This window comes from Xyrauchen texanus, chromosome 25 (assembly GCF_025860055.1).
Source record: "Xyrauchen texanus isolate HMW12.3.18 chromosome 25, RBS_HiC_50CHRs, whole genome shotgun sequence".
Taxonomy (NCBI): Eukaryota; Metazoa; Chordata; class Actinopteri; order Cypriniformes; family Catostomidae; genus Xyrauchen; species Xyrauchen texanus.
Window position 1 is genome coordinate 33,488,203 of NC_068300.1, and position 72,089 is coordinate 33,560,291.

Here is a 72,089-nt window from a genome sequence, read left to right on the forward strand (position 1 = left end):
AGGCAGACCAGGGGGGAACACTGGGCAGGCAGGAAATCCGGGGGCAGACAGGCAGACCAGGGGGGGCACAAGAACAAGGAGGCAGTCCGAGGGGCACAGAGGGCAGGCAGGAAGTCCGGGGGGGGCCACGAGGGGAAATGAAACAGTCCACGCGGGCGCAAAGGGAGATGAGACAGTCCACGGGGGCACAAGGGACAACCAGGCAGTCCATGGGGGCACAAAGGGACAGGTTTGGGAGGCCGGGGTGGTATCGACCGGGCGGGGACAGGTTTCAGTGGTCTGGGAGCTGGCCACAGGGCAAGGACAGGTTTGGGGGACCAGGGAGGAGGCCAATGGACAGGGACTGGGTCAGGAGGCCTGGGGGAAGGCCTCAGGACGGGAACAGGGTCAGGAGGCCTGGGTGGAGGCCACCGGACAGGGACTGGGTCGGGGGGCCTGGGAAGAGGCCACGGGACTGAGGCTGGCAGAGCCATGTGAGGCGGAGCCAAGGAGGACTTCGGAGGCGGAGCCATAGAAGACTTAGGAGGCGGCGCCAAAGGAGGCTTAGGCAGGGCCATGGCAGACTCAGGTGGTAAGGCCTTGGGCAGGTCAGGAGGCGGAACAGAGTTGGGCGGAGCCAAGGGAGGCGGAGCCAAAGGTGGCGAGGGCGAAGAAGGCTCTGAAGACGGAGCCAATGGAGGCTTCGGAGGCGGAGCCGGGAGAGGCTCGGGAGGCTCCGGAGGAGGAATTGAAGGAGGTTCAGGAGGCGGAGCCGAAGGAGGCGAGGGCGATGAAGGCTCTGAAGACGGAGCCAATGGAGGCTTCGGAGGCAGAGCCGGGAGAGGCTCGGGAGGCTCAGGAGGTGGAGCTGAGAGAGGCGGCTCCGTGGGAGGCTCTAGGAGCGGAGACCAGGAAGACTCTGGAGTCTCTGGGGGTAGAGACGTAGGAGGCTCTGAGGGTGGAGCCGCCAAAGGCTTGAGTGGCTTGAGAGGCGGTGCCGGAGGAGGCTCGGGAGGCAGAGCCATAGGAGGCTCTGAGGGCGGTGCCGTCGAAGGCTTGAGTGGCTCGAGCGGCGGAGCCGTAGGAGGCTCGGGAGGCGGTGCCATCGAAGGCTTGAGTGGCTCGAGAGGGGAAGCCGGAGGAGTCTCGGGAGGCGGAGCCATAGGAGGCTCGGGAGGCTCTGAGGGCGGAGCCGTCGAAGGCTTGAGTGGCTCGAGAGGCAGAGCTGTAGGAGGCTCAAGAGGCTCTGGGGGCGGAGCCGTCAAAGGCTTGAGTGGATCGAGAGGCGGAGCAATCGGAGGCTCTGGAGGCGGAGCCGTAGGAGGCCCCGTAGGCGGAGCTGCAGGAGGCTCGAGAGGCTCTGGGGGTGGAGCCGTAGGAGGCTCAAGAGGCTCTGGGAGCGGAGCCGTAGGAGACTCGGGGGGCGGAGCCCTGGAAGGCTCGAGAGGTTCAGGAGGCGGAGCCCTGGGAGGCTCGAGAGGTTCGAGGGGCGGAGCCCTGGGAGGCTCGAGAGGCTTGAGGGGCGGAGCCCTGGCAGGCTCGAGAGGCAGAGTTCTGGAAAGCTTGGGAGGCTTGAGAGACGAAGTCCTGGAAGACTCGAGAGACTTGAGGGGCGGAGCCCTAGGAGGCTCGAGAGGCTTGAGGGGCGGACCCCTGGTAGGCTCGAGAGGCTTGAGAGGCGGAGCCCTGGAAGGCTCGAGAGGCTTGAGAGGCGGAGCCCTGGAAGGCTCGGGAGGCGGAGCTCTGGAAAGCTCGGGAGGCGGAGCTCTGGAAAGCTCGGGAGGCGGAGCTCTGGAAAGCTCGGGAGGCTTGAGAGACGGAGCCCTGGAAGACTCGAGAGACTTGAGAGGCGGAGCCCTAGGAGGCTCGAGAGGCTTGAGAGGCGGAGCTCTGGAAAGCTCGGGAGGCGGAGCTCTGGAAAGCTCGGGAGGCGGAGCTCTGGAAAGCTCGGGAGGCGGAGCTCTGGAAAGCTCGGGAAACTCGGAAGGCTGAGCTCTGGAAAGCTCGGGAAACTCGGATGGCTGAGCTCTGGAAAGCTCGGGAAACTCGGATGGCTGAGCTCTGGAAAGCTCGGGAAACTCGGATGGCTGAGCTCTGGAAAGCTCGGGAGGAGGAGCCCTAGAAGGCTCGAGAGGTGCTGGCTCTAGGATGGGCACGACCACTGGCGTTGGCTCTTGGGCGGTCATGGCTACTGGCACTGGCTCTTGGACGGTCATGGCTTCTAGCACTGGCTCAAGGACGGTCATGGCTACTGGCACTGGCTCAGGGACGGTCGAGGCTACAGGCGCTGGCTCAGGGACGGTCGAGGCTACAGGCGCTGGCTCAGGGACGGTCGAGGCTACAGGCGCTGGCTCAGGGACGGTCAGAGGCTACAGGCGCTGGCTCAGGGACGGTCGAGGCTACAGGCGCTGGCTCAGGGACGGTCGAGGCTACAGGCGCTGGCTCAGGGACGGTCGAGGCTACAGGCGCTGGCTCAGGGACGGTCGAGGCTACAGGCGCTGGCTCAGGGACGGTCGAGGCTACAGGCGCTGGCTCAGTGGACGCTTGAGGCTAACGGCACTGGCTCATTGACGTTTGAGGCTAACGGCACTGGCTCATTGACGTTTGAGGCTACAGGCACTGGCTCGGGGACGGTCGAGGGCTCAGGCTCGCTCACAGTGACATGCGTGGGCTCTGGCTCGCAGACCGGGGCTGGCGCGGGCCGGGAGGCGGAAGCCCGTCTTCTCTCCCTCCTCCGGGCAGACGCAGTGGGCCGCGCTGGCTCATGGAAGGCGACTGGCGTGGGGACGGGCTCGCTGACAGGTGGGGCTGGTGCGACAGGAAGCGCCAAGGACGATTGGGGAGTCACCACAGTGGGAGGAGAGGTGGAATCCTCCTCGGCGAAGACCACGGTGTAGGGTGAGCCGCAGACCAGTAAGGTCGCCTCCAGGAAGTCGTGGAGAGTCCAACCAAGCGTTGCCGGCGGCAAACGCTCCCTGCGCGAACCGTGTAAAGTGTCCCTGAAGAAGACCACCAGGGCTGAGTCCGGGAAGTCTGTGAACTTCGCCAGCACGAGGAAGTCGCTGATGTGGTCTTCAACAGGGCGGCCTTCTTGTTTGAGGTTGAGCAACCGGCAGTTGGCCCGTATAACTGCTGGATCCATAGTGGTCGATCGTTCTGTTACGTCTGAATAATGAGGCTGACGAAGAGATGCGGATCCAAACGCAGTTTGAGTTTATTTGGTAACAAAACACTAAACGAACAAAAGAACAACCCACGATGGGGAAAAGAAACATAAACTAGATAAGGTAACCACGGTAGAGACAAACAGGGAACAAGGGAGAGACGCAAACATCAGGCAAACATCAAACAACGATCAACAAAGACAGAACAAAGACACAGGGTATAAATACACAAACATGGGATAGGTGGCCAATGAAAGAACAGAACTCAAACAAGATAACAAGGTGATTAACAGAAACCAAAGGCAAATTAACAAGGGCAGGTGTAAACAATGAACAGTGAACACGAACGCAAACAAGGACTATGGAATTACATAAGGGACTAAAGTGAAAACTAAGAAGTGCAAAAGTGACAAGATGGAAAACAAGAGGGCAACAGTGAAACGAGACAGGGTGGACTATGGAGTTAAATAAGGGACTAAAGTGAAAACTAAGAAGTGCAAAAGTGACAACAAATGGTAAACAAAAGGGCAACAGAGAAACAAGACAGGGTAATCGTTACAGCAATAAAGCTTTTTCTGATTCAGATTCCGATTCAAAGGGGCACAGGTTAAGGGGTTCAAATATTTTATTTAAGACATTAAATGCAATTTGTTCAGTCAAAGCATGCCATTTTTATGCATTACACACACTGATGTGCTTTAACTTCTACATTGCATAGTTTGCAACAATGTAATAATTTTGAAGGAGGGGAAATTCTTCCTGTATCATTTTTTGCCTTCATAGGGGGGCATTTGGGTGAATGACGTAGAGACATCTGAGAAATCTTATTCAAATCATTGTGTCCTTTACAAACTATGATACTGTATCTAAATCATTCAGCCAAGAGTTCTTTAGATTCTTTTTTCTGTATGTCAGTTGCCCTAGGGAGAGAGCTGAATGACATATACAGACTCTTAGAAACCGTAAGAAAGACGACCAGAATGTGAGACTGTTTCCTTTTCCTATGAGACCACTTTTTGTTATGGTTATTTATTTATTTACAGACTCAATGCTAATGGAAGAGCCTTGTTGCAGCAAAATAGGCCATGTCACAATGTTCCTCTTCTAGACACTGCACTAAGCTAAAGATAAATCAATTAGGATGAAGGACTAGGAAGGGAGAGAGAGATGGGGAAGGCATAAAAGGGAAATCCCATTGCAATGTAGAAAAATCTACAGACCAAAGACAACAAGCAAAGAGGACAAGAAAACTGGGAGAGTTAGAAGAAATATAAAATGTTATGCCACTCACTTCTGTCCTTCTTTTCTCCTCCAACCTTTTCTTCCTCCTCAGCTAAATTTGAAAACCAGCTGAAAGAAAAGGTGGAAGAGAAGGGGGCATTCATCGCCAGACCTCTTGTTTCTCTAGTGTTCATTTGAGCCTGCTTTTGTAATGTGCTATCCTTTAGCCCTGACTGGCGGCACTTGCACAAACCTGACTCCCATGCCCAATGGCTGGTAATTGTAGTCCATTGAACAGAGGCTGATGGGGGTCGTGGATAAAACATGCTTTCCCACCATGCAGAAAATAAGTGCTTGACAGATTGGGTGACTAGGTTGCCAAGACGACCAATGAAGACAAGGTCGTTCACTTGTACCTGCACCCTGCCCTCCTGGCGGGTGGTTAGATCATTAGTCTGTTGACTTATAAATGTTGACTTGCTCTCTTTGTGAAAGGCTTCCTTCTCGATTTATAGGCCTGCCATTTGAGATGTGTTCAGACAATTGCCTTCAGCAGTTCAATGAGAAGGCACATGCATATATGCAGTGTAAATGTAGTCTGCTCAAAGGAAAGTATGTGTGTGATTTGTTTATAATATGGCATTAGCTTAATACAGACAAACATATCCACATTTCTTTAAAAAAAATACACAAATAACTATTTTAGTATGAACTGAGATGTTTCCTTGTAGGAAAAACCAGGTCCAAGGTGTTCTACCAGATCTTAACACACTGACCGTGGTGTCCAGCTGTTCAGTCATCTAAACCAGCTTGGACCAGCTAATGAAAAGAAAAGTTCAATCTGATCTTCAGAACATGGTAGCAGGTTTGTTGTTGGTCCAATGTGGTCTACCAGTTTAAAACAACTAGACCAGATGCTCTAACAGGTCCAAAACAGGTCCATGAGCTGGTTGTCCGACTGTTCAACAATATAGACCAGCTTGGAGCAGCTAATGGAAAAAACAGCTCAAGCTGGTTTTTGGAACATGGTAGCTGGTTTGATATTGGTCCAAGGTGGTCTGTCAGCTCTAACCAACTTGACCAGATGCTCTACCAGGTAAAAAAAAAAAAAAAAAAACAACAACACAAAAAAAATAGTTCCACAAGGTGGTTGTCCAGCCATTCCCCAATCTAAACCAGCTTGGATCAACTAATGGAAAAACATGTTAAGCTAAGGAACATGATAAATGGTTTGTTTTTGGTTCAAGTTGTCTACTAGCTATAAACAGCTTGCCAGATGTTCTACCAGGTAAAAAAAAACAGCTCCACTAGTTGGTTGTCTAGCCATTCAACCATCTAGACCAACTTGGACAAACTATTGGGGGAGAAAAAACAAAAACAAACAAAAAAATAACAGTTAAAGCTGTTTTTTGGAGCATGGTTGCTGGTTTGTTGTTTGTCCTAGAAGGTCTACTCCCACCAAGCCCCAGATATCATGTGGATGTTGTATTTTTGGGTTAAATCTGGTAGGCCCGTCATTGACTTAAGTTAGCCCAAAAATAGTTGTTGAAAATTGGGCTTTGTTTAGTCCATCTAATTTGATCCAAATTTATCCCAAGATGGATGTCTGTTTTAGACCATGTATAGCCCTAATACAGCCATCAAAATTAGATCACATTGCAGCAAGTGGGAATAATACCTCGATGAAAATATGTGTTGTGTAGACTAAATCCAAATGAGTCTTTCTGAGGATTTTTGAACATAATTACTGCTGTTCAAAAACTTAAATATATTTATAAAAATATACATTTGTTTAAAACATGCCATACAAATAACTGCTCTTTAATATAAAATGTATTGTGAAATGTGGAGTGTCATTATTATATATAAAATGTGACACAAATGCACAAACACACACACACACACACACACACATTCATACAGAGGATATGAATTTCAGGTGATAGCAGTACAGAACACCAAAGTAATTTGTTTTGACTGATTGGTCACTCAAAATTAAAAATTGTTGCTGGTGGGTGTGGAGGAGGAGAAGGGTGGGGTTAGTGAAAAAAGGCAGACAAGATCTCTCATTCTCTAACATATGTTATGAAACCGAGAGCGAGAGCGACAGAGACACAGACACACGTTGAACTGGGTACGTTTTAAGTAATTATCATTTATTTGGATGATACAGAAATTAAGTTTAGTTGAGTTAATCAGTTGCAATGTAAGCTGAAGAAGCTAGATTTCTGTTAGCAGCTATAGCATAATGTTAGCCTAGCTAGAATATTGTAGTTTAACTGGAGTTCTGAGGCAGCTGGGTTTGTAGTGTGAAGTTGGTTTGTTTGAATAGAACACTTTATTCTCAGTTCAGTACATAATCAATCAAAGCATTTTTCTGTATCCCTTGGTGTAACAGGGCTGTCTAGCTCTATAAGGGATTGCTCCAACTCTTCCAGTCACCCATCACATCATGGAAGTGATATAAGATGTTCCACTTCTCATTTCAATCGATGTTGGGTTCATCTCCTGGCTGTTATTTCTCAAGACATACTCAGAGAATATTTAGAAGTTTTTTTTTATTGCACATACATAACATGCCCCTGGACGGTCTGACTGATGTATCTGACATGTGACAATGTTTTTTTGGTAATTTTTTGTCAATTGTCTTATTTTGAGAGTAATTAGTAGTAATTATAATATCATAATATAATGAATATAATATATATTTATGAATTCAAGGTTGAAATTACATTGAATTCAAGTTGTTGAAACAGATGTCTTTTCAGCTTTAACTTTGTAACCAAATTTAGATGTAGAGGGACTTCTATTTATAGATGTCTTTTCAACGACCTGAAAAGAGGCTATTCACCTTTCACTTTTCAACCAAATATCAACGTTGTTGAAACGTCAGGCAAAGTTGTCTTATCAACAAGTTTATGCTGGGTGGGCTAGCTTTAACCAGTCTGACCACGGTGCTCTACCAGGTCAAAAACAGGTCCATCAGCAGGTCGTCTAACAGATTGATCATCTATACCAATCTGGAGCAACATGGATCAGCTAATGACCAGGTTTGACAAGCTAGTGAATTTTTCAGCAGGGTTTTGCTCACAAACACATCTGTGGTATTAGCAAAACAGCAAAGCGAGCAGCAAAATACTGCAGAAATAGTTGCTCATAAAATGAAAACAGCCATTCATTTTAATGCATATTTTAACAAACACAATGTTTTCTATACACCAACACATGGTGTTATTGTCTGCTACATCCATTCTTTCCTTTAATAATACATTCATCTTCTGCCTCTGACTGTAAAGTCTTGGCTGTTCACACTGAAATTTAAGTCTTGCAGGCAAAGACACACACACATATAACTTGGATTTTTAATCAGTCATTTCTGATAAAACATCTGTCCTGCCAGTCCCTGATCTGTGAGTCAGATCCCATAATCTTGCCTTTTACTGGAATGCCTAAATGTACTGCCAGTAGACTGTCATCATCAAAATAACTGTGTGTGTGTGTGTGTGTGTGTATATGTGTCTGTGTGTGTGTGTGTGTGTGTGTATATGTGTCTGTGTGTGTGTGCGTGCGTGTGTGTGAGACTAGAAATATTGTGACATCATTCATGCCCTCTCAACTACTGATCCTATTCCTAATCAGAAGGGGTCAAAGGTCAGCCCACAAGGTCACAGTGCATCAACCACATACTGTTTAAGGCCCTTTCATACTGCTGGAACGAAATCTCGTTTTAGGTACTTTTACTCAAAACTACTAGTTTTGATCTTTTTTACACATGAGGAACTAAAGTTCCTCTTAGCTGTTTATAGAAACTTTTTTTTAGCTTCTACTCGCTTTGTTTTTCCAGCTTCTTTTCGAGTGTCAGGTGATGTTTCTTCTGTATTAATTTTCGTGTGGCACGGCGAGCAGAGGTGAAACATAAAGCAAGCATCTGGACATGAGACTGTTTTAAACTTGCAATTTAGGATCAATTGCCATTACTGATAGGACAAGTGTCTCTGATTGGCCATTGTCATTTCATTACTCAACGGACATGTCTCTGATTGGTTAGAAGACACAACAGCTAGAAAAATACTTTTTAAATAGAAACCGTTGATGCAACAGGAGCAGACTTAAATTAAAGGCTGTAATAGTACATTTTCTGTAATCGTAAATGCAATACGTTTTTCTATAAAATTTGCAGCCCTAGTTTATTGTGCATTTTTGCACTTAAGATTATTTTTGTGTGGTTTAAATAGCACCTCATCAATCGTCTTACTGCGGCTTCAGGGACGCAACACTGCACGCACGGCTCAAGCTTCCAGTGGAAAGACTGTAACCTGAACACACAAAATATATATAAATCCTAAAATTAATGCTATTTTTATATAACACAAACTTTAGTGGTATAAATACACATTCATAATAAAAATAAAAAAGATTACTAGATTTACCCTGGTAAAATAAGGTGAGAATTTGTTAGGTATAATAACTATCAGCATTTATGTCATTTGTTCAAACAAATCTGATGACCTGAACTAACAGTTGTATAATATCCAGTATGACATTACTTAATGTTGATTTAAGGTCTTCAACATAGGTCTCACAATAAAACTTTTGGGAAACTCTGCACTAATTCACTCAGACAGACTCTCACACAAGATTTTCCCACTCTTGAGGTTGGACCAAAAATATGTTGAGGTCCCAAATAAGTTGTAGGCTACATCTTCTGTGTTTATACAGCTCAATCCTAGACTTGTTTATGTGGTTCAGGTTTTTTTCCACAGCTGTGTCTGATTTTACATTTTTATTGGGGGGTGCATTTGAATATGGAACTTTTGATCAAGGGGTTGTGATTCCCTTGCAAAAGTAAGGAGTAAAGAGCCAGATTCGCAGTTGTGGCTGCTCTGATCTGTATGTGGTATGGGGTAAAGTCAAATATTGTCAAAGCCTGAACGAAGGGAAAAGAGCACTTGCTTTAACACTTAGCAGTGTAGTGATAATCACCCTAGCACCAATTAAAATGAACTGGGCCTCACACAAGGCAACAAAGTACATGGTGATTTTTGATCACTTAAGGAATACCTTAACAGTATAAAACATTATCCAAATGCTCCATTCAAAAAATAAAACATTGTAGGGAGTTGGTTATCGGAATAATCTGAAGGATTTGAGAGCAGCCTAACCCTTTAAAGCTCTTCTGTATCATCAACACAAGGAACACACATATGTAATAAAATCTGTATTATTTACAAATAGATAAATAAGAATAACTAACAAATCCTACAATATGGCACTAATATGTGTCATGAACACCACCTCTGAAAATCCTCTCATCTGCCACCGGAGGTCTCTCTCTCCTGAGTATTAGCAATTGGACTACAAATCCCAGAGCTTTACTGATTGCATACACACCTGTTCCCAATTTCACGGACTATTTAAGCATTGAGCAAGCTAGGCTCAGTGCTAAGTCTTGTTTTGATGTGGCTACATATAGCTTTTAACCCACAATTACTGTCTGTCTTCTGACCCTGCTTTGTTTATCTGAATATTGTGTCTGTCTCTCTGTCTGTCTCTCTGTCTCTCTGTCTCTCTCTCTGTCTGTCTGTCTGTCTGTCTGTCTGTCTGTCTGTCTGTCTGTCTGTCTGTCTGTCTGTCTGTCTGTCGCCTGCCCTGACCTTCTGCCAGTTGTGACCATGATTACTGCCTGCAATCTGACCCTGCTTCTTTTATCTGGATATTGTATTTGTCTGCTGCCTGCCCTGACCTTCTGCCTGTTGTGGCCACAATTACTGCTCTGTCTATGTTAATGTTGTTATTCTTGGTATTTTGACCCACGCATGTTTTGTATTCTGATTGTGCTGTTGTTTAATAAACTGCACATGGATCTTAATCCCAGTCATTTTTACAGAAGACTTCGCAACTACAGATCCAGTGGTCATCATGCAATTGTCCACCGAGGTGTCAGCTCAAGCAAATTTATTAGCTGTACATCAGAGCCAGGTACCAAATCCAGTTTCCATAATCCATGTCTATCTTATCCTGACAAAATTGACGGTACACCAGCAAGATGTAAAAGATTTCTAATGCAATGTTCTATGTTTATGGTGCAACAGTCCATGTTATATCCCATGGATGACAGTACATTTTTCCTTGGGTGTTCATTGCTTACCGGAAAAGCGTTGGACTGGGCGACAGGTCTGCGCAAACCAGGGCCAGAGTCTCGCCTCCTTCAATGACTTCATCCAGTGGTTATGAGAAGTTTTTGAACACCCCTAAGGAGGGGAAAGTTCAGAGGATCAGCTGCTTTCACTCAGAAAGGGTAGAAATACCGCAGCTCAGTATATGCTCTATAGTTTCACACTCTTGCCGCTCAGACTGTGTGGGTTGATGACACGTTAAAACTCCTGTTTTGTAAAGGAATAAACAGCGAGGTGCAATCTGAGCTGGCCTGTCATGACAAGGGGAGAACACTGGACCAATTAATTGATCTAGCGATCCGTACTGACAATCTCATACACTCTGAGGCCAAAAAGATCCAATCCACTTCATCAAGCAAATCTCCCCACAAATGACACTGAACTGGGACGAACTCATCTATCCACAGAGGAGCGAGAATGCAGCTTAAGAGAACATATTGGTCTGAATTGCGGGCAATCGGGATATCTGAGAGCGAACTGCCCAACTCGCCCACCTCAACCATATACTCCTAGGCTGAGTACATCCGTTCTGTAAAGTACCTGTAAAGATAACGTTCTCTACAAATACCATCATAACTATGGTCCTAATTGATTCTGGTGCAGCGGGCAGTTTTATTTATGAAGATTTAGCTCAACGATATGAGATACCACTAATCCCCTGTGAATCTCCCTTGGCAGTGGCAGCGCTAGATGGACGCCCTCTGGGAACTGGTTACATCCAAAGCACCACCACAGACATCACCCTACAAGTTGGAATTCTGGACATGGAGAAGACGCATCTTTATATCATCTTTTACCATTACCTCTTGTCCCGGCTGCATTAGAACAACTGCGAACAGCTAAATACTTCACCGAACTCAATCTCTGCAGAGTATATAATCTCATTCACATCCGTGAAGGGGATGAATGGAAGATGGCATTTTTCACCAGTAGTGGACACTATGAATATCAGGTTATGCCGTTCGGATTGGCTAACCAGTCATGGCTGGTCCATCAGTATTCCAGTCATTTATAAACTATGTGTTCAGGGACATGTCAAATCATTGGCAGTTTGTTTATATTGGCAATAACTTAATTTATTCAGACACCTTGGAAAAGCACATTAAACAGTTCAGAGCAGTCCTGAAACTCCTAACTGAGCATCAACCGTACACCAAGGCCGAAAAGTGTGAAATCCTTCTCCATCTTAGGTTACATCATCAGTCCTGAGGGGGTAGCCAAGGACGACAGTAAGGTTCAGGCAGTGTTGAATTGGCCTCAACCTTCCTCCGTGAAGGAGCTACAATGATTCCTAGGTTCGCTAATTTCTATAGAAGTTTCATCAGGAACTTCAGCGCTATCGCATCCCCACTCACGTCCAAGCTAAGAAGAGGAAACACCAAGCTTCATCAAGGCAGACTCACTATCACAACAGTATGACTCCTACCCTCAAAATTCCACTCCAGAACCAATCATCTTTACTTCTCTAATCCTGATTCCGGTTCGATGGGAAGTCATGACCGAAATCATTCAAGCCCATGCCCAAGATCCACCTCCCCCAGAGTGTCCACCAAATTTAACATATGTTGCACAAAGCCTAGGAGAAAAGGTCATCCATTGGTTCCATACCTCCCGAATCTCAGGTCAGAAGATAGTTTTATACCTTCCTGATGAGGAGATTTCAGTTTAGTGTCTTCCCGTTTCAGGGTTATGACTGGCTGCTGACATCAGTGGGGGCCCACACAGTGTGGCTCATCCTCCCTTCTCTCTATGTTACTCATTTGCATAGTCTAAGGTTCAGAGTTAAAACAGTGTCTTTAAAGTTTTATCTATGCATTGTTCCTTTTCCAAACCTCTTCAGAAATAATCTTGGAATTTTTCTGACGATATAGAGACCAAACATGATATTGAAAGATTCAATATTATGCATGCATTCATTTATACCACCGTAGGACATCTGCAATTGACATAAATAGTTCTGTGAACAAACATGGAGTGGATGTGTTGCAGTTGGTCTCCATGTTAGGAGTAAAAGTTTGTGTGTAAAGATTTGTTTTTGTGACTTCTTTGTTTCAGCTTTTCCCACATGGTAAGTTAACTCTTTCCCCGCCAAACACGGAATTTTCCGGGTTTTATGAAAAAACGCTTCCCCGCCAAACACGGAATTTTCCGGGTATCTGTGTTTTAGGTGGTATACGGTAAGGAAGACCCGCGGGCATGTTTTGAAAGAGTATGCAACTCTTTGATCAAAGAAACAGACTGCGATCATCTCAAACGTGAAGTGGAACACCATACTAATACTAAAGCACTTGTTTGATAAAAATGCCTTTTTCTCAGCTTTTTGTCCGAAATGTTGTTTTTGACAAAACCTACCTCTGTTCAAGTGGCAATAAAAAAAGAACAAATAAAGATAAAATAAAATAGTTTTTTTTTTTTTTGCCTAAAAGCAGAGGCTCAGATCTTTATTTTGATATATAGCATCTTCATATATTCATGGAACAAAATATTCTGCGGGCCATTAAAGTTTAGCGAAAATCGTCAAAAACCCTGGCGGTGGCTGGCAACTTTTTTTAAAAACGCTGGCGGGGAAAGAGTTAATGTTTCTTTGAGTGTTCTTGAATAATTTTTGTGGTCCTTCTCACCTCTGGTCTTAGGGCAAACCTTAGGATGGGGGGTTTGAGAGGTTGCTAAGAAACCACTCATGGCCAATGAGAAGTATTTTCCAATGTGATGGAAGGTTGAGGGCCTTAATATCTGAAGTATCTTGTAGTTGTCTGAGTATCTTATCTGATGGTTCTGCTTGGCATTTGTTGGTGTTGGTCCTGCCACAATCCAATCAAAATGGAGCCACTCTTCCTTGCCTTGACAGGGAGGGGTCTCTGCCATAAACTGGATCCTGGAATGTGATTGTTCACCACAGTAGTCTTTTTCAGATAACTATTTGAGCCTGTATAAAACATATATTTGTTTGGAATAATCTAGAATAAGATGCTAATTATTTATGACAAATAGTTGCATTATTGGTATGCGGTACGATTACACTCTGAGGTGTAATTTGATTTTTGGAATGTTTAGTGTAAATTTATTTAAGTTCTTCATTATGAGATGACTAAAACATTCAGTAGAGAATTAACTAAACAGTACATAGTAATCCATTTTGGAGCATGGCATTTCTGCACAAAAACCTGCGTCTTATTCACTAACCACCCACAATCTAGTTTAACCAACGCACCCAGCACTGCAATTGTGCTGTGTTTTAAGTTTTTTTTTTATTAAGTCTCATTTCATGTAAATTAGGCTTATTATTGTGATTCATTCAGGAAAATGGGGCAATTTAGATTAAATTGCTTTCTGCCGACCGGAAGAAAGAAGGCAGTAAAATAATTTTTCTATCAATCATATCAGCTGTAATTCATCAAATGATGGATAAGAGTGTTATAACCTGGCATATATCCAGATGAGCGGGGTAGTCAAACACACTCTCAGCATGTTACACAAAATTATTGAGGTGTCTGGATTACAGTAGTCAGTGATTCTGTTCAGTCATCCAAATTTTGTCAGATAATGGTGGTCTGCTGCATCCTCTGCTATACACTGATGTGTCAAAACATTATGACTGTTATGATACAGGTGAAGTGAATAATTTTAATAATCTCCTAACAAGGCCACATGTCAAGGTATGGGTAAATTAGATGGTAAGTGAACAACACAGTTCAATGTGTTGAATGCTGGAGAAATGGGCAGGAGTAAAGACCTGAGCAACTTGACAAGGGCCAAATTGTTATGGCCAAATGACTGGGTCCGAGCATCTCTGAAATGGCAAGGCTTGTCGGCACATGTCCCAACATATAATGGTGCTCCCAATCAGCAGCGGTGAGCGCCTACCAGTGATCAGTGGGAGAGACACACAAAAAAGACATACAAAAAAAAAACACAAAAGGCTCAGCCATGTGCAAGGGCAACAAAGGCTATCCCATCTGGTCTGAACCGATAGAAGGTCTACTGTGGCAAGGGTCACAGAAATGTTAGAAGACAACAAGACGGTGGAGGGAGTGTGATGCTTTGGGTAATCTTTTGCTGGGAAACCCTGGGTCCAGCCATTCATGTGGCACATATTCGACATATTCTACTATCGTGGGTGCTGAGGCACAGGAGTATTCAGTGATGCCGCCAGTAGAAGAGACACTTGCGGGTTATCTCTCACCTGGCTTGGCATCATCACTAAAGTGACTCACTCTCCCCACAAAGCCACGCAGGACCACCTCCACGCTTGTGGGGAAGGCTTATCAGGCAGGAGGTCAGGCTGGTGCTGCCCTGCACACTATGGCAGTGTTACAGGCATACCAGGCCGATCTGTTGAAGGACCTGAGTACGGGCACCACAGTCGATTGAGAGGCTTTCTCTGAGCTTCGTCAAGCCACGGATCTGTCTCTCCACACGACCAAGCAGATGGCTCGCACGATTGGCCGGTCTATGGCTCAACCTGTCGGGCATCAGAGACAAGGACAAAGTTTTCCTTCTCGATGCCCCGGTTTTGCCTTCTGGCTTATTTGGTGATGCTATGAATGTAATTATCACCAGGTGCCAGGAGGCAAAGAGTCAAGAGGAAGCCCTCGGACAACTCCTTCCTCGCCGCACTCAGGGGAGGGGCCGTTGGCCACCCAGCACCACCCCGGTCCTTCTAGAAGGGAGGCTCAAAAACAAATTGTGGCGAGTCATGCGCCCCCTCGTAGAGACTGGGGGCCAGCTCGTCGCCCTCAACAGCCCCCAAAGCAAGACCTCAGGGCAGTCATTTCTAAGAAGAAAAAACTCTGGCGGTCTTGCGCCCAGCCTTGTGGGGGTAGCCCCACTCGGATCGGGGCACGTGAAGCATACACCTGTACCTTCCCGATACCCCCACGAAACCTCTCCATTCCTGCTGCCTCTGGTGTTTCGTGAGTTAGAGGTTTCCGGCAAAATGTTGAGTGTTCCGTTGCTTCCTGCCTTAGTCCAGGATGCAGAATACTCGACATCCCCTCAACAGGAACTGTCAAAATTGATACCCATATCAGAGAACCTGGCAGTGTGGAAGCTACTGCCAGGTGTTTCTATGTGGGTTCTAAGAACAGTAGAAAAAGGCTACAGAATTCAATTCGATCGCCGTCCTCCACGTTTCAACGGCATGGTATCTACTACCGTGAAACTGGAACCAGCATGTCTTCTGTGGAAAGAACTGTTAAATCTCTTGGTCAAAGTGGCCATAAACATGTTCCCCTTCCAGAGAAAGAGTCAGTTTACTACAGCAGATACTTCCTGGTTCCCAAGAAGCGTGGGGGGTTGCGTCCGATTTTAGACCTTCAAGACTTGAATCACTCAATCAGGGCGTTCAAATTCAAGATGTTAACTGTCAAGACAGTCGTGTCTCAAAACCAACATCACGATTGGTTGGTTACAATCAATCTCATGGACTCCTGAGGAAGTTCCTGAGGTTTGCTTTCAGGGGCGAAGCTTTCCAATATCGGGTTCTTCCATTTGGCCTAGCCCTATCATCCTGCACATTCACAAAATGCATGGATGCAGCACTGGCTCCTTTGCTACTCCGGGGCATCCGCATTCTCAATTACATAGATGACTGGGTGATACTAGCACAGTCACAAGAACTGGCTGTTCAGCACAGGGATATCGTCTTAGTTCATCTGGTTTCTCTGGGTCTGAGACTCAGCGTCAAAAAGAGCGTTCTCTCTACCACTCAGGAAATTACAGATCTGGGCATTTTATGGAATTCGATCACGATGCGTTGTCTCCCGCTCGAATTGTGTCCAATCAGAACACCCTGAGCAAAGTCAGGCTAGGCCAAGGTTGCACTGTTCGTCAGTGTCAATGAATACTAGGTCTCATGGCATCTGCGTCCTCTGTGATCCCTTTGGGCCTTCTGCACATGAGACCATTTCAGTTGTGGCCAAAAGCCAGGGGATTTCATCCAAGGGCCAGTCCCCTAAGGCAGATAAGGGTTACACGCCGCATGCTTCATATCCTTTCTATGTGGTTCAGGCCCTGGTTCCTAAATTTGGGTCCCACTCTAGGTTTTTCTTGCCATCACAAATTGCTAACAACAGATGCCTCCCTTACGGGCTGGGGTGCGGTCTTAAGAGGTCGTCCAGCTCAAGGGGAATGGGAGGGTCATCAGCTCGAGTAGCACATCAACTGCCTCGAGTTGATGGTGGTATTTCTGGCCCTGAAATACTTCCTCCAGCATTTGAGAGGCTGCCATGTTCTGGTGCGGTTGGACAGCACAGCAGCAGTCTCTTACATAAATCATCAAATAGGTCAGATTCTCCTTTGGGCCCAGGGCAAGATCCTTTCAGTCTGGACATTTTATATCTCTAGATGCCTGAATGTGGGAGCAGATTTACTGTCCAGACAGAAAATACAGATGGGGGAGTGGAAACTCCAACCCGAGGTAGTGGAACAAATCTGGGTGAGATTTTACAGGGCAGAAGTGGACGTCTTCACCTCTCAACAGACAGCGCAATGTCCCCTCTACTTCTGTCTGAGTCACCCAGCCCCCCTGGGTCTGGACGCGATGGCACATACATGGCCCAGAATGTCTCTTTATGCAGTTTCTCTGCCCCGGGAGTCTTGGCCAGAGTTTGCCAGCAAGGGTCCTGCCTCTTACTGATAGCACCGTGCTGGCCAAACAGGGTATGGTTCTCGGAGATAATGTCTCTCCTCGACGGCTCGCCTGCTAGGGCTCCCTTTACTAGAAGAAGTACTTTACAGGAAAAATTATCAGCAGGCACATGCCCCCGCCACTCTCAGGGTTTACGTGGCTGCTCTATCAGCTTGCCATGCCTTGATTGACAGGGTGCCATTGGGGAGTGTTGTGGCAAAATATTAACCAACCATTATCACTGCGTAAGAGACACTCTGAATCAAACAGTCTTTTAAAAGAATGTATTCTTGCAAGAAGGACCCAGTCATTACAAAGGAATAACTCTGTGCCATGAGTGACCCTGTCAGGGAGGGCTGAATTGTTTTTATACCTCTTTTCCCCAAGGTCTCCAACAGAAGCAGATCCTCCCCCTCTACATTCCTTAGATACAGGGGCATTCCTTTGCAATGACTATTACTGAACAATGAGTATTATTTCTACAACAATTCCCTGCTTTTTATCATTCAGATTACTTAATCACAATAATAAACAATAAGACAAATTTTAAGTAATATCATCACACTTACACTCTTCATCTCTGATTTTCGCATTAATGATCACTACCTTAAACATTTGTGAAATAACATTTGGGAAAAGAACAAATGCTTAGGCTGTTTTTTTGGGGGATAGTCCCTGAAGTGTTAGCAAGCAAATAAAGACTTTATCTGAAGCCGGGCTAAATGATTAAACACTGTTACTGCACTTCCGACATAAAATCAGGCCCTCAGTCACCTCAGTATAAACAAGAAATAGTGTACAGATTAAGTAGGAAAAACGCATCAATTTAACATTTTGGTTATGTCACATCTCTTGGTTATGTCAGCAGGCTATAAAAATACAAAGAATAAAAGTATAATAAAATCCCTCATTTCAAATCCTCTCCTTGTACGTCATCTCGTAACACGGATGACCGCTGCTTATAACCCTCTTTACATATCAAAACATTCTCAGAAAGGGAAGACATACCTCATTTTAACACATTTCACAGTAGCTCTCGCTACTTGTATCATCATATTTGTGTTCATCATCCTCTGGATATACTGTCATTTTTTCCAATTGAACAGACATCCCTGCTTTAACCAGTCACTGTACTGAGCTGGAAACACACGTTATAATGCATGGTAAACATAACAATATCAACAGTCCTATCACCGCAATTGGTAACATAGTTTGAATCAGCCAATACTCCCATCCTCCACAGAGATTCATAAACCAAGTAAACCATGTACTCTCAACATGTTCTGGCTCCTGTACGGCTTTTCTCATGTGTTCAATTACATTTGTGATGTTGTCGCTGTAATCTGGAATATTGAAACAACAAGACATTCTCAACATTTTGCAAACTCCCCCTTTCTCTGCAGTTAACATATCAAGAACCAACCTGTTTTGAATGACCGCTGTTTCAATGAAATGAACTGTTTCATTTCATCATTTATCATTGTCAAAGTATTTTCTGTGCTATTAGCTATTGCTAATACTGTCCACGCTAGCCCATTTATATTATTAATTGTTACCGTTGTACCCACCCCTAAGAACAATGACCAACCCACGTTTGCTCCAGGCGTCGTCCATGGATCAGATAATGTGTACCCTGCATAGTGCTTTGGTAAAACCCCAGGCAAAATTTCAACATTTCTTTTTTGTCTTCCCACCCCAGGTGCCTTGTTTGGCGAATACACAGATGTACCCACATTCATTAAAGCTGGATAACAACATTTCTTTGGCATCTGATGAAATGCCCTGTTGCCACACACCCACACTGCTGCAGGTGAAGTTTCATGTGGCTTGCTGAATGGGCATGTGAAGTTGACTTGTTTGTCATTGATGACGGCTGTACAGTTGTCCGCTGTTCTGTCCTTCACGTTGATTCTGACCCTGCAGTCAGACCATCCTGCTTTAAACCATCTCGCATTGTTCTTGAATTCTTTTCAGTTCGTACCTTTTCACGATGATTACTGCTTGTGACCACACGATGGGGTTCACTCTGCACACAGGCCGTGTTATTCTCTGTGGTTGGCCTTGCTCTTCCACTGATAGTGGTACTCAAGTGTTCAAACTTGACCTCACCGTTTATTGACATTCACTCGGAACAATCTCCTCCTGTTGATTCTCCTGCGATGTTGGCGGAACTTTCCTCCAGTGATTGGCATGAACCCACGTAGCTCTCTCTGCGACCTTCACCGCTGTGTGAGTCGTCAGTAGGACTTGGAATGGTCCCAGCCACCTTTTCGTCTTCCAGCTCTTTCTCCTCAGGTCACGAATCACAACGAAATAGCCAGGCCTGATTTTATGTAGGAAGGTTTCAGCAAACTTTCCCTGAGCGGCTTTCACCTGAACACAAACATTGGACAACAGAGAAGACATTTCTTTGCAATAATTCAACATGTCATTCTCACACAGATCTGTTGATGGCAGCCTTTGTCTCCCCCCCTCTATTCCCATGAATTGTGGTCTACCAAAATGTATTTCAAATGGACTTAAATTTGTTTTGACTCTTTTTCTCATTCTGGTGTACATCAACACAATTGGGAGTGCTTTAACCCATGTGAGCCCAGTTTCCTCACAGCAATTTGTTCTTGATCGTTTGATTCTCCCTCTCAATAGTGCCTCCACTGGCGGCGTGGTAACTGCAGTGTGTTCTCATGTCAATTCCCCAAAACTGACCCACCTGCTTTATTGCTTCATTGACAAAGTGTGTCCCATTGTCCGAGCTGATTTTTGTTGGAATTCCCCATCTCGGAACAATCTCGGTTAAAAGAGCTTTCACTACTGCTGCCGAGTCTTGTTTCGAGGTTGGGAAGGCCTCAACCAATTTGGACCACAGGTCAACCATCACCAGGCAGTATTTCTGTTTCCCACAAGGGGTTATCTCAATGAAATCCATCATCAGATACTCAAAAGGCCCCCCTGATGGTGGTTGAGATACTATAGGTGTTTTTATCCCTCTTGCCACATTATGTGTGTTACAAATGACACATCTTTTGCAAAAATTTTCACCATCAACCATCCCCGCGTTTGATACATGGTCTAACCCATGTATCAACTTTCCATAATGAGGAAAGAAGTGTTTGGGTAAACAAGGCATGCCATCACAGCTCATCCACACATTCTCCTTAAAACTACAGCCAGCCGCCTTCCACTTGTTTTTCTCCTCGCCTGTGGAAAAAGTTTGCATGCTCTGTAAACAAGAAGAAATGTCGAGGTTATTGTCAGATATCAAAGCACACGAGGTCTCTTTTGTCTCCATCGCTGCCTCAACCTTAGCTGCCGCATCTGCTCGTGCATTTCGTGTTGCGACTGAACTGTTATCATTAGTGTGTGCATTTGCGCATTTGCAAATTGCAGGACTTTTTCCAGTAAAAGAATGGCCTCCAAAAGCTCAGACACACAAGATGCATTTAATATTGGATGACCATCTGACTTGAGAAATTTTCTGTGCTTCCATAAAGCACCAAAATTGTGTGTTACCCCAAAGGCATAACGAGAATCTGTGTAAATTGTCACACATTTGTCTGCCATAAGTTTACATGCTTCTGTTAAAGCAACCAGTTCAGCTGCCTGAGCTGAATAATTTGATGGCAGTTTGCCAGATGTCACGACTTCAAATTCAGTGGTTATCGCGTAACCAACCTTATTCTTCTCCTGTTTGTGGATCTTTGGAAGCCGACCCATCCACAAAGAGGATATTGTCACAATTGTCTAATGGCATGTCTAATAGATCTGGACGCAGTGTGCACACCTGTTCAAGCACTGACAGACAACAGTGATGTTCCTCGCCATCCTGCTCTGTGGGGAGACGGGTGGCAGGGTTCAAAGTTGTGCATCTTTTAACAGTTATGTTTGGCATGTCCAATAAAATTGTGTGGTACCTCAGCCATTGGGCTGTAGATAAATGTGACGTTCTCTGTTCTTGCAAAATCATGGAGACTGCGTGTGGAACCATCAAAGTTAAATCAGAATACTCCACAAATTCCCTGGATGCCAGTACTGCCAGTTCAGCAGCTGCCACAAACCTCAAACAGTGTGGTAGACCTGCTGCTACTGCATCAAGTTTGGTTGAAAAATATGCCACAGGTCGCAGTCTGTCTCCATGAGTCTGCAAAAGAACAGAAGTCATAAACCCATTTTTCTCATCAACCATCTGAACAAACGGTTTGTTTACATCTGGCAGACCCAAAGTGGGAGCCAGAGCCATTTGTACTTTCATGTTAGCAAATGCCTCCTCGGCTTGTCACATGATCTCAGCCCTTTCCTCGTAAAGGCTGTTCAAGAATGGCATAAATAGGAATAAATGTAATAAATAAGCACACATTCCTAAAAATGACAATAATTGTTTTTTTGTAATTGGTTTTGGCACATCTTTTATGGCCTGTACACGTTTGTCACAGATGGATTTACTGTTTGGTCTGATAACATGTCCCAAAAACTTTATTTCCTGTTTCACAAACTGCACTTATTTCAGCCCAATCTGTTGCTTTCATGCATTCTATCACAGAAGGGCCCAGATCTGCCCACAGCCTTGGCCTTGATCGCTGATAAATGTGGAGCAGTGTCACCTGATATCAAATAGAACTGCATTTGTTTTTCTGTCAGGCAAACTGAGAGCGCACACACATTTTTTGTCCAGAAAATCGTATCAAATTTCACAGTCTAATTTTCTACCCCATTAAACCACCCCTCCTCATATTGTGGTTCACGTTCAATTACGACATGTGACTTGCAATGCAATTGGTCAGGAGTCATATTTTCTGTGTTAAATGACATTGTTCGATCTTTTGCCAATTTCAAGATCATTTTTGCCCAATCATCATTTTTCACACGCCATTCATATACCCACTGCGGTTCAAATTTAGAACAACATATTTGTGGTTCTTCCTCAATGCTAATCCCAAAGGAACCCCCCCATAAGGGTCAAATTCAATTCACACATTAAATCTCTGGCCATTAGAAGTACCGGACAAGCTGGTGAACACAGAAACGCATGTTTAAATGTTCTCCCCTTCTCCGTCTCACACTCCAAGGACACTGTGAATTTTTCAGAAATCAAATGGCCCGAGGCCAAAGTGCTCTCATGCACTGAACCTGTCAATTTTGGTAAACATGGCAAGTCACATGGTCATATAGTAAAATTGCTAGCCCCAGAATCTACCAAAACATCTACTAATGTCCCATCAACTAACATTTGATATTTCGGCATTTGTAAAAACCCTGAACTTTTATAAATTCTCAAACATTCATCAGAAACATTATCACATAAAGCTTCATCAGTCACACTCAAAGATTTGCAAGCATTGTCTTCATTGCAGAGAGCAGTATGTAAATCAGTGTATGTGTGCGTGTTGTATGTGTGTGTGTGTGTGGTTAAAAAATGTTCACTTCCCTTTTCTGTAGCCAGCAGCTGATCACCCTCAGCTCGACCCCCTCCTCACTGCTCTCCACTTTGCTTGCTTCAGTCTGCCTTTTTCTTCCCCAGACAGTCTGTAGCCCAGTGTCCCTCTTGTTTGCACAGTTTGCATTTCGTGCATTCTCTGAACTCATGGTCGTCAGTCTCACACAAGCCGCAATTCCACTTCCGCTGATTTCTGTAGCCTCTCTTCTTTTTGTCGGCCCATTTCTGCTGTGGTTTCGATTTTGCTGATATTAGATTGTAGTTGCACAACTGCCAGCTGAAGATCTTTCTCCCCCTTTGCCTTGACTTCCTCTGCGTGCACAGCGTGTGCCAGGGTGGAGGTCTTCCATTCAATGTAACTTGCTTTCATCACTTGCGCGATCTCAGGTCTCAGGAAAAAAAGTTCATTCAGGTCTCCTTCACTGTCCGAGTCGGGAGAAGCTGCTTGTGGTGCTTGTCTTCTGGGTGGAGAGCAGTCGAGGTCGGGGTTCAGTTTCAGGGCTTTCAGCTCCGCCACACAAACAGATCTTTCACACATTTTATTTTCTCCCACATTGTCAATCCTACATGCTAATTCTTTCTGCATTTGCTTTTGCGCTCTTCTGTCTGCTTCCTTAAGCCAACAGCCCACTGTCTTTTCAAATTTTTTACACACATGTTGAACGCAGCCCCAACAACCTTTTTGTGCCTCGTTGCCCTGTTCCACTGATTCTCGAACCACTCTCAGTCTAGTCGTGCTCAGTGTTCCCTCTCTGGGGAAATCATGGTATTTGATCAGTTTCTCTATGTCCTGCATACATTTTCTCCTGTAGTTTTTTCTCATCTGACAGAAAACCGGTGTATCAAATTTGGCAAGCTTGCTTTGAGACTTCCCCATATTGGCTGTTTCTGCTTCTCTGTGGATTCACTGTTCGACGCACGTCTAATAATCTGTCGGACGTCTCCAACAGATCTGATTTCTTAATCAAAGATCAGATAAGGGTGCACTCCCTAGTGCTTTGTTAATTACGGTTTACTCAAAATCTTTCTCTGGAGTACGTTTCAGCGCTCAGTATTTTAGCTAACCTAATTAAACAATTTTGTTATTTTGCGAGAACTCAGTCTCTGTTTAGAAAACCTCTTGACCTGTTTGTAGGTCTCAGTTTCTGCTCGAGAACCTCTTATACTCGCACCACAGAAAACAGTCTCAGCCACTATGGTTCACTCACTCTTATACCAAAAGAAAATAATTTAGTCATCTCTTACCAGAAATATTTGAGTTGCCACGGGTTCGTTTTCATTTGATTCCAGTGGAGTTTCTCCTGGCCCTGATGAGGTCGATCCCTCTCTCTGAAGCTTACGAGGTAGAGCTGGAACTTCTCAGTCCAGGTAGCCAAACACTGTCCGCTCTCAGGTCCAGAAGGCACTTCCAAGGAATCCCACTATTCTGACACCAAATTGTTGTGGCAAAAAATTATTAACCAACCATTATCACTGCGTAAGAGACACTCTGAATCAAACAGTCTTTTAAAAGAATTTATTCTTGCAAGAAGGACCCAGTCATTACACAGTAATTACTCTGTGCCATGAGTGAGACCCTGTTGGGGAGGGCTGAATTGTTTTTATACCTCTTTTCCCCAAGGTCTCCAACAGAAGCAGATCCTCCCCCTCTACATTCCTTTGATACAGGGGCATTCCTTTGCAATGACTATTACTGATCAATGAGTATTAAAATTTCTACAACAGGAGACATCCTCTGCTCGCTTTGTTCATGGAGCCATGCGACTGAGACCTCCTGCTAGGACCAGGATCCCTTCATGGGATTTAGCAATAGTCCTTGAGGGTATGTTTGAGATCCCCTTCGAACTTCTAGAGTCAGCCTAAGGTTCCTTTCTCGACTATCCGGTCACTCTCGAAGCCTTCTGCTCCACGCCGTTTACAACGCCGGAGCAGGAAAGATTTCACGGACTTTGTCCAGTCCATGCCCTTCAGACCTATGTCCACCGCACTAGCCAGTGGTGTAAGTCAGGGCAACTATTTGTTTGCCACGAAGCAGACTATGTTGCATTGGGTGAGGGACACTTTTGCCCTGGCCTACGATGTGTGTGTTCAAGCTTCGCCAGTAGGTATCAGGGCTCACTCTACCAGAGTGGCTGCCTCATCTAAAGCCTTGGCTAGAGGTGTCCCTCTGCAGCATGTTTGTGATGCGGCAGGTTGGTCCTCTCCGCACACATTCATAAGATTTTTTAGTTTGGATGTTCATGCCACTCCGGGCTCTTATTTTCTTGAGTCAACATCACAAGCTCATGTCTGAGTCCTCTCGCGCTCTTGTGAGCACAACTATTCAACCATAAGGGGTCCGGACATCCACAGTGCGGCGGCGTGGGTATTCTCGTTCCCAAAGCGCTAAATCAGGACAGCATCAAAGTGTAGCTTTTTGACAGGGAACGTCTCTGGTTACTTAAATGTAACCCCTGTTCCCTGATCAAAGCGGAACGAGATGCTGTGCTTCATTGCCGCACTGGGATGCCCCAGGACTGCTATTCAGACAAAATATATTTGACGATGAACCTGTGACACATCTATTTATAGCCCTGCTACAGGTGCATCCAATGATGTCACCAGTAGAGGCTATAAATTCTGGTAAATTTCATTGACGTGTTGCACACATATTCACAGCTAGTCACACCTAAATTGTTCCCAAAGCGCTAAATCAGGGCAGCATCTCGTTCCGCTTTTATCAGGGAACAGCAGTTACAGTTAAGTAACCAGAGATGTTTTGCTCACTTGATGTATTCTAGGTTCTTATTGACAGTGATTACTTGGAACGGATGGACAGAACCCTCAAACCAGTGGTGCCACTCTTCTAGCGCAGCCTTAATGGAGAGTAGCTCTTTGTTTCCGACATCATAGTTTCATTCAGAGTTTAATTATTGGGGAAAATAAGCACAAGGATAAAGTTTTCCATGGATACTGTGGCGTTGAGAAAGAACTGCCCTGATGCCGCAGTCTGAGGCATCCACTTCCACTATGAATGGTTGGTCAGGACCTGGGTGCTTGAGAATGGGGTCGGTCGTGAAACTTGTCTCAAGTGTGTCGAAGGTGTTTTGAGCAGAGCCACTCCATGGTAGCTTGGATGGTTTTCCCTTGTGCAAAAACATTAAAGGGGCAGAGATGAGACTGTAGTTGTGGATAAACTTCCTGTAGAAGTTTGCTAATCCCAGGAAACGTTGTAGCTCCTTAACTGTGTTTGGTCTTGGTCACTCTGGGATTGCCTTGATCTTGGAGTCGTCCATCTCAACTCCTCTATGGCTGATGATATACCCTATGAATTTTGTATGAGTAACGTGGAATTCACATTTCTCTGCTTTCACATAGAGTTGGTGTTTCAGAAGGCATGAGAGGACCATTTTAAAGTCTTTGATGTGTTGTGCCTTATCTTGGGAGTATATGAGGATGTCATCAATGTAAGCAATGATACATCTGTTGAGGAGGTCTCTGAAGATCTCATTGATGAAAGACTGGAACACAGCTGGTGCATTGGCTAGGCCATAAGGCATCACCAGGTAATCATAGTGCCCCCTAGTGGTGATAAATTCAGTCTTCCACTCATCTCCTTCTCTAAATCAAACCAGGTTGTACACACTTCTCAAATTCAGCTTTGTGTAGATGCGTGCTTCACGTAGTTGTTTAAGTGCAGAAGGTACAAGAGGGAGCGGGAGTGGGACGGAGCCCTCCATCTTTCTTCTCAATGAAGAAGAAGCCTGCTGGAGCTGGTGAGGTGGATGGATGAATTAACCCTGAAGATAAAGCCTCCTCGACTTAAGACTCCATGGCCATTGTTTCAGGTCTTGACAATGGATTGGCTTTGCTCCTAGGGGGTGCCATATTGGGAAGTAGCTCAACAGCACAGTCCCATGGATGATGAGAGGGTAGTCGTGTTGCCTAGATTTTACTGAATACCTCATTGAATTCAAAGTACTCCCAATAATCTGACCATGGTAGTTATACAAGTTACTGTAGGGATATGGAGTTCCCGTACTAGACCTTGTGAATTAAATTCACAGCATCCCCAGAATCGAAGAGTACAAAAACAGATTTCAATTTCTCATCAAAGGAGAGTTCTAAGGGAAGAGAAACTGGATTTTGTAGAAGATTATATATTCATGGTACTCAGAATAGTTCTGGAGTCATGAAATATCTTGCCTTTGTGAGGGTATGTGGCATTTCGATGATTCCTTTCACCACAGTAATAACACCGATGCTCCTGATGACAACGCTCGCTTTCCTCATCAGAAACTCTGGTATATTTGATTTGCATTGGTTCAGGGGCTTTAGGACATGCCTGGACTTGACTATGGACTGATGGTTGTGACTTGGAGCCCCTCTCTGAACATGGTGAATTGCACATTAAATGATCAATTCTCACAGCCAAAGATATGAATTCAGCGAGTGTGGAATCCTCACCCTTGCATGTGAGTTCAGCCTGCAGACTGTAGTTCAGTCCCTCTCTGAACACAGTCTTGAGTGCGATCTCATTCCATCCACTTTGGGCTGCTAATGTCTTGAAGTGTATGAAAAAGTCAGCTGCCGAACGTGAACCCTGGCGTACATGAAGAAGCTGAACAGAGACATCTTTACCTCCTTCTGGGTACTCAAACACTTCATGGATCTGGGAAGCGAAGTAATTAAATGATGCTTGCAGACAATTATCACTCTCCCAAACAGCTGAGGCCCATTCTAGCACTTTACCGGTAAGTAATGTCATCATAAATGCACATTTCTTGGACTCTTGACTGAAAGATTCTTGTTGATTGGAGAAATATCCATCAAACTTATCAGGAAGAGCTAAACTTACTGGTGTAGCTTGTGCAGATAAAAGAGAACGGATATATCATATGAGGTTCTCATTTGCAGCTCTTAGGTGGTTTAATTGTTCCAGGAAACTTTTGAGCAGTTCACTCTGGTGAGCGAATGCAGCCTGAAGCTGAGAATCTTCCGCTGGATTCATTGGTGGCAAAGTATTCTGTAAGAGACTTGACATGACGGCTGAGTTAGAATCCTACGTTAGAGACGTAGTTGATTAAGAAGCAAAGTAGTCGATACAAAAGTAAGCAGTCCAACCAGGCAAACAGAGCCAAACGATAATCCAGAAATTGGTAATCCAAAAAGACAGGCACAATGGTCATATCAAGAAGGCAATGAGTAAATAATGGCATCAACACTTGGTAAGGCAGTGAAACATTGGATAAGAATGGCTTATATATATGTTACAACCGGGAAGTCACCACAGAAGTAACGGTTCAGTGTCAGTATTCAAGAGAAGGCTCCCTCTGGTGGTCGGCAGAAGGGATAGCAGCCTCATTCGTCACAACTACACCAAGATGGGCAAAAAGCATTTTTCTCTATTGATGACATTTAAAAAATATCTGTTTTCTTTTTTGAGAGCAACATTCAAATGTTTCATTTAGTTCTGTCAACATTAATCTATTAAACTGTAATCAAGTTAATGACATGATATGATGATTAAATAATTTCAAATAATTGCATCTACTGTATCAATGTTGCAGATATCAAGCCATTAAAATAATTTAATCTATAATCTAAATAATTATAAATCGAAATTCGAAAAAGTGGCTGTGTCGAGGAGGAGGGCTGTAAGGACACTAACCTGGCAATGAATCATCCTAATCAGCCAGGAGGGGGATAGTGATGAGCCAGTTAGAGAGACGTGTGTCTGTGTGCATCTATGTTTCCTAATCAGCCATGAGGGGTATAAGGACGAGCCAGAAACCCAGTTTCGGCACCACTGTGGCAGGCTCTGCCTTCCCTAAAAAGGAGGAAGTGTGAACCAGAGTGAACAATCAACAGCACTTTGATTTCAAACTCAAATTTAAAAAGGAGGAAGACACACAGTCAGAAATGCCCTTGCCGCTGGGGAGGGTCACGATGCTGAGGTGGTATAATACGATGGAACTGGAGTGGTTTGCCTGAAGGTTGAGGAGCCCGCTGCCATCTGCTAGGAAATGAAGGAACCCACTGCTGTCCACCAGGAGACGAAGGAGCCGCTGCTGTCTGCCAGAGGGTGTGGAAGATCGCTGCCATCCGCCAGGGGGTGGGGGAGCTTGCTGACGTCTGCTGGGAGGCGGAGGAGTTGCTGACATCTTCCTGGAGGTGGAGGAGCTTGCTGCCATCTGCCAGGAGACCAGGTCGCCCGGCGTCGCGGAAGACCGTTGCTCAGCTGGCCGAGGACCGAATGGCGGTGTGGTTGCAGACCGGAGTGTTTCTTTTTTCTCCTTCTCTTTCCTCTGTCTCTCTCGCTCTCTCTCTTTGTCTCTCCCACTCGCTGTTTCCCTCACACCCACTGTCTCTCCCAGGGTCCAAAGAGGGAAGGAAGTCTTTTCCAGGGGGAAGACCTACTGGCAGAAGGATGGCTGGAAGGGCAACACCTCCCTTCCAGTAAGGAGGGGAGGGGAGTATGTCAAGCCCGAGGTATCCCCTGCCTGAATCAGGTTGTGGAGGAGTGTGACGAGGAAGAGGGCGTGGCCGAGCCGTGAGGACGCACGCCTGGTGCTGAATCATCCTAATCAGCCATGAGGGGTATAAGGACGAGCCAGAGACACCAGTTAGAGAGAGAGAGAGGTGCACGTGTCTGAGTATGCGCCTATGTTTCATTATACTGTTTAAATTTGAGTTTGAAATTAAAGTTCTGTTGATTGTTCACTGAGTCTGCAACAGTGGCTTTAGAACTCAATATATTGTTTGATTCGAACATAATCACATGTCTACAGTAAATCAATTGTACAATTAAGTCTATAAATCTAAATTATACTTAGATGTTCTCACAGGACGCATTCTTGCTTTCCATCCATACCCATGTGTTTGCCAGATGCTTTTGGTGTTTTTCACTGTGGTTGTGTCACATTTTAATGGTTTTCTTCATCTCCAGCCTTAAATGTCGCATTTTAGGCATCTAGTGCCATGCTCTACAAGAACTCAAAGAAATATATATTTAATTTTTTTGTCTTAAAGTGTATTTTGACACTTATGCGCTAGGTTAATGTGCCAAGTGAATTCTAAAAATATTCCTCTTTCAGAATATTCCTCTTTCAGAATATCTTGTGGCATGCCTGATAAACTCAGCTGCGTACCCTCTCCTTCTCACCGCTTATATGTGGGCAGAGCAGTCTGGAGATGCCCACAGCAGTTATTTTTGGGAGTGCCATGTTAAACAAGTTGGAAGGTAATATATGGGTTTGCTGGAGTGACTGAAAGTGTGCTTTGGTGACCGACTGGAGGGATTCTGGAAACTGATTAAAGATATGTCTAGCCCAGAGACATACACAGTACTTATGCTGTATTTGTTGTAATTAAACATAGCTGTTAGAGTTGCTAGGAGGCAATGAAACATGGAGGACATTAAAATCCCTTCTAATTAAAGAGCTAGAGTATTTTATGTCAAACAGTGAAGATAATAGCGGATCAGTTGATGAGATTTATTTCACCTTCCTACATGAATAATGAGGCAGCACAGATGGCACACACACACACACACACACACTATTAACATGCTGCTAAAGTGGATAGAATTTCAGGATGTCTAAGGCAACAATACACGACTAATATACAGTGTAATAAGACAATAAAATGTGAGAGGTGTTTGTTATAATAACCTTTCAGATTTACACCAAAACAGGTTTGTATTGTTTTAAGTGTTGTGACACACCTGACTACGGTGAAACTATATTCGTGGAAATTATTGCATTATCACCCAACATCAGTGTCTGATCTCACTAATACTCTTGTGTCTAAATGGGAGAAAATCCATGCAGCTAAGCATGTCCAGAATAGTGGAAGGTGTAAAAGCAGGAAAGAGTAGGATAAATCTATGGTTTTGAAATTAAATTTTCAACAAACACATATGAATGTAGGTGTTGAGGTGTCCACAAACCTCTGGCCATATAATGTAAATCATTAAATTAAAGGGGTCATGTCAAGAGGAATACATTTTTCCTTCATATTTTGACATATAAGACATATATTTGACATATATTTTCTAAAACTTAATCCCCATGGCAAAAAAAGCATTTATTGAAACCAAACATCAAAAATGCCTCATTCTCTGCTTCCGCAACTGCCCTACGTCACTAGGGGTACATTAATTCATGACCACCTCTACAGCTCTAAAACATCAACGCCTACTTTTAAATCATCACACCCTTGGCCCTGCCCAACAGTTTCAAATTACAACTCTGAAGAGGAGATGCCATTATCTTTTATGCATCTGCTCTGCCTCTTGTTGTTTTGAGCACAATGCATCATGGACCCATTCTTTTGCCCATCTGCGCTCTTTTTAGTGATGTGACTAAATGTGATGCTGTATGTGTGTGCGTCTAGTTAACACCATGCTTTGGACTCTGTGACTATTTGATAGTTTATGCTGTGTAAATAGTTGAGCTTGAGATGAACAGTTTAATATATTTGGATACAATGTGTTGGATATGCGTTGTGTGTAAACCCTGAAATTTAGTTTTATAATATTCTGGGTTTGTCCATTCGCTTTCAATTGAGATTCAAATATGGCTGATGTCAAGAGGCTACACGATGTTAAACAATCATAAAAGTGGGCATTTATATTTAAGTTTTAAGGAGGCGGTTAGACCAAAACTGAGCGTTTCAGTCTTCCGAAACATTACATGAATGCAGCCTTAGATTAAAGTCCATATTTCCAAAATATTAATAATACATATCTGTAATAAAAAAAACAATGCCTGTGCATTTATTCTAAAAAAATCAACACCAGTTAATCTTTCATGTCTACTAAGAGGATGTAACATTATTGTGCCTGGGTGAGTGTATACTGGCATGCCTGACTGCTGCTGCTCCCCAGCTTAATCCTATTAAACTACTTCTGATCTGGATTTTGTTCAGTTTCATGCAACATCAGCTGCTAGTCGCAGGGAGCGCCTGAACTACCTGCCTGCCTTTCATCCACTAAACTCCAGCTTACCTTGGGCGAGGTTCGGCACTCACTTGTTTGTGTTTGAATGGACTTGCGGCGGTCTAGGATCGGCTGCTCTCCGCTGGATGATTAGCTGCTAGTCGTGGGGAGTGTCTGAAATACCTGCTGCCCGCCTACCTGCCTGCCTTTCATCGGCTTACCTCGGGTGAGGCTCGGCACTTGCTGCCTTGTTTTTGGATGGACTAGACTTGCTGTGGCCTGGGATCGACTGCTCTCAGCTGGCAGCTGTACTGCTGATTGCTTGTTTGTGGGCCTGTTGGTACACATGGACATTAAGACAATTAAGACAAATACCTGGTTGTGGTGGTGTTACAAAGAATTAACTCCCTTCTGCTCACTGCTCTGGTATGTTACAGCTTTATTAATGTTCTTAGCCCTCTCTACCTTGATGCTTCATCTCTTGGATATTATATTTGGCTAGTTATGGCTCTCATCTACTCATCTCTGGATCTGCATAATCTGAACTCTTCAAATCGTCTTCCTGTGGACATATATAATCACTGTGCTTCCTTGGAAATTCTACGCCATCCTCGATATGTCCACTGAGGATCTCAGATTTTTGTACAGTTTCTGTAAAGGCGCACAGTTCGCTTCCTTGGTTAGCGATTACATTCCAGTAATTTCAACCCATCATTACTCTTAAATGTCGGGTGCTATGTTATGGTCTGTGAATCCGTTAAATCTCTGTTCAATTAAGTTTTCATCTCCAAATGCTGAAAAAGCTGAGCAGCTGATGGTGAGGATGGCCTTGATAAATGCGAGGCCAACAAATCATTCATTTTAAAGGACTTTTTGATCTCGAATACACTTGACCTTTTATTTGTGACTGAAACATGGCTGAAACCAAGATGAACTATCATCTCTTAGTGAACGTTCTACACCTGATTGTGTTTTTTTTTTTAGCACTCCAAGACTTTCTGGTCATGGCGGGGGTGTTGCTACAGTTTAAAAAAAATAATAATAATTACATACAGATGTGTATTCCAGTTTTGAGATACAACATGGGGGTCCTGTATTATCTGCACTGGTTTACAGGCCTCTGAAAATTAACAAGAACTTTATTTCTTAACTTTATTACAGAGTTTCTCTCTAATATTGTGTCTTGCTGTAATTCACTGTTGATTCTAGGAGATATTAATATTCACCTTTTCTGTCCGTCTAAACCTTTGGTGAAAGTTTTTATGCTTCATTGAATCTTTAAATCTGGCATAACTCAAAATTTGGGGTACACATTGGACCTGGTGTTGTCGCATGGTTTTCACATAACAAATCTGAGAGTGAGTGATTGATGCTGCTATTTCAGACCATTTTCCAATTGAGTCTGTCTGTGTTTCTCCCACCTCCACTTGCACACAGTCTATAAGTTATTCTCATTTCATTCAACCTTCCACTTCCAGTTTATTTTCAGAGTACTATCAAGGTAACTTCGTGGATGCCATCTTCTTTGACAAATTAAACACTGAAGAGATGGAGATTTTTACTAAATCCTGCTCCTAAATAGCACTAAATCCTACTAATACTAAAAATGTTTAAGTCTATAAATAGTAAATCCTATAGACTTTGTTGCTTTCCTTAAGCCCAGGAAAGCTAATAGTAAGTGCACCACACAACCTTGATTAAAATATAAGAATTGCTCTCTTAGACAAGAGTATCATAAGGCAGAGTGAAAGTGGAAAAGAGACAAACTCAAAGTACCGTATGATTTTTTTTTAACACTTTAAAGCTTGAGCCCAAAATTCAGAAAATTTCATTCTGTGCCAGAATATGATATTCATATCCAAATTCATATTATATTCATATAACATCACACACCAGAACTGTATATACCATATTGAATAGAGGAACTAGGGCTTTCAAATGATATACATGTATGTATGACTACTTAAGCCTAATCATCCCTAATCAATACAATTTCACACAGCAATTTAGTACGGCCACTGTACTTTATCAGACAAAGGCATTTTCAACCATTTTAGTTACAAGCTAGAGGGAAACTTAGAGTATATGAAATATACATAATTATTTGGGCAATGTTGAATAGCAGACAGATTATAAAAATAATCTATTGTTTTAAAGAGGACCATTCTAGTGATTAGTGAAAAAAAAAATAATAATAATAATAATTTAGAATGTTAAGATACCTTTCACATGACCACTCCTCAAATACTCTTTTTAGCACCTGTAATTATAAATTGAGATTGCATCTGAAATTGAAGTACACAAACACTGAAATATATATACATTTTATGTGTTCAATAAAACACACTCTTTATTTAATTTGAGCATTAGAGTCACACACATATTACAAAACAAAACATACAAAATCAAACTTTCGAACTATCTACAGTAAATACATTTTTAATAAAGAGTGCAGGAACAGAATATATATAAATTCATACATACTTAACAACTGTGGAGAGAAGAGAGTAAGAAAAGAGAAGAGGGGGAGGATGACAACACCAGTAATCACAGCCCAATCTAGGCCTCTTCGCAAAACTGGTCACACTCAGCTGAGTGCCAAGACTGAAAACAGTTCCTAACGCGAACCAAGCAAAGTCTTTTGCCATTACATTCCGGCACACAACAAGCTACATTTGTTTTATTTTCAGTTTTACTTTTCAGATAGCATAGCCAACATCTCTTGTAGAACTCTACAATTTTAGGGACATGGGCTGAGTGGAGTGAAGGAGGGACTACAGGCTTTAGTGGCAAAGGGAAACTTGCGTGAATATCGATACCTCCCAGCTGATGAGCCAGGTTTTCTCTGAAATCTATCTGGGTTAAGTTCACCGGTCTTTGTTCATCCCCTGGTGCCGCATGAATGTGTTGCCATTCCTTAAACAATATGAAACTATTGATGACGACAATGTCTATGAAGTGGAATTTTTTTTTTGTAGGACGTTGTAAGATTTTAGCATTTGGCCTGACCTATCAACACTGCCCATGTTTTTGTTATAATCGCTGATGACAGTGGGCTGGAGGGCTACTTCTTTTGTCCAGTTGGCATAATATTTTACAGACCTAGTTATATTGGTTGAGCCATTCGCATTGTGGAAATTGTAGAGGCATGTAACTGCACGTGTGTCCTTCTACTAAATTACAAGTATATTCCCCTCAATCCTACACCACCTCATATCCCCATGAGCTGTCTTGTATTCCCATCTTTTGATGTTTTTAAATTCTGCAGGAAAAAGTTTACGATTCACCCTGCATGTCCCACAGGCATTAGATCCCATTTATAACAACTTAACCATAAGAGCTGGGTATGTGTATAAGTTGTCAAACCAAACATTGTGGCCCTGGTCTATGAATGGCTGCAGTAATGATTCAATTACTTTGGTGGCCAAGTCAGTGACATGCCCATCATGACTACCTGTGTAAACATTAAAGTCGGGAGTATACCCAGAGTCTGATGTTGCAATTACCCATAATTTAAAACCCCACCGAGTAGGCTTGCCCTTCATGTATTGTTTAAATCCTGAACAAGCTTTAGACTTGACCATACGTTCATCTAATGCAAGATTTTGGTTAGGCTGAAAGAGCTGCTGGCATTTTTGTTTGAGATGGTCCATAAGATAACGCAACTTCCTAAGGAAATCCTGATTATCCTCTGTGGTAGGGTCTACAACATGTAGAGCTGCTAATAGAGCCTTGTAGCGGTCATGCAAAATAAATCCCCTCACCCATGAACCCTAAGTGACTTGGTTCCCCAATGACGATGGGATTCAGGGAGAATTGAAAACCTCATGTAAACGAGCAACCCAAGAAATTTGTCAAATTCATCAGGGGTCACCTCCATCCAAGCTCCTTGGTAGCTGAAATATGATGTACAGTTTAGGACCTACTCCCACCCCTGATGGTTTGTAAACCTGCATATCTCAGCAACTACAGCCGGAGTAAAAAACAATTTCTCACAACATCATATTGGAGGCTGACCGCACAGCCTGACACACACTACCAAAGTCAATACCGAATGGATGGCTAGCCTTAAATGGGAGAGGTTTTGGTGCCTGAAAATCGATGTCAGAGTACGAGGGATAAGAAACAGAGACAGGGAAGCATTTACGCTTTTTAGCTGACTTGGGACCTGTGCGAGAATGGCTAGCCATACCCAAAATAATAAGAGTAATAGTGTTAGTGTTACTATGAGTATCAGTCATATGAGAAATAGAAACAAACAATACATACACATTTATATATACCCAGTTGATGGTCTTGGCTGGGGATCAGGTTCCAGCTCATACTAAATACATTAGTAACCTTCTGATTCTTTACTCTCCCCAAAGAGCACTTAGGTCTAGTAATCAGCTTCTCTTAACTGTCCCACGTTGTCACTGTAAAACTAAGGGTGGCCGGGCCTTCTTTGCTGCAGCACCTAAACTTTGGAACAGTCTGCCCCTTCACATGCCAGTTTTAAATCAGCTCTTAAATCGTATTTGTTCTCTCTGGCTTTTGATTAAGATTGGTTTAATGTTGAAGTTTTCTGATTGTATTTTACTTAATGTGTTTATATTTTGTATGTTGCATGTTTTCCTTTAATCCTTTTTTTTATATTTTCAACATTTTATTGTACAGCACTTTGGTGCAACTCTGTTGCTTTTAAATGTGCTATTTCTAAATATTTTCACTTGACTTTGAAGGGGATGTAACTCCTTAAAGTAATAATAAGAAATTTCGCAAAAAGGAGGAAATGAAGAGAAAAAAAATCTTCATTGAATGCATAAATATTTTAGGTTTGTGTGTGTATGTTTAAGAAACATTTGATGCATCATATCAAAATTAAAGCTTTTATCCTCTTTTACTAGTGTGAGAACATGCAAACTTCAATGATTTGGTGACAGTCTTTAGTACTGTGTATCTGATCTTTCAGAAATTCGTCTAGCTTGAAAGAGTATTTGGAAAAAACAATTACTTCTTAAACAAATCGACTATATGTTCAGTTCAGGCTTTAAAGTCTATATAACACTCATGGGAAGTACATACACACAACAAGTGTTCTATCAAATGAAGCAGCAGTGCACGGTTGCCAGGTCTCTGTTTCGAAACCAGCCAAATTACCAATCAAATCTAGCCCAATAACCTATAAAACTAGCCCAAAAACTAGCCCAATATCAAAACTCAAAATATGCCACTCCCAAACCTAATAAGTCCCTATAGTCCACTTTCTGATCATTTCCATTCATTTGTAGGCCTAGTTGAGACCACAAATGCAGCGCATAACATATATTATAAAATACACCTATTTGAGACATTTTAAATTGGCCAATATAATTCTAATATACTGTATATTTCTAAAAAATTTACTCTGAGGTTGATCATCAATGGACAATTCTTCTGTAGGTGTCACGTGATTTCAACTGGATATACTGCATATCATATGCAAATGTAATTAAAATATTTCATTCAAATATAATTCATACTATAAATGCACAGGCAGCATTTTATGAGAATGAGTATGAATACTGATACTTTCTTTTATATACTCACATGGAGCATATTTAATATTTCTAATAAATTCTCAATTAAATACAGGACACTCCCAGAGGAAAAGAAAATCTGAAAAGAGATCTCCAAAATGTTTCATTTATTTCTCCTAGACAACTTTGAGATCCATATGACACCAAACTGAGACAAAGGTTTATTTCTCCTGTGTCTCAGGCTTTTCTCTGGAGCAATAAGATGCACTAAATCTCAATTTAGTCTCCTTTTAAGTTTCAGAAGAGATCTCAACAAACTCTAATATAATGCTCAGAGTTTCTCAACTTCTGTGTCTCTTTGTGATCTCAGACAGAGAAATCAGAGAGTTCTCTCCATGAACTCAATATACTCTCATCCCAGCTTCAATTCATGCATCTCATGCTAAACTCAGATAGAGCAAAGGAAGAGATTTCCACAAGTGCTCATTGAATTCTCAGACTTGGATCACTGTCTTGGTTGTTTCATATCATATGATTAATCCACATGATTTTTTTAATATAATGTATTACTGTATGAATAAATTAATTGTAAATCTTTTATTTTAGGCTGCAAAGACCCTCTTCTTTTATATTATTTTCTATAAATGATTTGAAATATTTCACTGCATGTAATTCAGTAAAATAATTTTATTAACCACACAAAACACATTGTAAAATAAAAACAGTAATTTATTGGTAACTTGAGAGCAAAGAAATTACAATTTCAACATTTCAGATGTATCAAAGTTTAACTGCCAAAAACTCATATCATTAATAAATGTAATGTATATTCAGATGTGTGCATCTTCTCATGTTAGCTCCAAAGTGACCTTTTTGTATGACAATAGATTTGCCCATATAAAACAGTTGAGATGTCATCACAGTATAAACTATTTGTCCATCAACATATTTTACATTTTCAGTAAGGATTTTCAACTAGTTGGAAAAATCATGGGCTCTTCTGTTCAAAATAAGATCATATCTTTGACTTTATAATATCTTTAGTCCCTTTCAAGTTTGTTAGGGAAATGTGCAGCAAACACAATACCAGGCATTGAGGACAAATCAATGAACATCAACTTGCCCAAAATACTTTCAAGTCCTACCACTGTCTTTCTCACAGGAACTTCCAGGAGGCTAACAATATGGAAACACGTTCCACCTGTCAAAGTATATTGTAGAAGATTTATGCTTGCAACTGCAAATTCATTCAAAAATGCAAGTTTTATCTCATTCTGACCTTCATTGGGTTCTTTGTAGGAACACAATAATTTAATCTGTCCATATTTGATCTGCGCACCATCACAAAATAAAACTGTGTAATTGTTTCATCTTTTGGTTTTGACATACTGCTGGGAAGTGTAAATTATTTTCCCTATTTGAGCTCTGTTATATGCTTTGACGACATTACTATGTAAAGCCTGACCAAGAAACTGTTCCAGAAGAAAAATATCATCAGTTTCAAGACATCTATTGAATGATGCCCCTAACATGCCCACAATATTGACAACATTACTTGGTTGATAACTGCTATTTGTCATTCTGGCCAAAAACTCAGTAGTTACTATGTTCAGCTTTATGTTTTGTGTGATGCTAGGGAGAGATTGTATAGTCTTTACAGCATTTACCATTTGGGCAGGTATATTCTGGGTTCCATGTATAAGACGGAGCAAGTACCCATTTTTGTCTTCAAAGTGAAAGCAAGAGTGTGTCCACAGAGGTCCAAGAGCTCTCACACTATCAGCTAAATGGACAAGTAAGTGCAAATTGGCTGTCATGTATCGCTCACCATAGAGTCCACTCATTTGAGAACAGAAATTCCAGAGTAGTTTCTCAGCATGATCTATTTGAGCAGGGGTTATTGACTCCATCAGAAGAATAAAGATTGCTTCACTAAGGAGCAGGAAATGGTTGTAGTACAGTCCTGCAAGAATGCCCCGGAATACAACTGGCCCGAAAAACAGCAAAATGTACCGATACTCAGATGCTTTAAAGAACATCCTGTGAGAAGACACAGAACGAGGAAATCGAATCATAAATGGTGGCCTTATTTCTTTGAGACGTTTGTCAACTTCTTTGATTGATCTGACCATACTGAATGCACATCGACAGAACTCTGTGGAAAACCACAAAAACATCAATAGACGCATTACTCCCAGTAGTACAGAATGCATGTAGTCTATACCTGTACCCAAGACCAAATCATAGCTTGTTAGTCTGCTGAGAAACGTAGGTCCCTTCACCTCACGAACAACGCTGTTGGAATCATAGGCCATCTTAGCATAATCTACAAACCCCTTGTTGAGTACGAGGCGGGCCTTTTGGATCTGTCTTCTGGAAAGGAAAGGCATGGACATGACCTCTCTCTCCAGTCTTCACTGTTTGACCTGGCTGTTCACACTTTAGACACCCAAAATGTCCATTGAATTGAACAGTATTAAGTACCAAAGCTTTTGCAGGCAAATCGCAGGTTCCTGCAATGGTAAAGGCTTTGCATATGAAAGGTTCTTGAGCTCCTGCAAACTGAAGAGAAATTCCTTCTCTTTCAATTTTGTTCAGAGTGCCACACAGTGGTTCAAGGAATGTCAACATTGACGGCTTTGAATCCCCAAACCAAACACCTGCAAATATCATGTTTTCTCGTTTCGTGCGTTCAACAAAATTTAACTCGTTTATGACACAATAAAAAGGACAAACAGAAAACTTTGAAGACTTAAAAATAGGTATGCCGTCTGTATTCCACATTAACGAAATGTTTCTGCAATCACTGAGAGGCCCATTGCAAGTAGTACATTTCTGATAGGTTTTTCCGTCATAAATTTCTTCAATACTGTCATGACACTTTTTATGTCTATTAAACCTGAACTTAAGTTTTTCTTCAAAACCTTCCTGAGCAAACAATCTCTTCAGTTGTGCTTCAATGGGAACCTCAATGAAATAAGAGGTTGACCCCTCCATCAACACATTGGCTTCACAGGTTTTACACTGGGTGTCTGTACTCTCAACAATCATGAAGCATGAGCTACAATATTTGTGCAAAAGCAGAGAGGAGGGATCATCAAAAAACTGTTTAAATTTGTGTACATTTTTAAGACACTCAGTCTGTGTATCAGAGGGGCAGTGCAGAGATATTAATGTAAGCAAATCACTGAGAGCTTTTCCTGTTATTTTGTGTCTGTTTGCAAAAGTCATTATGAGGAGAAGACTCTCTGCAACAGAAATTGGTGCATTTCTGTACAGTGGATGATCTACAGTGTTTGTAGAGCTTTCGAGTTCTGTTCCCTCCTCTTGGTTAAGCTCAAAACTGTCTTCAAATGATAGGTCATCATCAATTGAAAAGTCTTCATCAAATAACGCATTGTCATCTAAAGTCCCTTCTTCAACAAATTCAGGTAGGTGCTCAGGAAATGTATCCATGTAAATAGGCTGTTCAGGCTCTGATTCAACATTAAGACCAGAGTGATGCATCTCACTTGTGTGTCCATAGTACTGGGATGAATGGTTGGCGTAATGGATGTTACACACATTTGTGTTTGAAGAGTCTTCCAAATTAGCAGATCTGGTCACTTGCTCGGTGCTGCAATCATCTGACCTCCAGTTTGTTGCTTCTAGAAAAAAAAAAATCAATTGATTAATTTGCTTTTACTTGATTAGTGAATTTATGGCTTACTAGTCTCAACGTGTTTATTTTTCATTATACTTATGCTAAACACATTACTAATTAATTACTAGACTATTAAAGTGTTATAATAATCACCTGAGCTGTCAGTAAACCCTTGACAACCCAAGTGAGGTTTGAAGGTCTCACTTCAGTAACAGTGTTTTATTGGACACATTAACTTTTAATTGAATTAACGCTCCAGTCAATCAAAATTTAAAGCTTTGCAACATGCGATTTCCACAGAATAAATAAACTACATGCCATCTTGGAGACTGAAGGAAATGGAGTTAGTTGTTTTACATTTTTGCACATGTTTTACCTCTATTTTCCTGTCCTTGAGTGCAACTTACTTGTACATTAATTTTGCGAATCATCTCAAAATTTAAGGGATAAAATAATTTGTATAGGAATTGCAGCTCAAAGTTCTTTACAAAAAAATATTCCTGCGCCATACTCTTCATAGACAATGTGTAAAATAAATAAATAAACAAATAAAATGTGTGATAATTAAATAATGAAAGGGATATGTGATAATTAAATAATGAAAGGGATTAAAAACATTGAAAAAATAGAATAGAGAGTGCATAAATCAAAGAGTTGCAGGAGCGAATAAATTTGAAAGTGCTAAAAGAATAAAGTTAATCCTAGTTGAAGGCTAAAGTGAAGAGGTAATTTTGTTGCTTTGCTGCACTGATTTTTTAGCCTGCACTGATTTACTCACAATCTCCTTTTTGTTTACTTTGTGTTCATTTTCAGGACTTTTTGTATTTTTGACCTTTGAAGATGGATACACAGCAAAGATTTTAAATCTCTGTGATATTCTAAACAAAGATGATAAACACATCGCTTGCTTTAGAGATCTGATACCAGGAGAAAAAGTACTTGCAAGATGGTCTGACAATAAGTTCTACAATGCTACAGTAGACTTCATTGGAACAGCTGACAAAACGGTGGATACCAAGAAGGCAACAAAGAAGGACATGAAAAAAAGAGATGCAGCTGCACAAAGATTCTACAACCTTCCATTCCTACCTCAAGCAGGCCAGTCCACCTCTGCACAGGATCACCCAAATACTGTGGACCAAAATGTCATTCAGCCTCCAACAACCTGGCCAGTGTACCAACCTCCACCTACAGAGTCATTTCTACCTGTCCAGCCACAGCACCAGCATGCAACTGCCTGGCCACAGTACCAACTTCCAGTTTCCCAGTCATCACCAAATACGCCACAACATTACCAGCATTCACCAGTCCAGTCGCTCAACCAGTATGGAACTACTCTGTCTCCAATTCCACACAATTCCAGCCTTTCGCAGTATTCAAAGCATCACCAGCCTCACACAGCACTACCCACACCTTCAGACCAAACACAACAGCAGCCTGTTTTGGCAGATTTGGATCAGCGAAGACAGCCACCAGCTCCTACAGCCAAAGAAAGCTTCCTCAAAATGTTGCACAGTCCTAATACACATCAAAAACCTGCTGTTCTTGGGGACCACAGCCAGACAAGCACCTCTGTACATGAGACTTCTTCAAGCTCATCTGCAGATACTTTAATCATCGAGCGTGATCCAATTCCAGAATATGGAGAACCATGTTTCATTTCGCCTGAGTCAGCAGAAGACAGATCATGGAAGCCATGCAAAGCATGCAAGACAGAGGTGGAAAAATTAGTGGAGGAAAAGGCCAAACTGCATGATGTGCTGTGTGGTATAAGTAAGTATGTTTTGTCTCTCTGTTGCAATTACTTGTTCTTTTAACACTTCTTTTTTCTCTAACAGTTTTTCTAACACACCTAATATCTATTCAGAAGAGTTGTGTAAAACAAAAACGTGGGTAATAATCTAGTGTATTAAATTGTGCAACATAAAATTGTAATTATGTTTTTATATTGGTATATGTTTAAAGTTCCACTACATTGTCTTACTACTTTGGACATTGGGAGTTATTTGATGCTTAAGCTAAATCTTAAAAGCTTTAAACAATTTGGTAAAACTCTTATCCAATCATGAAATCTTTTTATTTTATTTTTACTTTATGAATACTGCTGTGTCCCTGTAAGGTAATATACATCTTTTGTGTCACAGGTGGTGAGCACCTCGAGGCATTCAGAAGTTTTCTGGACAAAGTGGAACAGATCCAACCTCAGGCTGGTGTTTGGGCTCCAAAAGGCAGATCTCGGCAGCAGGAGCTATATCCAGGAAGTGGCCTCTTCTTGTCCTCGACTCACCTGGCTGCAATCCATGCAACCGCAAAGAAGGACTGCCTTCGCTTGATCCATCTAATTTTGATGAATTCTTTACTGCAGAGGAGTGCCAGAATGCTGTGGCATTTGGGAAACACGGAAAGGTGCCAGATGGGAAGAGAGTCCTGGATAAGTTCAAAGTCAATGCAATTCTAAGTAAGTATGTTGCTCATGTGGTTGTTAACAATTTGTGGAAAAAGTTGTGAAAATTCATAGGTAAAAAATGTGTGGGAACCCAATAAGAGGTGTTGGATACCCATATATCACATAGCTACGTTAAATGTTATGATTGTTTCACTGTCCTCACAGTTTTGCTGCATTTCCTTATGTGTGATCCATAGAGATATTACAATGTGAATTTTGTCGTATCAGGATGAAAAAAGTTGTTAATACTGTTGTGGTAACTGCGGTTACTCAATGCAATCTGTAATTTGTGCTTTCTTTTCTTTTATTCTTGCAGCTTACGTCATGCGCTGTAGTACACTGGATGGTTGGACACCGGTTGAGAAAAGTAAGGTCAAAAAAGCCTTCATAAACAAATGCTGCATCAGGGCCACAACACTGTAAATATCGGATGGGGCACACAGAGACATTTGTTGAAATGACAATGTTCACAAAAAGTCCTTGTTTTCAAATTATGTATGTTGGCGTCAGAGACTCAAGTTTATTGTTGTGAATTGTTGTAAACCTGGCCTGCCACTGCTCATAACATTGTTAAAATTGTTACTGTTTTAAAAACAGAATTTTACAAAAAAAAAAAAAAACACTTTAGTTTTGTAATGACCATGTTTAAAGTTTTTGCTGTCTTTAAAATGTCTTTAAATTTGTTAATGTTATTTTGATTTAAATAAAGATTCATATTCAAATTTCTTTATTTCTTTATTACATCAGCTAATCTGCCATTTGCTATAGATTTTTAAAGCCTGATGGTTGTGGATAGATCTTCTGTCTGTCCTGCAGTGAAGAGAGAGTAGCATTCCCGTCCGTTGTTTCTTTGGTCCATCAAGATGTTCTGAAGTGGATGATCTGTGTTGTTTAGAATGGTGAATCTAGTCTGGTAGGAGGAAAAGGTCATATGATTGAATTAGTAATTCATGTGCGTGCGTGTGTGTTTGTGTGCATGAGAGGGAGAGTGAGCGAGAGACTCGGATATTGCTCCATAGTAGCTCCAGTATTGCTCATTTTCTTTTTCAAAGGAGAAATAAAGGAGTCATTAAAAACACCGAATTGAGATTAGCAAGGCATCTCCTTTTAGTCTCAGGTATGACTCCCTCTGATTATTCTGTCTCACCTAGTGAATTTTAGGAGAAACATATGAGAAACATTTTAGACAAAATAGAGATTAAAATGAGGCTTAGATGAGAATCTCAAATTTGTCTCCTAAAAGCAAGCTCTGAGCAGTAAAATTTTCCTCTGTCTCACCTATTGCTCCTAGTGAATTTTAGGAGAAACATATGAGAAACATTTTAGACAAAATAGAAATTAAAATAAGGCTTAGATGAGAATCTCAAATTTGTCTCCTGAGCTATAGAAATGCAAGCTTTGAGCAGTAAAATTTTCCTCTGGGCTATCACCAAGATCATCCTTTCATTTGCTTGGCAAACATGTATATGCATAGTGAACAGACAGCCGGTATGTGCCCGAAGCCGAATACCTTATTTGGAAAGGCATGAACAATGACTTAAAAATTAATAACGAATTCATCCAAAAAAATATACAAAAATATTTGTGTGACTGATTATCCAAAAAGCACAAGAAACATTTTAAATAAACATTTCCAAAATGACAATGAATTTATGAATCTGTGCAGCCAATATTTTTAAAGTGTAAATATTATGAATGAAAATGTGCAAATTGAGATTTTAGATTGGATGGTTGTGGTCCTGACTCCGTTTGCAGTCTCTGTTATTTGTGTGCGTCTGGATTTTGTCAAGTATAATATTAACTAAGATATGTCATTATATACACTTTCCACTTCTTGAAATGTCTATGTATATGTATCACACGATTCACACGTGATTCTCTTGTATTTATTTATAGCCTAAACCGAAGCGTGATGTTAAATTCCTGACCTGAAGTGATTTAACATAGGAACTCTTCTTCCTGTCTCTTAAAGTTGACCACATTTATATCCACATCAGAGCTTACGGTAATTAACTGGTTAAGACTTTACTTCGACAAAAAGTAAAAATGCTCCATAAAAGGTTTAAATGGTCCATAGAGTATTATTCTATTAGGAATATTCCTCCTTATGTAAAACAAAGAAACTGAAACATGCTCCGTCTTTTTTTCTTCTTCTTTAATCTGTGATCATTTTGAAAATGTTAAGTGTTCTTAACAGCTCTCAGTTCTCTGAAAAGTGTGTGATCTGTACAAATAGTAATTTTTCTGCCATAAAGATACTTGTGGGAATGCTGTATTCCAAAAATAACAGCAAGACCCTCTTTGACAAGCTGAGAGTAGTTACGCTCTGGGTAAGTGTTCTGGACATGAAACTAATGGGTCTCTCCTTGCCATCACACATACGGTGAGATAAAACAGCTCCTACCCTGTAGGGAGATGCATCACAAGCCAAGATCAAGTCTTTTTGGGTATCATAGTGCACAAGAACCTCAGGAGACTGAATGAGATGTTTGGACTTTTCAAATGCTTCGCTTTGCTCGGCACCCCATTGCCACTTTATACTTTTTCTCAACAACTTGTGTAATGGGGCTAGCAAGGTTGACAGTTTTGGTAGGAATCTGTGCAGTAATTAAGAAGGCCCAGATTAGCTTTCAATTATGTAACATTTCTGGGTGAGGGGGCTTTTTGGAGGGCTTCCACTTTGTTTGGTAGGGGCCTCAGGCCCATAGATTCCACTTTGTGTCCTAGAAACTCTGCCTCTCATTCCAGGAAAGCACACTTTTCTCTTTTCAATTGCTGTAAGCGTACAGAGTAAAATTAAGGCTCCGCCTTTCAAGACGACACAGCCCTCTTACCACATTTGCGGCACTGTTCTGGCTCTACATCTGTAACGGGAAGAATTATTTTTGATATGACGAGTTTTGTTTCGAGCCTCGAACTTGTGCACCATCTGCAATGACTGTTTAGCATGCACATCCCCTAATGCTTTGTTTTGGTATTTTAAATCCAGCACATCTTTATTTACAGACGCTATAGCTGGTGCCAGCTTCAACGGTTTTTAAAAGTCAGGTCTGCTTCCGCTAACAAACATCTCTGTATTCTGTCAGCCTCAATTCCACACACCAGCCTGTCATAGAGCATTTCTTTCAACTCATCACCATACTGGCAGTATTGAGATCCTGCAGCACTGCAACAGGGCTGAGCAAATTTCTCATGAGGCTGTAGGTCTGGCTTCTGACCGAACTAAGAAAATATTTTTTTTTGCAGAATCTTAAATGTAATTTGCTATGAAGACATTAGACAGTACCTCGCAATATTCCTCCCACGACTGTATTTTCCTGTCGTATGGAGTGAGTTTTCTCAATGCGATCACCATTGCTTCTTCTCTCGATGACAACATGAGTTGAACTGGAACCGAAGAGGAGAAATTCCTTCCTCTTGCAACTTGTGAACTTAATCACATGATTTTCAAATCCTCGTCGCCAACATGTGATAACTTAAGATAACTTAAGGCTGCTTACTCAATACATGCAACTTTTTTACACACACCTGGATTCTCTTATACATTCAATGCCCCCACCCACATGTTTAACCAATCGGATATAAGCATACTTTCTCCAGTGACAGTCTATCACATTTTCTTCTCTTAAAGAAACAACACAGTTTCTTCTGTATAAACTCACATTCACTGACATTCACCAATTACTACAATTATTGAACTAAATAATGGTGTCCTATAGTAAAAATTCCTTTAAGACTTTCACCTGTTTATAATATATTATATTAATTTTATTTAAATTTGTTTTAATGTTTGAATTTGTATTTATTATTCATTCAAAATGTGTGCTTGACATTTCACATTTTACTTGACATCTCTTGTCTCCAGAATAATATTGTAATACATGCACAGATGAAAATTCTGTTTCATGCATATATTAATATTTGAAATACCAGGAGAATCCACAACATATTCCACAGTTAATGTATCCCACAAATTCAGCTTCATTTGGTAAGAAAAAAGGAATAAAATAATATTTTTTAATGATAATTAAAAAACAAATGTATAATCAAAACTTTTTTTTTAGCTTAAATAGGATTAAAGGAAATATTGCATAGATGTCTGTAAATGTATTGCATGTAACTTTGTAGATATAAAAACTGACGCAAGCACTTTTGTTCTGCCGATGAAAGAGATTTTAATGTGCATCTAGTACATGCAAATAGAACAGTAGTGTATCTTGAGAAAAATGGCCATAGATGTTTGTTTATTATCTTTAACTCCAACAGCATTCATCAGAATTCTAAGTTAAAATGTGTATTGATGCTTCTTTCGCTGCTCATGCTGCCTCTAATTGGCTTGATCCCAGTATTGCTGCTTGCAGCTATATTTATTATTATTATTATTATTATTATTATTATTAAGCTGTTATTATGAAAAGGCATATACATGGCATATTTTTTTAACAGGAACTATAAATGTAAGACTAACACTTAAAAATGGGCATTTCATTTAGTTTTGACATACTTCCGGTTTAAGCCCCTACCTCATCCAGTTCTATCTGCATAGCAAGACAGCTACAGATCATTTTATCATATGAACAGACACAGATACAAATACATATAATGGCTTCGCTGCACACCCCTAACAAGCAGCAATCAAAAAACATAGGCAAAGTCAGAGACAATAAGCACACTCTCTGATGCCCTCCCTTTTGTAACGCTGTGATGTCCATGGCTGTGAATCGTTTTGAAATATCTGAATGAATCAACCGTTGTTGAGTGATCTGCAAACTGCCCAGCACTACTCGCACGAGAGGAAAGTGCACTATGTGTCTGTGTCTGCATCTGCATGCTCTCTACACAGTATGGGCTATATTTGCAAGCACAATAGCAGATCTACACAGTTCTAGGCCTTGGCACGTTGCATGATTTCAGACCATTTTAACAATTACATAAGCCAGTACAGAGCTGGAGCCTTCATTTATACGTCATTGTCAAACATCCAATCTGCGGAAACAAAACATTTTAAATAGCGCATTTCTGCAGGAAAACCACAGACTTGGCAACCTTGCAGCAGTGTTTTAAAATGAAAGGTTGTCTTAAAACTGCACACACTGATGCTTACATGTTTATAACACTCAGTCTAACCCTTTTTTAAGGGAGCAATTGATTCTCTGACCTCTGCAAAATAACAATGACACTCAATATAAGACATTGAATAATGTTTTGAAAAAGAAGCAAAGTATGATGCTTAAAAAATTATTTAGAGAGAGAGCGAGAGAGAGAGAGAACAATAAAGAAGGAAAGCTAACTCAAAGGCTGCATCGCTCTTTTTTATTCATCATGTTTCTCTTGTTTTATTGCCCTGTTTGCCCTCAATCAGAATGTGCAAAAACCACTGGAGCTGTTGTGAAATATTGCTTAGACCCCTGTGCCTGGCCCCTGTGCCCTGTTTGCTTCATCAGTCTGTGCGTACAGCAAAGCCCAGAGCAGCAGCATCGCACCACATGATGATCCGTCCTATGACGAGACACACTGTGATACAACCCTGTTAGCAGCAGAAAATTTGCATTGTTAATCATCACAGGAAGAGTCAGAAACAGACTGCATTCGAATTTGTGTTTAGCTGCCACAGGGCGTATGTGTTTCAGGACCAACTGGAGTTGGATCAAGATTTTTCATTGTTGAAGATTCAAACTTTATTCAAGGCTATAAGCATATATGCTTCATGCATTGCTGTTTGTTCATTATTTCAGGGATGCAATCTCATGAGCAGAGAAATAGATGAGAAAGTCACAGCAGCTGTTCCAAATGTGTAAATTCTGTTGATTTGCTGGTTGTATTTAAAGCTTTTTATAAGTGTTTAAGCTTAAAGTAACCCTTTCAACTGATTTTAGGAAAATGTAGAACATTTTACTGAACAATTTGGAAGAAATTAGCTTCAGAAAGGTGACTTTAGCTAAAAGTTACGTCGTTTCATCCCTGTTATTTGAACCAGATCCATAGGTCAATCTAAACTTTTCAATTAAGGTCAAGTGTCACTCCAAAAATCAAAAGAAAGATATAAGTAATTGTATTTTGCTAAACAATATGAGCCTGTTTTCCAGACCATTAGGAATTTAAACTTGGATATCTTCCACTATATCTCTCTGCTAACCTGTCTTCCTGTCAATGAATTATTCTAATGCAAACAGTCTAATTAAAAAAAAAAGAAGTTTGAGATTATGCTACATATTTCAAACTCCTATTATGCAAAGAGTTTCTCTTTGGTGATGTTTGCCAGCATCAGACTTTTACTGTAGGTTAATGGAAGTCTCTGTCTCAATGTATCTCTACATCTAGATGCATTATGCTAAATATATGACAGAATATAGGTATAATGCATTATAATAATACATATACTGGCAGTAAATCCATCCCAATCGCTGTAATAATTCCATTTATCATCTCGTCGAGACACATACAGGTACATTAAACTCCAGAGGATTATGTATCTGATTTGACTGACAGGTTTATGACTTCCTGGTGGTCAAGAGGAAATAAGTTTCTCCTCATTTCAAAGATGAGCCTGGTCTCTTAGCCAAAGATTTTGCGGTGAGAGAAGTGAAAAGCCAGACATCATGTTGACTTTAAATCTCAATAATATGACCTCCTGTGTGGAAGTAGATATTACTCTGTCATAGTTTTATCACATCTCCCAAGTTTCCATTGTATTAGCCTAAAATTGTATTAAATCTGATGGCGCTGTGCATTGATGTTGGATTTCAAAAACAGATTTAGTTTTATTTTATAAGACATTAAAATTGATGTCTGCTTATTGCAGACATACTCATAATGTAAAACCTTTTAAAAAAAAAATACATAAGTTGATACATTTACCTCAATGGCAAAAGGCAAGTAAAGAAGGTAGAGTCTAGAAAGACTAACTTGGTTACACATAATAATGGTCTAATAACGGTTCGTTATTAATAGGTAACTATGCAGATATTAATGCAGGACAAATGAGTAGGATTACATTAACTCTTTAGTTACTAATATTAACTAATATGGAAACATGATTAACCAATCAGTAAGTAATAGCGAACTTATGACTGAGGTAGTTTTCTGTTAGGTAATCAATAATTACTCAATTTGATTTGCCTCATAGAGAACTATTAACTAACTATGGCTAATTTAAAATAGCTACTAATTAATTACTAATCAAAACATGAACATGTGTCTAAAATGTGAAGGATTATGCTTTTATTGTGAACAAAATCATGAAATGCGCCTTCAGAGAATCATGCGTGTCATGTGTGTCCTTAGTGGAAATTAATATATGAATTTAACAGCTTTCTAAATCAAGGCTACATAGTCTGGTAGAGTATCATAGCCAGCTTACCTTACAGAAATATAGGGATGTACTGTATGTGCCTAACCTGTGTATTCACAGTTATTAACTTCAGCATGGTTGATATTGCTGGTGGTCTTTAAAAATATTTTTGGTAACCCATAAGTAATGTGTCAAGTGTTAGCACATAAACATGAATTAATGACTTGTGATCTGGACCATTATTCTAAAGTGAGGGTCATGGTAACACTTTTTTAATGAATGAGATCTTACTGTTTCCTTCTTTGGGAGTTAAAGGTTATCTGGACCGTTATTATATATTATAATATTTCTTATATGTAGTGAATACACGTTATAAACCATTAATAGTAACTAAGGTGTTACTTGTCACTTAGTAATGAATACTCAAGTGTTTGTTCCTTAATTTAACTAATTTAATTGAACAGATAGTTAACAAACATTCACAGCAGACATCTGCAGAGCAGCGGGCAGGGCAACATCCTTTTCCAGATTTTACAATCTCAGGGTTGAGTTGGTCTCGTCCCATGTTTTGTCAGGTCCGAGCCGGTTGAACTCGGTTATGCGGCACAACCGACCGGGTGTTCCGCTTGCACACACCGCCCTTCACCAAGTTGATCGCCTTCTATCCCAGGTTAGCCACTAAGCGTCGCTCCCTAGATGGTCTCCTCTCTAGCCATCTGGCCGACGAATTCAGCGGAGCAATTCGCGGCCAGACCCACTATGAGTCACAGGTGCTCTGTACTGGGATCGGGCTCCACGGGCTTAGTTCCCTTTTCAGGCAAATCCCTGTGATGTATTTCCCGTGGTACAAGGAACCTAAGCACTGTATATGACACCTCTTTGGGGGCGTTGGAGAGGGCTAAGTGCAGCCGACACAGTTGCATCTAGCACGCAGTAGCCTGCTTGCACCTGTCTCGGTAGTTCACGTAACACGGTCACAGTGCATGGCATTTTTATATGGGACCCCTTGTGTCACTTCATTTGACACAACGTAGAGTGAGTGACAGAAGGGGAACGTCATGGTTACTGCTGTAACCTCTGTTCCCCAAGGAAAGGAACGAGACCTTGTGTCCCTCCTGCCACAGCACTAGACCTACCACTGTAAATGGCCGTACCTTATTTTCGGCTCCTTGGTGCAAAATCCTGACTGGCACTCGCTGCCCCGCTTCCCTTTATACCCGTATGTCCAGGGTGGGGCATTCAAATTCTGTCTGCCAACTTGACATTGGCCTTTTCTCATGTTCAGAGGTACGTTTGGTGTCCCAGGAATACCCCTTGTGTCACTTCATTCGACACAAATTCTCGTTCCTTCCCTCGGGGAACGGAGTTTACAACAGTAACCATGACGTTTTCTCCTACCAAAACCTAACTTATGTCTTCAGAAGATTTGGAATATGATGCATAAGTCTCATGGACTAATTTAGGATACTTATAGGTGCTTTTTTGGATTTAAAGTGAGTAACTATCAACTACTATTGTATTGAAAGTGGACCGGGATATTCATAAAAATAATTCCATTAGTGTTCCACATAAAGGCATGATCAAACATGTCACACCTTTGCACTGCTAAATTCGATGGGCTAAATACATGAATCTCAATGGGAATCGGTGTGATCAAGAATTTTGGGCTCCTTGTGGATTTTACGTGGCGTTCAAGATTGGAGAACATTGCGGTGAACTTTTCCGCCTTGACAAATAGGAAGTTGCTTGGTTTGCAGCAGTGACCTCTGTGTCTAGGCGATGCTTTGAACACAGCTACAATGAATACACACAATGGACAAGGATATCATTTTAGTGGCAAGTTTCTTTTTAACTTCACTTTGCCAGAGTTTGAAGTGCAGCATTTTTTTTGCTGATTTCACATGCACATAGTATCCGCCCACGACATCTTCGCCCATGGATTTTCATCATGCAAAGGGTATGTGTTAAGGGTATGCGCCTTAAGAAAGTCATACAGATGAACCTGGACCAAGAATGTATTTAACTAATGATTTAGCTTAGCTATGTATGGATTAATTAAACTAATGTCCTAAGATATTGATGTGTTTCAGTGCCTGATTTGGCTATGGATTATCTTTATAAATACCAAAGGAGGGGGGTGGGGGGTTATTCCACATTGTGTACAATAGCTTTACTTTACCTTCCATTTTGTTTACTGAATTACAGTAAAAACTTTTTTCTACAAGTTAAGTTTTGCATAAGATATTTTTAAAAGTCCTTCGGGGTTTTAGCAAACTGGTGAAAAAAGATCCAATCTGCAGTCAACTTTCATTTAAAGTTATTTTAATCTTGACTTCTGCCAAAGGAACCAACATAAGAACATGTGTTAAAAATCAGGGTCAAGGTTTCTTACTAGCCCTCAGTGTGGGACAGCAGCAGTTGAAGTTACTGTAATCTGGCTCAGTTCCGTTGAGACGTGTCTGAGAGGTAAAAGCAGCCTCTCTCTGAGGAATGTGTTAATTCACTTCACTGTATAATAGACCTGAAAAGGCCCTCCACTGAATATCTCAAGAGACAGACACAGATTGAAACAGAGGAGTATAATTGGCAACAGGAATAAGGAAGGATCTAAATTGGGGAAATCATGATTTTTTTCATGAGCAAACTATGTTCTTATTTGAGCAATCAGACTATCTTTCTCATAGAGTTCTGACTATGACTCTACTGTATGTTTAGGACTTATTTTTGGAAGAGCATAATCAGAAGCAGTGTGTCTAATGGATTCTGAGATTTACCTCTCAGAGACATACTCTCATCGTTGACTTCTCAAAATCCACATTCCTCTATTTGTCTTCCCATTCCTTCATTCAACCATAATATTCTAATCCAATTACTGTCCTACCTTTTACAGTCATATAAGTAGCTGACTTAGGGTGGATTTGTCTTAGCTGTCATAAATCCATTGACAGAAAAACAGAAATGTATTATATACAGTACATACATTCAATATTATAATAGTTTTATTGGCAAAGAATGAATGGAATGAAACATTATGAAGTTCTATTGGACCTATATACACTATATGGCCAAAAGTATGATAACATCCCCTTTAATAAACAGGTTTAACTATTTCAACAAGACCTATACCTAACAGGTGCATAAAATCTAACATACTGCCATTCAATGTCCTAAGGAAAAAATTTTAATAGACAACGTCCCTTTGCACAAAGTGATGTCCATATAGAAATGCTTTACTGAGACTGTCGTGGAAGACCTTGATTGGCCTGCACACAGACAGACCTGAAAACCACTGAACATATTTGGGATGAATTGGAACAACCAGTCCCCATCATCCAACATCGGTGCCTGGCCTCACTTATGCTTATTTGTCTAAATGGGCATAAATCCCTGCAGCCATATTCTAAAATCTAATGTACAGCCTTCCCAGAATAGTGTAAGCTATTATAGCAACAATGGGTGGACAACTCATGATTAATGCTTTTGGTTTTTAAATTAAATTCTCAACAAGCATATATGGATGTAGTGTTCAGGTGTCCACATTAATTTGGCCATAAAAAACTATGTTACAATTATTGAAAACATACACATATAAGCCTAAATATTTTGACCACGTGAATAATGTTGATCATCTCCTAACAAAGCCACATGTCAAGGTCTGGGTAGATAAGATGGTAAGCCAACAGTCAGTTCTCATAGTCAACATATTTAATGCAGGAGTAAAGACATGAGTGACTTTGACAAGGGCCAAACTATTATGGCCAGACGACTGCATCAGAGCATTTCTGAAATGGCAAGGCTTGTGGGGTGACAGCAGGATAGCAGCAGTGAGGACCTATCGACAGTGGGAATTCTCAGCGGTCATCATCACTACTGTGTACATCCCCCCACAAGCCGACACAGACCGGGCACTCAGGGAACTGTATGGGTGTATAAGTGAGCAGGAAACCGCACACCCTGAGGCTGCGTTCATTGTTACCGGGGACTTTAACAAAGCCAACTTCAAAACAATCGCTCCAAAATACCACCAACAAATAAAGTTCAACACACGAGGGAACCGGGTTTTAGATCATTGTTACTCTCCTTTCCGGGATGGCTACAAATCCCTCCCCCGCCCCCCATTTGGCAAATCGGACCACTCTTCCGTTCTGGTTTTGCCCGCTTATAGGCAGAAGCTGAAACGGGAAGCACCCACCCTCAGAACGATCCAGTGCTGGTCGGACCAATCAGACTCTGCGCTACAAGACTGTTTTGATCACGCGGACTGGGAGATGTTACGGTCAGCCTCTGATGACGACATCGAGGTTTACGCTGACAGCGTAACGTGTTTCATCAGGAAGTGCTTAGAGGATGTTGTTCTGACCAAAACAATACGGATATACCCCAACCAGAAACCATGGGTTAACGGCTAGGTTCGCGCGGCACTCAATGCGCAGTCCTCAGCTTTTAATTCTTCTAACACGGAGGAGCGTAAACAAGCCAGTTATGCCCTCCGTAACACTATCAGTGAAGCCAAACGCCAGTACAGGCACAAACTTGAAGGTCAGTTCAACACCACTGACTCCAGAAGTATGTGGCAGGGAATTAATACCATCACAGACTACAAACGGAATAAAGACTCCGCTGTGAACACCGCTGCATCTCTCCTGGACGAACTTAATACATTTTATGCTCGTTTCGAGGACAACACCACCGCCCTCGCGGAGAGAGCACTCGCGGCTGACGCTACAGAGGTTGATTTACTCTCCGTCTCTGTTGTGGATGTAACCCGATCCTTCCGACGGGTGAACATCCGTAAAGCTGTGGGTCCAGACGGCATTCCGGGCCGCGTCATCAGAGCGTGCGCGAATCAACTTGCTGGTGTTTTTACGGACATTTTCAATCTGTCCCTCTCCCTGTCTGTAGTCCCCACATGCTTCAAAACATCAACCATTGTACCTGTACCGAAGCAAGCCACAATCACTTGCTTAAATGACTGGCGTCCTGTTGCTCTGACCCCCATCATCAGCAAATGCTTTGAGAGGTTAATCAGAGATCACATCTGCTCTGTTCTGCCCCCCTCTTTGGACCCATTGCAGTTTGCCTACCGCAACAACCGCTCCACTGATGATGCCATTGCATCTACAATACACACTGCTCTCTCCCATCTGGAAAAAAGGAACACATATGTGAGAATGCTGTTTGTAGACTACAGCTCAGCATTCAACACCATAGTGCCCTCCAAGCTTGATATGAAACTCCGGGCTCTGGGCTTAAACAGCTCGCTGTGCAGCTGGATTCTGGATTTCCTGTCAGGCAGACGTCAGGTGGTTAGAATGGGCAGCAACATCTCTTCATCACTGACCCTATATACTGGAGCCCACAGGGCTGTGTTCTCAGCCCCCTACTGTATTCACTGTACACATATGACTGTGTGGCAACACATAGCTCCAATGCCATCATTAAGTTTGCTGTCGATACGACGGTGGTAGGTCTGATCACTGACAATGATGAAAGCACCTACAGAGAGGAGGTGCACACTCTGACACATGGGTGTCAGGAGCACAACCTCTCCCTCAACGTCAGTAAAACCAAGGAGCTTGTGGTGGATTTCAGGAGGAAAGACGGAGAACACAGCCCCATCACCATCAATGGAGCACCGGTAGAGAGAGTCAGCAGTTTCAAGTTCCTCGGTGTCCACATCACTGAAGAACTCACATGGTCCGTCCACACTGAGGCCGTTGTGAAGAAGGCTCACCAGCGCCTCTTCTTCCTGAGACGGCTGAGGAAGTTTGGAATGAACCAACACATCCTCACACGGTACTACACCAGCACTGTAGAGAGCATCCTGACTGGCTGCATCACTGCCTGGTATGGCAATAGCACCGCCCACAACTGCAAAGCCCTGCAAAGGGTGGTGCGAACTGCCAGAAACATCATCGGAGGTGAGCTTCCCTCCCTCCAGGACATATACACTAGGCGGTGTGTGAAAAAAGCTCGAAGGATCATCAGAGACTCCAGCCACCCGAGTCATGGGCTGTTCTCACTGCTACCATCAGGCAGGCGGTATCGCAGCATCAAGACCCACACCAGCCGACTACATGACAGCTTCTTTCCCCAAGCAGTCAGACTGTTGAACACTTGATCTATCACGATCAATAATTAGCACTGCACTTTATTCATCTATAATCTCATACTGGACTGTCAACATATTCTCTGACTGACTCAATATACTACTTCATATATATATATATATATATATATATATATATATATATATATATATATATGTGTGTATATATATATATATATATATATATATATATATATATATATATATATATATATATATATATATATATTTCATATACTCCTTACTTATTGTATTGTATATTGTGTATTGTATATTGAGTGTATTGTTTACTGTACATTGTATATAATTATTGTGTTGTGTAAGTATGTGTACATTTGATTTGTAAATTGTTTTGTCTAAGTATGTTGTTTACTGTAATTGGTATATGTCTCGTCACTGTCATGACTGCTACGTTGCTCGGAACTGCACACAAGAATTTCACCTACTGTTGCACTTGTGTACATGGTAGTGTGACAATAAAGTGCTTTGATTTGATTTGAGTGGTTTGAGGAGGGACAACCCTCAAACCGGAGACAGGGTGTTGAGTGCCCAAAGCTTATCCATTCACGAGGGCAACAAAGGCTATCCCGTCTGGTCTGATCCGATCCAGTCTACAGTAGCACAAGTCACAGAAAATCTTTATGATGTTACGGAAGGAATGTGTCACCACACACAGTGAATCGCACCCTGCTGTTTATAGGGCTGCGTAGCCGCAGACTGGTCAGTGTGCCCATGATGACCCCTATCCCCCATCAGAGGGACTACAATGGGCACGTGAGCGTTGGAACTGGACTTTGGAGCAATGGAAGATGGTTGCCTGGTCTGAAAAGTCCCATTTTCTTTTACATCAGGTGAACGGCCATGAACGTGTCCACCGTCTACATGGAGAAGTGATGGCACCAGGATGCACTGTGGGAAGATGACAAGCCAGTGGAGGAAGTGTGATGCTCTGGGCAATGTTCTGCTGGGAAACCCTGGGTCTGGCCATTCATGTGGATGTAAATTTGACACATACCACCTTTCTAAACCTCTGCAGACCAGGAACACCCCTTAATGGCAATGGTATTCCCTGATGGCCATGCCTTCTTTCAGCAGGATAATGTGCTCTGCCACACTGACACATTGTTTGGAAATGGTTTGCGGAACATGACGAAGAGTTCAAAGTGCTGCCCTGGCATCCAAATTCCCCAGAAAGCAATCCAATTGAGCATCTGTGGGATATGCTGGACCAACAACTCTGATACATGGCGGCTCCATAAATTACAGGACTTGAAGAATCTGCTGCTAATATCTTGGTGCTAAATACCACAGGACACCTTCAGGGGTCTTGTAGAGACCATGACTCAGCAGGTCGCCGTTGTTTTGGCAGCACACGGAGGACCAAGCGCATTTTAGGCAGGTGATAAAAGTGGTTAAAAATGTAATTTTAATCTTAAGCTTCACAGACAGGTCATACTACTTTAAAAATACAACACTCATGGACTGGGGTACTCAAATAAACCAAACCTCACAAAACAAACAAAAGAAATCAAACTGAAGATACCAGGTGCCAAATCACAGCAATCCAAAACCAAATAAAATTACAAACTTAGTATCCCCAGACCATCCTGATAACCCTGCTGTAATATGACCCCAGCCAGCTCAAAGATAAATAGAGCATATAAATACAGCAGATTAATAAATATAATAGTTATGACCCCTTTAAATATGAATCAAGCTCTAGGTATACAAATAGCTAAAGATGGTATAAGCAATTATAAATCACATGAAAATAGTGGTGGCACACACACACCTACACACAAAACCACACATCAGTATCGCATATTTCCATTTCAGTATAAAAGTACACAATCATCAATATACTCACTTTTGTAACATAGGCTTCACCCCAAATGTGTTGATTCAACACCTGTGGATGTATATAGTCTCTGTAGAACCCACTTTTCACTTGAATCACCACTATTAACATCATAAAACAAACCAACAAACAAACAGCATCTTATCTTTAATCAATTACAAAATATTAAAACAATAAGATCCCTCAAATTTCATAGTTTACACTCAACTGCTAAAATAAAGCTACTGACCTGGTATTATTCCCCAACAGACCCAGCAAGACGACGCTCCCACTGCACTGTATCAGCCCGCGCTGTTTGTTTGGCCGCACGTGGTCGTGATTAAACTCAAACCAACAGATCACTACCGCTTGATCTTTCCAGTTAATATCGGTCTCCATACAGGCTGACGTCATAATGTTCAGATTGGAGTCTTAAAGGGCCAAATCATTCTTATAGAAATGAACTCCAAAATCAGGTCATCTCCCACACAGTAATCACCTTAAAATAACACATGCCATTTTATGGACCCCCCTACTTACACCCCATTACAGTGAACACAATACATCTCATTTTCCTTTAGCCAGGGCCGCTGAATGTGTCCAGCTTGTTCAATAGAATCTTTTTATTAGCAGAAATTCTAATCAGACCATTCTCTGTTGAGATGTGTTTTAAAAACCATCTTGCAAAAACTTATAAATTCTGATGAAACGAAAATTAACTGAATGTAAATGGGCTGAAAAAAGAGTGGAGAAGAAAAAAAGGGGGGAAAGTGCAAAAGACAGACAAAATTGCCAAAGTGTGAAAAGACAAAAATTAATTGTGTAAAATGATCCTTTCAGATAGTAGGATCACGGGTCATGATGGTCGACCAGTAGACTTGTTCAACAACTGGCCATATTCAATTAGTACGTTTTTCTTTTTTTTTAAATTATATATATATATATATATTTAAGCAGCAGTGTTTATTAAGCAGGTTGACAGATATTATGCAGTTTGCATGATAAAGTGGTGGTGGTGTAGTGGGCTAAAGCACTAAACTGTTAACCAAAAGGTTGTCGGTTCGATCCCCACAGCCACCACCATTGTGTCCTTGAGCAAGGCACTTAACTCCAGGTTGCTCTGGGGTTTTGTCCCTGTAATAAGTGCACTGTAAGTCTCTTTGGATAAAAGCGTCTGCCAAATGCATAAATGTAAATGTAAAATGCTCTTGGAAAAGTTGCACCTTTAAATGCCCTTTTAAAGCAAAGGCATTATAGCCATAAACATTCAGATGGACATCGTTGGCAGTTGATGCTTTTTTTTTTTTTTTTTTTTGAGCATCCCGACAGAAGTGTTGTATTAAAAAAATTCTAAAATAAAAAAAATACTCTAGAGACCCCTGCATTCTACTTCATTCATTGCGCTCAATCTACTGCAGCTGTTTTTGAACAAAATCGCACCATGTGAAAAATGTTCAATAAGAAACGTGTCCGTGTACTGATCAGTTAACTTGCAAACAAGTTTTTCCCTAACAGATAAGCTGTATAAAGTGTGCACATTCATACACGTCATCTTCCTATTAGAATCAAATGGTATGCCTTGCAGCACTTTGATCAATCGCTGTTTTGAGAAACATTCAGTGTAGGAACTTTAGTCTTACATTTTCAAACAGCTTAAAAGATAAGTCATTGGTGAAAATATTTTCTGTAGAGTAGGAAATGCAGTTTGCATCACATTTTCTAAACTCGTATAGACTTCAGGGGAAGCAGCATCAACCACAGTTCAAAGATAAAGATTTGCAACCGGCTCAAAATACTTGCAGACATAAAATACATAAACTTAATTTTGATTAAAGTGCTGCCCTTGCAGACTTGCCATTCTATGAATGGTCATTTATTGTAACAAATACTGGCCAGCAATAAATTGACAAAAGCACCCCTGCAGTGAATCTAGAGAGGTCAAGGAAATACTAAAACCCATAATGGATAAGAGACAGTAATCACACTGAGGGATATTTAACAAAAATGCTTCAGATATTGTTTGATTATAACATGATTTGAATATTTTACAGCATGAACTGATACTTTATAGTAGCTTATCTGGACAGCAAGGTTATTAATATTAATACAAATTAATGTACTAACTTGCAAGAGGTGCATTCATTGGCTTATTAGAACCATAGCATTGTGCCAGTTAGTTGTGCATGGGAAAAACCACACACATTTTCTTGATGTAAATATAAAAACATAGTAGGATATATATATTTGTTTGTTTGTTTTTTTCACAAAGGCTAAGTGCCTTTTCTGTAGAGGAGAAGAAATGGATTTCAGTTAGAATTAGCCAATTAGCACCATAGGTTAAATTCAAATGAACTGTAAACACATTTATCTGCGTTGCTAGATTACTGTACTTTAGCACACAGTTTGGTCTAATAAGTTGATGCACTGGCTAAATGATGTGCATAACTTCTTTGGCTAAATGTTTTCTAATATCTTCTTCACAACTCTTTTGAACATAACAGCAGATTACTCAATTAATTACCTCACTTTAATTTTTTTCCTTATTTGCCTCTAAGTTGCATTCTGTCAGACCATTCTTTGGTTTTATTTAGCATATTTCCTCAAAATGTTATTTTAATACTTTCCCATCTAAAGAAAAAGACCTAGAGTTTTCCTGTGTAAGCCATATAGTCCTACATTACTTGACAGTTTTATTTAAAACTCCTACATAACATAAAAATCACTATGAGAAGTTGACTCTTGCTCTGTTTCTGTCAAATGAATGTTAGCAATATATACAAAAGAGGAATGAAAGAGTGGATTTTCATATGAAAATGAAAGTTCTAGTGGATATTTTGCTAGCATGGTTCTGCTTAGGGACTTTTATGTTGGTTTTCCAATGTATTTTTAATCAGGTCTAAACCTGGGCTAACTGCTGCCCTAAAATTACTCCCAGACTGAAACAAGCTTTATTTTGGGGCAAAGCCTTAAAGGGGACTATGCCCTATTACTATGGGATTCTATGACAGCCCTATACCATTATATAGGACAATGATAAAACTTTGCACAGTGATAAGGGTGGGCATGAATAGCCCCTAGAGCAAATATGGGACCTTTAGGACATAGCACCACCAGTTAAAAAATTAACTTTTTCACAATATTTTTGTAACCTTTTGACCTATAGTCAAAATATTTTTTCTCTGATTATTCTCCTCCTGACGACTCTAAAAGACCCCTTAAATTAAACCATTACAGTAGCTGCCATCTTGGATAATGACATATATCGGATAAACTTTTCACCGAAACAATGGCTTGAAATAATCTCCAGACTGTGCCATACAGAACTGATAAAACTGCATTTTGATATTTGCAATTTTTGAAGTTGGAAAGTTACCGAATTGATGTAAATTTGAATGGGAGGTACAGTGGGTACGGAAAGTATTCAGACCCCCTTAGATTTTTCACTCTTTGTTATATTGCAGCCATTTTCTAAAATTTTCCTTATTATTGTACACACAGCACCCCATATTGACAGAAAAACACAGAATTGTTGACATATTTGCACATTTATTAAAAAAAGAAAAACTGAAATATCACATGGTCCTAAGTATTCAGACCCTTTGCTGTGACACTCATATATTTAACTCAGGTGCTGTCCATTTCTTCTGATCATCCTTGAGATGGTTCTACACCTTCAATTGAGTCCAGCTGTGTTTGATTATACTGACTGGACTTGATTAGGAAAGCCACACACCTGTCTATATAAGACCTTACAGCTCACAGTGCATGTCAGAGCAAATGAGAATCATGAGGTCAAAGGAACTGCCTGAAGAGCTCAGAGACAGAATTGTGGCAAGGCACAGATCTGGCCAAGGTTACAAAAAATTTCTGCTGCCCTTAAGGTTCATAAGAGCACAGTGGCCTCCATAATCCTTAAATGGAAGACGTTTGGGACGACCAGAACCCTTCCTAGAGCTGGCCGTCCGGCCAAACTGAGCTATCGGGGAGAAGAGCCTTGGTGAGAGAGGTAAAGAAGAACCCAAAGATCACTGTGGCTGAGCTCCAGAGATGCAGTCGGGAGATGGGAGAAAGTTGTAGTAAGTCAACCATCACTGCAGCCATCCACCAGTCGGGGCTTTATGGCAGAGTGGCCCGACAGAAGCCTCTCCTCAGTGCAAGACACATGAAAGCCTGCATGGAGTTTGCTAAAAACACCTGAAGGACTCCAAGATGGTGATAAATAAGATTCTCTGGTCTGATGAGACCAAGATATAACTTTTGGCCTTAATTCTAAGCGGTATGTGTGGAGAAAACCAGGCACTGCTCATCACCTGTCCAATACAGTCTCAACAGTGAAGTATGGTGGTGGCAGCATCATGCTGTGGGGGTGTTTTTCAGCTGCAGGGACAGGACGACTGGTTGCAATCGAGGGAAAGATGAATGCGGCCAAGTACAGGGATATCCTGGACGAAAACGTTCTCCAGAGTGCTCTGGACCTCAGACTGGGCCGAAGGTTCACCTTCCAACAAGACAATGACCCTAAGCACACTGCTAAAATAATGAAGGAGTGGCTTCACAACAACTCCGTGACTGTTCTTGAATGGCCCAGCCAGAGCCCTGACTTAAACCCAATTGAGCATCTCTGGAGAGACCTGAAAATGGCTGTCCACCAACGTTTACCATCCAACCTGACAGAACTGGAGAGGATCTGCAAGGAGGAATGGCAGAGGATACCCAAATCCAGATGTCAAAAACTTGTTGCATCTTTCCCAAAAAGACTCATGGCTGTATTAGATCAAAAGGGTACTTCTACTAAATACTGAACAAAGGGTCTGAATACTTAGGACCATGTGATATTTCAGTTTTTATTTTTTAACAAATGTGCAAAAATGTCAACAATTCTGTGTTTTTCTGTCAACATGGGGTGCTGTGTGTACAATAATGAGGAAAAAAATTTAACTTAAATGATTTTAGCAAATGGCTGCAATATAACAAAGAGCGAAAAATTTAAGGGGATTTGAATACTTTCCGTACCCACTGTATATCAGCAACGCTTTGTCCTATCAAAATGAAACTTGATATGCTTCATTGGGACCATGATCTGAGGGTACTACATCTATTTTTGTACAGCTACTTCAGAAATTTAGAATTTTCATAAAAATGTATATATCTTTTGAATGCTATGTCGAATTTAAAGGAAATTTTGTAAGAATCATCGATATTTTGGAGCAAGTCAGTTTGGAGACAGCATCACCTTGAGCTCAAAAGAAAATTGTCTGTTAAGCTTGGTTGGCATGCTACATGTTATGATAGCTTAGCATGCTAATTGGATAGCATGCTAACTGTAGGGTATTTTTTTTAGGCTAATTTGTTATAATGCAACCCACAAAGCAAGGACATGTCAATTCAATGTCTATATTTTGTTGTAATGGTTGGGATAAGTTGTTGATCAATTTTCAATGTTGAATCAACATTCACTATTTGGGTCAGTATATCAGAACATTATTAGGTAAAAAAATAGAACATACTGTATATTCAACGTCGAAATGAGGTTGATTCATCAACGTACGGCCAACCCATTTGGTCGAAATCTTAACATTTGTTCTATGTTGAAACTTGGTTAGAGAAGTTTGAGTTCTGTGCATGCACATTTTTGAATCCACACCGGGCCAACCGTCAGTGGATGCGTCGCTAGAAATGGTAAGCATAAATTTAATTTTTTTATAATTTTACACAATGTTTTGCTAATGTTTTTATCCCTCATTGTTTTAAAAACATTCCTGTTTGGTAATTTTACAATTAAATGCCCTATTTGCACACTGCCCAGTTTTCCAGTTTTTTGAGGCAGCCAGTGCCCCAGATATCCGCACGGCTTCTTTTTGCCGCCGTCCCTAAGCTGTCGGCTATAGGTGCGTCCCACTGGCGGGGATGAAACGTTTGCCGCCGAATTCGTCACTCCCATTTCTTGCGATATGGCGGCAAGCCGCTTTGAAATACAAGGATTTCTACTCTCAAAATCGACCAGCCATGTTGGCTATTATTATTTTTTGCTCCAAAGCCATTAGGGTTTATAACAGAGTCTTGACTCTTGATTCCATGATAAGGTAAGGTTTAGGAAATGACATTTAAATTACTTTGAAACTCTGAAGCGATTATACAGTAATATATGTAAAATATATTGAATTATTTTATGCACTTGAAAATTGTTTACATTTATTTGATTGCTGCACATTTGAGACATGCACCAATAAACCAAAAAGAATTCCTTTTGTAAAACTTACTTGGCAATAAATATCTTTATGATTCTGATTAGGTTTTAAAATAGATATTTAATTCATGGTATGAACAATTTACCAGAATAAATTGATGAAGTTAGACTTTTCACGAATGCCTGACTATCAGTGAACAGTGAAAGACATCTGCAAAATGTCTTTCCAAATGCCAAAATCTCGGGTATCCTTTAATTTTTTTTTTTATTAATTTGCAACCATGGTGATATCTGTCATAAACATGAAAATCACTGTTTTGACGTGAAGGATAAACTCAATGAAAAAGCAAAATTATCCTCTGGTTTCACAGTTGCGCAGAAATTTCGTTTATGTCTACATTTTTTCCAACCTCGATTTTTTTTTTGTTATTTTACCTTTTACAGGTTTTGCAATTATGACCTGTACAAATGTTTAAGAAAGTGTTAAAGTCCCTGTAAAGGCAATAAAAAAAAATCTAAACGCATTATGAAGTTCCGCTGTCGCCATATCTGTTTCCGATTTACTTGCGCGTCGCCCAAAATGTCTATTTTTACTCGATGTCTCCAGAATTTTCCGAAAATACGTGTCAGCGATGTTCATCGGATTGTTGATGCCTGGTCCCCTGCTCTGACAAGCAAGAGGGACAAGGGCTTTAAACTCTACATATCGAGTTATCTGCACAACTACAAGGGTAAGCATTTTAATCTAATGTGGTGTGCCAGCAGATAGCGGCTAAGCTAGTTCGCCACGTGTTCATTTTTAATGTAAGATTAGTATAGAAGCTTGTTTTTTCTTAGTTTTAAAGCAGACTGTTTGTTAATTTTTGTGATAATTGTAATATAAATTATATTAACTTGCTCTCCTCTCAGTTTCTAATAAAGATCAAGGCACAGGTGAAGTCACTGTCAGGACATTGTGCTACAGGTCCACGAGGAAAACAGATAAACCTCACAGTTTGAGTGTATGGTGAAGCTAGAATTGATAAGACCACAGTTACAGGCTTGTTACTTTAATAGCCCGATGTTCCTGGGGACTCGGCTAAGGTTATTCATGTTTAATGTAACTCAAATCAAATGAAAACAGTTACTGTAGGCAGGTTGGTTTCCCTAACTGGTCCCCTCTGTGTAAAATGCATTCTTATTCAAGTTTTCAACTCAGTCATTCGTTTAAGATGCAATCTTGTGTTATAAGTATTAGGCTATCATGATTATACAGTGAGCAAGCTATATAAATAAGTATTTAATATAATAAAAGTGTAGAGCAACAACCGAGGGTGTAAGGTAAAGGCTGAATATTGTAGATTTATTACAATATGTTGCATGTTTGAATTAAAATACCTGTGGATATGCAGGAGCACACACTCTACAAAGGCCTGACTGGAGATTTGCCTGATATATCCGTCCTTCAGGTGAGTAGGGATACAACAATAGCAAATTTCACTGTACAGTATGATATATCAACCAAAATCTGTATACCAATATTTCATTATTTTCTTTTTCCTCCCCTTTTACAAACAAATATTCTGCTTCAAAGAAAAAAAATGAAATTGATGTTATCATAAGGGTTATTCATTATGAACTTGTATGCGATGCATAACATTCTGTGGATAGAAATTACAGGGAAAGTTACTGGTATGATAATTGTGGTTATATTATATTACGATTATATTTAGTGTATTGCTAATCAATATATTGTTACTTCCCAGGTGACAGCGGCTCACTTCATGAGCAGGTGAAGCAAGTTGGGACAATGTTGAAGACATTTGCTCGCACTGGGCAATCGGGTATAACTTGCAAACAACACCTGTGGTTGTTGGTTTAATTCCCACTGGGGCCACCTGTACATGTAGTAGACCTAGATATAAATGTCATAGTTTAGTAGTTGAAGGACCAGGACTGACTACTTTATTCTTTTATTCTGGGAACGCCTGTAGGTGCAGATCAAACCCTAATGCTGCGACGTCTTGGAGTTTGGCGATGTCGATGTTGTGGCGAATGCTTCAGAGTATCTTCTCTAATCACCTTTCTATCAATACAACCTGGACTGGTGTGGGGTTTAAAGCATGTTTTAGAGACATGTTCCTGAAGACCATTGTTCAAAGTAAGTTGGATATTTATTTTATATTTAAGTAGATGTGTATGACCTTATGCCATTCAAATGGAATGACAGATCTTTATTTTCTACAGGAGCCATCCGGAAGAACCCGGCAACCCAGGATGCCACAAGACCCCTAAAAAAGCCTGCTAAAAGTGTCAGACTACACTCACCCAATCCACACTGTTCACTGTGGAAATTGCTTTTTTTTTTTCTTCTTCTTTTCTCTCGTGACCCTGCTTTGAGGGCAGCTCCTTGGATGAATATGGGATGGTTTGTCCTTTTATACAGGCGCACGAGGAATCACTGAAGATATGCCAATTTGCACTGCCTCATTCTGGAGGTCGGGGAAAACCGGTGATTCTTAGCCCACTACGCCACGCAGTCCCCAACCTCTCCAGACATTCTAATTGGCTGTGTTCTCTACAGCCAGATTTTCTGCTGTTAATTGTATTTATTCCCACTTGTTGTCATGTGTAAGTTGAATGTGAGAATGTATATTATACCTGTTATCCTGCACATTCCTTGATACCAAAGATCTCAATTATTTCATATACAAATTGCTGCTTATTTCATTGTTACAGTGCTTAACTATTCTATTTTTAAATATAGCTTGTAAATCCTAGATTATACATCTAATACTTGATATTTGCACATTATCTGGTATCAAATATTCTACTTACCGTGACTTTAGTATTGGCTTATTTCATTCCGTCAGTGCTTAACAATTCTATTATAGTTTGTAAATCCTATTTCATACCTGATATTTGATATTGCACATTAACTAGTACCAAAAATTCTACTTTCATTCCGTCACAGTGTTTAACTGTTATTCTATTGTTAAATATAGCTTTTAAATCCTTGTGCCACAGGTCAGCATTGCAGTTATAATGGTATATTCTACTCCAGAGCTTTACTCTAAATTATTACCACTTAACCTATTGTTAGAAATGACTTGTAAATATGATGTTATACCTCAATTTATTTGGTATCCTGCACTTTATTTTGTACCAAATATCCTCATTGCTTATGTTTACTGGTAATTCTTTTCATCCCAGAGCTGACCTCTTTATATTATTAACAATTATTGTATGTGTTACAATAGTGTTTTTAGAAAATTATTATTTTTTTTTTTACCAAAATTGAATTGGAAACCTGCATGTTCTTTAGTGTGTGTGTGTGTGTCTGTGTGTGTGTCTGTGTGTGTGTCTGTGTGTGTGTCTGTGTGTGTGTCTGTGTGTGTGTCTGTGTGTGTGTGTGTGTGTATTTATCACTTTGTGGGGACCAAATGTCCCCATAAGGATAGTAAAACCCGAAATTTTTGACCTTGTGGGGACATTTTGTCGGTCCCCATGAGGAAAACAGCTTATAAATCATACTAAATTATGTTTTTTGAAAATGTAAAAATGCAGAAAGTTTTCTGTGAGGGTTAGGTTTAGGGGTAGGGTTAGGTTTAGGGGATAGAATATAAAGTTTGTACAGTATAAAAACCATTATGTCTATGGAAAGTCCCCATAAAACATGGAAACACAACGTGTGTGTGTGTGTGTGTGTGTGTGTGTGTGTGTGTGTGTGTGTGTGTGTGTGTGTGTGTGTGTGTGTGTGTGTGTGTGTGTGTGTGTGTGTGTGTGTGTGTGTGTGTGTGTATAATGTTTGTATTTTTCTGTTATTTATATTTCAGTGATCTGACATCTTGTTTCAATGACAGTTACTGTACTTTGAAATGTGGAATTAAAACGCCAAATGGAAATTTGTCTGGTTTAATCAATCATTATTCTTGATAAACTGCATGCTATATATATATATATATATATATATATATATATATATATATATATATATATATATATATACATACATACAATAAGCGGCGCAGATAGCTCGAAAAAGCGTTTGCCTCCGACGGTCCGCCTTCAATATAACGGCAGCGGAACGGCGGATAGCCAGCGGGCCGGCCGCGGAACGAAGGCGGTAGGAAGGCGGCTGCGCCGTCAAACGTGTTTGCGATATCGCCATTCTGCCGCTTCTACTGCCGCCGGAGCACCGCCAGCGGCCCGCCAACTTATTGCTATCTGGGCGACTGAGGTAAATTTAGATAATTCACTATGTTGGACCCATTTCAGTTGTTGTTTATTGTCAATTTAAACATGATCAATTTCACTTATATTTTCTAAGCTTTAACTTTAGTTAATTAATTTCTCTGTCTTTCGCTCGCGAATGTCTTATGACGCTCGTGAGGCAGCTGTGGTGCTATGCGTGCCATACTGAGTCATTAATACACAAGGTCGAATAAATGTTAAAACTGACATTACGCCCAAAATTATGTATTAAGAAGTCCCCTTTCTGCTGGTCAGAATGGATTGTGAGGGAGGCTAATACACTCAGTGACTTATATGAGAGTGGAGTTAATATCCTTTGAAAATTTGTTTAAAAATTTCAGGATTCCCTGATCTCAGTTCTTTAGGTATTTGCAGCCTCGCCTCCTGCTCTGCACTATTTTTGAGAGTAGAATACACAACCCTAAAGCGGCAGATACTCTGGGAGTGGTGATTACTGTTTTTGGAAAAGGTCATGAAGCATTCTAGGCTAGGATTCTAAACAAACGTCAATTCTGCATATAGAGATGCAAGGGTGCACCTTATACAATTCAAGATTTTACATCAATTCTATTGGACACCCTCTAGATTGTATAGGCTTGGTCTTAAAGACACACCCACCTGCTGGTGATGCCAATCAGAAGTTGGAGACAACCCATGTTTTTTGTAGTTAGACGTCTCAAGTTATCTTTATAATATTACAATTGTGTGCATCACAACAATATAACATACATTTAAATACATTGTCATCTGTTGTACCTTTATATTGTGCTGGGAAACAGTTGGTGTCTTTTGTGATTTACATTTAGCATTTGGATAAATGACGCTTTTATCCAACGCGACTTACAGAGCCCTTATTACAGGGACAATCCCCCCGGAGCAACCTGGAGTTAAGTGCCTTGCTCAAGGACACAATGGTGGTGGCTGTGGGGATCGAACCAGCGACCAGTTTACCAGTTATGTGGTTTAGACCACTACACCACCACCACTCCTAAAGGATAGAAACAAACATGGTGCAGACCAAAAAACAGATGTCAATGTAAATACATTTTGCCTGTACACTTACTGATGCACATGAATTAATCCAGAAAAAAGTACTTAGAAAATATTGTATTGTGCTGATCATTCATCCTTAAACGACAATAACTTTTTTCATATTCAAAATATATATTTTACTGACAATTGTGTAGCATGTAGCCTAATTTTCATGAAAACAACATGCAAAAGGTAGGAACATTTGCCATGAGATCAGTGGATTTCACACAATGCTGACATGTTATTGTAATTAAGATTGTGAATTGATGCCTGAGTTTTAATACAAAGTCACAAGACCACAGTATTTGCAGGGACTATATTTTCAATAATTTTCGGAGAAATTTTGCCAACTTACTCACTGCTCTTCGTTTCAGCCTCTCAATTGCTGTATCGCCCAGGATACAAAAACCTTTATTGGGTTTTAAAGGCATCATAAGAGTTTGTGGCATGGGGACGTGGTCATGTGTCGGTCTACGGGAGAGAGAGAGTGGTAAGGCTTGTCACCCTAACATAATTAACCCTAACACCTGTCTCTTGTTATATTGATGCGGAGGGAGACATAAAAGGCACGCCGAGTGTCCAAGGAGAGAGAGAGAGAGAGTGTGAGCGAGCGAGCGAGTGAGAGAGACCTGGAAGCCGATAGTGCTCTCCTTTGTTTATTCCTTAGTATTGATTCCGACGTGACCGTCGATTGTGATTGTGTGTTAGACTGAAGAAATTAAAGACTGACCTTGAACCTGCTTCGCTGTCTCCTGACTCCTCTATTGCCCCAAACGAAGAGCTTTTTACAGAGCTGTTATAGTATTGTGAATACTCCTGTGACCAGATGAGATTTGATACTGAAATGGGTCATATGACAATATATATTTGAATAACATAGTTTTTTTATGGCAGGACTTTTGTTTTTCTGTGAGCCCCAGTTGAAGACCGAGAACTTACAGATGTTGGCCTTAACCTCTGTCAACATGATATTGTTGTAGATATGTATATTCCTGTTCTACCTTCACCACACAAGATTTTTTTATGGTTTTATGGATGGTTGTCAAATACCATTATTCAACTATGGTTATAGTACTAAAATCACATTGTTGTTTATTTTATTTCATTTATTTTTTTTGCTATTTATTCTATGTTGGTTTGCTATCTGGGTATCCATAGACAAAATTTGCTTTGCATGCTAATCGGTTAGCATATTAACCAATGCTTTTGTGTACTTACTGTAAAGTTTACAGTGTAAACTCTTCGGCCTCATTGAGAAATGTTAGCTAAGTGGTGTGGATAAAAGTCTGGACAACTGTTCCAAAAGTTGTGTTCAAGTCCAGCAAAGTATGGTTTTAAAAAATTTACTTCTGTTGACATTTGAGTCTTCACATTGCGTTTACTACTACGTTGGCTAAACTACATTGCATAACTTCTACTTTAATTAAAAAACTCTAAACTTTAAAACTTTCAGTGATTGATTTGTACACTTAGATTAGAATTCTTCTTTGGCGTCTTGTAGCCTTGTAAGTTGTGTGGCGCAATGGTTGCATCTCTGAACAGCAGTTCCAAATATTGGGTGTTCAATCGCCACCTACACAAGTCTTAAACTTGTGCATTTGTTGTTCTGGAGCTCTTTGTATTGTGCTTAATAAACATTTTAATTCATTTAATTCTGAGTTGTATAGCACTTTTCCCAATGCATATAGTTTTAAAGCAGCTTTACAGAAAACCATACTGTGATGCCAGGGCTTAGTTTCCAGAGAGGACGTGGAGAATGTAACCCCCCAATAATCACAACCAGCAAGTGCAACCCCCAATATTTACACCATGATCAGTGAAAACATGTAAATGCTTCATGTTGCAACCACCCCAGTGTGCAAGCCAAATCTACACCATTGCTGTAATGTATAAAATGCCTAAAAGCCGACTGTAAACAGATTTGTAAAAAGTCATGCCTTAATATCTTTGTCATGAATTGTGGCTAAAAGGCTGGTCCTGCATTACTGCTTGCAGCTATATGTATTTATATTTTTTGCTGCTCCATTCTTCATCTGTCCATAATATCTGTTGGTTTCATGCACATTTGTCATGCTTGAACAAAATACTGCAATAAAACAGAATCACAGCTTAATGCAAAAAAGTAATGCCCCAAAATATGGGAACACATAATTTTTGGAACACACCATTAGTGAACACACCATTTTTTGGAAAGGCAGAAAAGCTATAAACACAACACACCTTTGAAAAGGGATAGATAAAGAAAATCATTTAAAGCTAATTTATAAGATGATTAAATAGAAGCCACGAACTTG

At 40.9% G+C, this 72,089-nt stretch overlaps 1 protein-coding gene across 1 annotated transcript; it reads left to right on the forward strand.

Moving 5' to 3' along the window:
- Nucleotides 1–6,461: 6,461 nt before the first annotated feature.
- Nucleotides 6,462–43,714, forward strand: LOC127619194 (uncharacterized). The gene is made up of 4 exons (XM_052091998.1): nt 6,462–6,498; nt 41,474–42,433; nt 42,805–43,118; nt 43,423–43,714. The coding sequence occupies exons 2-3, from the start codon at nt 41,698–41,700 to the stop codon at nt 43,116–43,118; spliced, it is 1,050 nt and encodes a 349-aa protein (XP_051947958.1). The 5' UTR covers nt 6,462–6,498; nt 41,474–41,697; the 3' UTR covers nt 43,423–43,714.
- Nucleotides 43,715–72,089: the final 28,375 nt, after the last annotated feature.

Coding starts and splice junctions, on each gene's coding strand:
- LOC127619194 (XM_052091998.1), top strand. CDS start 41,698: ATGAAAAAAAGAGATGCAGCTGCACAAAGATTCTACAACCTTCCATTC. Junction 42,434..42,804: donor TGATGTGCTGTGTGGTATAA/GTAAGTATGTTT, acceptor TTTGTGTCACAG/GTGGTGAGCACCTCGAGGCA.